Here is a 72089-nt window from a genome sequence, read left to right on the forward strand (position 1 = left end):
TGCAGTCTGTACTAGCGATGCAGAGGAGTGAAAAATGGGGGCAGGGCCTGAGGACACAACATCCTGTGAGGCCACCCCCCTTTCCATAGGCCACACACCATTTTCGGCCGCACGAGTGTCTCGATTAGCAAAACACGGATGTTGGGAGGTATGTGGTACTGTGCTTGCTGTCAGTACCCCATCATTTATTAACAAAATTATAACAATGTGAAAAATATTACACCCCCACTGTGTATACAGTACTGTGACTGCTGTCTGTACCCACTGTGTATAGGGTACTGTGACTGCTGTCTGTACCCTGCCATTAATGCAAGTTATTATTAATAATAATAATAATAATAATAAAAGTTTTTAAAAAATTACAATTGTCTTTTTTTTACTGAATCCCACTATGTACACGTTACAATGACTGCACGCCGTATTCCACTGTATGTGCGGTACTGTGACTGCCTTCTGTACACCCATAGTGTATACAGCATTGTGACTGATGGCTGCACTCCCACTGTGTATGTGGTGTTTAACTGTCGGATGGTCTGTGCTGTGATAGATATGAAGGACAAACAACTGAGAGGCGAGATAGAAGCCGATACCAGTGTTGCAGCTGCTGCCAGCAGGCATGATATTGATACAAGTTCACCAGCGTCATCTACTATGGCCGTTTCCCAAGGGCATAGAGGGCTGAAGTCACTGCATGTCAAATCGATGCAAAAGTACTTTTTCAGTGGGAAACATAAAATTGCCAATGTGCCATTCACCACTTGAAGTGGCAAGGAAAGGTTAAGCCCTTGGCCACAATTTATAACATGGTTCTGCCTCTCAAGTAAACCCTTTCTGTAGAGGTGTCAAAAAAATGAAACTCATGAAGGCATGGGAACCAACCAACCGTGTGTTACCATCCAGGGTGTGAACCGACCACTGTTTAGAATGGGCATGGTGAGACCCTACTCTACCTCTATTGCGTCTCCCTAGGGGCAACCAGATCCTGCGGTGCTAGGCTTCACATATAACAGCCATGTTTGATGGGGCGAATTAAGCCACCAGGTCTTACGTGGTACAAGGTTCTGGAATTCCCTGGGAGTAGGCAAGAAAACAGAATATACAGCGACCTCATCACAACTGATAATCGGCGACTAGTCGTAAACACGACATTGTGCTCCTCACAATCTCAGGGGATATAGACCCCACAGTACACAAGTAATAAACACCACACCAAGATACTATACGCCACACAATACAGGAATGTAACACCACATTTACCTGTGTAAAAAACCTTCGGCGCCGGCGTCCCTGCAGTGCTGGAGTGGGCAGGGGTGTCCTGCGGCGCTGTCATTGTATATAAAGCTGGCGGCGGCCGGCGGGGTCCCTGCAGTGAATAGAAAATAACTAGCGCTATGCACGCGGCGGTGCGGGAAGCGCTAGTTATTTTCTATTCACTGCAGGGACCCCGCCGGCCGTCGCCAGCTTTATATACAATGACAGCGCCGCAGGTACCCCCGCGGCACGGACACCCCTGCCCGCTCCAGCACTGCAGGGACGCCGGCGCCGAAGGTTTTTTACACAGTTCGCTAACCCTCCATCATCATGCTGGGGGTGAGGGGCGAACTGCCGCCCTCCAGGTGCCGGCGCCCTAGGCAAATGCCTAGAGCTGCCTAGTGGTGGCGCCGGCCCTGCCCTCATCATCAGTATCCTCAATCATGTTCAAATGTAGTCCTGCATCCAATTGAATAAGTACAGTATGACTGCCTCCTCACCTATTCGTACTTCCTCAGAAGCATCCTTGCATGTTATGCCTTATGCTACTGCTGCTGCTGCTGCTGTTGTTGTGAGTGGATTATTTTATCTCAGAAGGGGACCAGGCATAAATCTTGTACTAATTTAACAAAGCAATTGACTGTTAAACAATCCTTTGCCAGGGGAACGAAGTATGAGAGCAGTCACCCAGTTGCACAGCAGATTAATGACACTATAACAGCTACAGTATGCTGGTATTAGATGTGCATCTAGTATCCGATGTCCATGCACTGAATTTTAAACAGTTAGTGGAGGTGCTGTGTCCCTGTGTCCTACCAAATACCATCTACTGTAGCTTCCACTGCACTAGAAAAGCAATCCCTGCATTGTGCAAGGACATTAAGAAAATAACTAATTAGTGTCCTCCAGAATGGCATTGAACTGACTCTCCACTTAACTAAATATATGTTGACAAATGGTACAGGGCAAATGAAAGACTACATGACCGTGACAGCCCACTGGGTAGGTTGATGCCTTCAACAGCACCAACAGCAACAGAATCATCTCACAAATTCCATCTCATTCAAAGGTAGGCCACTCTGTGCAGGGCCGGCGCCACCACTAGGCAAATCTAGGCATTTGCCTAGGGCGCCAGCCACTGGAGGGCGGCACTTCGCCCCTCGCCTCTTGCATGGAGGCTGCAGGGGTGTCCGTGCCGGGTACCTGCGGCACTGTGTGATCTGGCGGCGGGGTCCCTGCAGTGATGCGCTCTATCCGGCAGCCAGGCGGCGGCCCGGGAGGCGCTGCTGGTGCTGGGTTTGAAAACATTCCGCATGCTGATTGGCTGAGATTCAGCCAATCAGCGTGCTGCGAGTTTTCAAACCCATCAGCGCTTCCCGCGCCGCCTGGCTGCCGGATAGCGCGCATCACTGCAGGGACCCCGCCGCCAGATCACACAGCGCCGCAGGTACCCCCCCCCCCAGGCACCAGGGCGCACCACCCCCCCCCACCTCGCCTGGGGCGCTCTGGTGCCTTGCACCGGCCCTGACTCTGTGTATTACCAGTTTCATTAAGGGGCATACCAATGACAACCTCTTAGAGAAAATCAGAGATATTATTGCAAAACAGTGTACTCGGGGGGGGGGGGGGCGGGTCTACACTGGTACACAATGTGATCTGGGGTATTACAATAGAATGCAATGGCATATTGTAAACTAGGAGCAGTACTCGAAGTGGAAATTTTAAAGTGACGGTATGGAAAAATGAAGGTTGTAGTTATGAGCACGTCAAAGGCGCGCACAATCCATAAAAGGGGGTGTGGTCACTCAAAAGGGGGCAAAGGGAGCACACTGTAGTGTACCACACCACATACCCCTTTTATACATTATACACTATTTAGTACTAGTGCCCCTTACACATTATGCCACAAGGTGTAAATCAAAATGCAAGGACAAAGGGATGGGTAATAGTGACAGCAGAGATATAGTGACAGTGAGAACACAGGGAGAGTGACAGCGGGAACACAAGGGACAGAGAGAAAGTAATATCGGGAACACAGGGAAGTAGACAGAGTGACAGCAAGGACACAGTAAAAAAGATTAAAAAGAGGAAATGTGTGCTCCCTAGGGTGCACAGACAGGCGCTACCAAGGGTGCTTCACTAAGAGCTGCCACTTAAAAAGGGGGTTGTCAGCCCCAATAGACCAAAACAAAGAAAAAGATAAAGTGGCGCTGGTTTGATGAAAAGGTATATAAACGTTTAATAACAATAAAAAGTCAAGGTACAATTACACAAAATTAAAATGAAAAATAAAAATATTAAATAAAAAATATTAATGTAAAACAAATGAATAATGAATTGATATATCTGGACCAGAGGCTGAATTGATGAAATAATTAATTGATACAGTCCCAATGAATGAGGGGGTGTGACATTGATGCTCTCCGCCGGCATCCAAATGGCACAGGTGATCTGGCGGTTACCGGCACTGTGTGAGAGGCATTCACTAAGCTTGCCAGGGACGCCGGGGACAGAGCTGCAGCTATCGGGAACAGTACGGTGACTACGTTGCCCGACGGGGACACTACGCTGACTACGCGGGGCTGCCACTGGGACACTACACTAACTATGCTAGGCTGCCATTTGGTGATGCTGACAGTGTAGCATAGCATGCCACCGTGAAACTACACAAGTACCTAAAAAAGAAGTAGAATCTGATTGGTTGCCCATAGCAATATCCCATTTTAGTAAATTTTCCCCAATGACTGACAAAAATACCCAAACATTTTCCATTATTCACACAAGGGGATTTAAAACAAGATACAGCATCTTCCAACTTGTATACCCGGTACCCGGTTGTTATGCCGGGAACCGGTTGTAGTTTCATAACAAGCAGGCCTTGATGGACTACCAAATTATTTTTTACATGTGGTTAGCGCTTAAAATAGGATGATTATAATTTCTGTCATGTTTTTTGTGATCGTTGTATTTACTTCTGTTCTGTGCACATCTGCCTGATTTGCCTATTATTTCTAAATGATAGTTAATTCCCTCTTCTGTAGGAAGACATTATATTAATTAATCTAAGACAATTTACTTTTCAGTTAAAAGTAGAGATGAGCGGGTCCGGATCCCCGAGATCCGACAGATCCGAATATCGGGATCCGGGTCAGGATCCGGGCCAGCTCGGGAGTTCCCGCCTGAATTCCGGACCAATAACGAGGCCGAACGTCATCATCGCGTTGTCGGATTCTCGCGGGATCTGGATTCTATATAAGACGCACGCGCGCCCCGCCATCTTTACTCCAGCATAGGAGAGGGAAGAGGGTGGTTGTGCTCTGGGGATGCAGTTAAAATCCCGGCGGTCGGGATCCCGGCGTTCAGAATCCCGACGCCGGAATTCCGACCGCTGAAATCCCGACACTTTCTCCCTCCTGGGGTGTCCACGACACCCCTGGAGGGAGAATAAATTAGTGTGCCCGCTGCGTGGCGAGCGCAGCGAGCCCGCAAGGGGGGGCGATCCACGTCCCCCCCTTGTCAGGATTTCGGCGGTCGGGATTCCGGCGTCGGGATTTTGAACGCCGGGATCCCGACCGCCGGGATTTCATACTGCTTCCGTGCTCTGTGCTGTGTGCTGTGCTATAATAATATATTATTTTGCTGCTGCTCACTCGATTAGGGTCTGCAGGGGCTGCTGTACACAAGTCCAGTGTACAGGGGCTGCAGTGGCCAGTGTACAAGGGGCTGTACAGGGGCTGTGTTCAATGTGACAGGGATTGTGTCCAGTGTGACAGGGCCTGTGTACAGTGTGACAGGGTCTGTGTCCAGTGTACAGGGTTTGTGTCCAGTGTACAGGGGTTGTGTCCAGTGTACAGGGGCTGTGTCCAGTGTACAGGGGCTGTGTACAGGGGCTGTGTCCAGTGTAAAGGGGTTGTGTCCAGTGTACAGGGGCTGTGTACAGGGGTTGTGTCCAGTGTACAGGGGCTGTGTCCAGGGGCAGTGAACAGGGGCTGTGTACAGGGGTTGTGTCCAGTGTGACAGGGCCTGTGTCCAGTGTGACAGGGGCTGTGTCCAGTGTACAGGGGCTGTGTACAGTGGTTGTGTCCAGTGTACAGGAGCTGTGTACAGGAGCTGTGTCTAGTGTCCAGGGGCAGTGTCCAGTGTACAGGGGCTGTGTACAGGGGTTGTGTCCAGTGTGACAGGGCCTGTGTCCAGTGTGACAGGGGCTGTGTCCAGTGTACAGGAGCTGTGTCCAGAGGCTGTGTCCATTGTCCAGGGTGCCGGGCTGTGTCCAGGGGCAGTGTCCAGGGGCTGTGTCCAGGGGCAGTGTCCAGGGGCAGTGTCCAGTGTCCAAGGGGCTGTGTCCAGTGTGACAGGCTGTGTCCAGTGTAAAGTAAGGAAAATAAATAAAAGTAATAAATAAAATAAAAACACATTTTTGGAGGATGATGGAGGAGGAAATAGTAGGAGATCAGCAACCTGATAGAAGTGCTGAAGCTGCTACCACCAGTCATGACAAGGCCGATACCTCTTTGTATTTTTTGCACTTTGGAGCATTTCTCTTTTTTTGGGATAATTTATTAAACTGCCACCCTGTCTGCCCCTGCAGTGCCGCTCTGCTTCCAAGATGTGCCAGGTTGGAAGTGTAAGGTCCACATGTATGTGATGCCCACTGCTGTCGCTTAGATTAGTCATCAAGCTACCTCGGTATAACCTTTTGGCCCAACTACAGTAAATGAAAACAATTTTGTAAGCTGTGAAGTGATCAAAATTGACTAGAAATTAGTGGAAACTAATGTTATTGAGGTTAATAATACTTTCGGGGCAAAAACAGGCCCAAATTCTGTTATTTTAGCAATTTTTAGCATTTTTTCATAAAAATCCAGATCCAAAACCAAAACCCACAAGGGTGGTTTTGCCAAAACCAATCCAGATCCAAAACACGAAGGGAGATCCAGATCCAAAACCCGAAAAAGTGGCCGCCGCACATCTCTAGTTACTGTAAAAGAAAAAAAAAGTAGTTTTTCTAACAGATGTGAAACACTAGCTCAGACAGGGACAGTGATACAGTAGCTCAGACAGACAGATGTGGTATTTCATATAACAAGTAGTTTCTTTTTCCACTGTCTTTGCCTAGTAAGTTGTACAATAAATACATAAATGAGTACCAGTCCTCTAAGGGGTACTCCAATAAATGTATAGACCTAGAGAGAATGGTTATAGTGTGTACACACGGTAAGATTCCCTTGCTATTTGACTTAAGATTCGAGTGCTATGCAATCTTTGCTAACTCTGTACTTTTTACATACAATACATACAATCAGCATGAGATTTGCACTATATAGTCATTGCTGCCCCTTCTATCTGGGTTTCGATTTGTGCTGTCACGGGAGCGCGCATCGGGATCCCAAGGTAAAAAAAAACCTGTGCGATCTACATGCGATTTTGACTAATGTCAAAATGTCAAAATCTAATGTCAAAGCTCACCATGTGTACACAGCATGAGTCAGCTTATTCCTCCTTTCTGGTAGGTTCCAGAAAAATACTCTCAACTGAAAGTGCACAATTATGTGTCACTTTTAGTGCCAATGGCAATGCAATAACAAAAGAAAACTAGTGTCCACTTTCCACACTATAATCTGGATAAGTATATCTCTTTCGTAGTTCGAATAACTTGGTGGCACTACTGTATCTCAAACACTCAACTATAACCTGTTGAGTTTTTCTAGGATCTTGGTCATAGAGCCTTTTAGGGCAGTATTCAATGAAAAAAATTCTCTGTGCATGGCGAGAGATTTTTTCTCTCGCCATGCACTCTCCCTGTTCCGGAGCCTCCTGCTCCCACTATTCAATGTATTTAAGACTCGCCGCCACTCGCGGCGAGTCTTAACCCCTGCAGCGGACGAGCGTCCGCGGCAGGGAGCTTTCAGGGAGCCGGGGGACGGAAGCAGCCAGAAAGATTAAAGTCTCCCTGGCTGCTCCAGAAGAATGTGGAGGGGAGGAGGGCTCCCCGGGACCCAGGCAGCAGCGGGGGACCCAGTATTCCCTGCACCCGATCGTGCATATTAACGATCGGGTGCAGTGAATACAGTATATGAATATCTAATGAGCGGCTCGAGCGCTCCGGCCCCCTGCTGGCTGCACTGTGTAAAAAAAAAAAAAAAAAATTTATTATTTTTTTTTTTTATTAAATATATATTCATGTGCTATAAGCACATGAATTAAAATAACATGCCCCTTCACAGAAAAAAAAAAATCCTGATTTTTTTACACCAAAATAAAAAAAAAAAAACCCTTTTAGTTTAAAAGTTCACATTTCAGCTCTCCATCAAAAGATGGAGAATTGCTACACGGATAGAGACGGCGAAAATCACTTAGAAAGACGGCGAATATTTCACATTGAATAGGGTGGTTCACTTTTGGAGAGCAAAATGCTCCGTCCAAGGCGAAAAAAGCAAAAATTATCCATAAAACACGGAGAATTTTTCTCATTGAATACTGCTTATACAGTACCTCACTGCTAGTTCCAGCCTGCAATAATTTGTACTGCATTTGTGGTCCCCATCCTAAAGGAAATAAAAGCACCTACCAGTTCTGTCCTAATATAAATAATATAATATTTGTGTCTGTCCTCATATAAATAAGTAATGGGAACTCCGTCTAAAAAAACAACTAACACTGCAATCAGTAGCAGTTTAAGTGAACAATGGTACCCCATAATATAATACATATACTGTATATTATTGTCCTCAATATATATATATATATATTTTTTTTTTAAATAATGTTTATTATTTTTTTTCAAAAATGACATACATAACAATACACACAAACAACCAGTGCGACGGTTACAATCTGTAAGTATTATTTCATACATGATTTAAAATTCACATTTAAAAACAGATTTACCCGCAGCACTTTACAAACCCATACATTCCTTGTACATTTTATTACCAGTGTTTTGCAATCATTAATTCATCACAGGTAATTATACACATCGTCATCCTTTACTATTTTACTATTTATCCTCGCAGATTTTCCTGCCAGCTGCACTCCTTTGCCCCCTATATGTATTTTATGTCTTCTATTATCTTGTGTCTTTTACATGTGATTAATGTCCCATCCCGGGTTTTTAGAAAATATAGTGCAGAGCAAAGCGCTTGTGTGGAGGGTCTCAGCTTAGAGACAGTGTATCACCCAGCTCCCCCCACCCCCACATTTTTTTTTTTAGTTTTAATTTGATTTCATATACATTTTAATTATTCATACTAGTTAAGCTTAGTGTTTTATTTTTTAAGCTATATTTAAACAATTTTTGTGCTAGTTTTTCCAACTATCTTGTGTCTTATCCGTAACTTATGTTTTCCAAACAATTTTGTGCGTTAAATAGAGTAAATTTAAGTTATTTACCTAAATCGGTGTTCATTCGTGTCTCTGTAATAGGGGGAGGTCAACCAGGGATTCCATATCTGTGTAAATTTATTCATGTTGTTTTCGACTAATATGTAGACATTTTTCCTGAGATGCGGTGTAGTTAACCAATGCCACCCAACTATTAAAGTCCGGGGCCTTGCTGCCATCCATTGCCTGGCCACCATTACCTTGGCTAGCGAGCACATAATGTTGACGTACATTCTATAATGTCGAAAGATACACGTTGTCCTCAATATATTTAAAACATATATTAAATCTCCCTGTAGTTTGGAAATAAATGTTAGTGCCCACAGGAAAATTCGAAATTAAATGGGAGTCACCCCCTCCTAATCATTTTTTTAAAAGAAATGTCTCAGCTTTCCTCCTAGTGTAACATAATTTACTGCACATTGGATGCCAAGAGATTGTGGGATAGATGTATGAAGCAGTAATAAGAAAGAAGTTATAAAGTGCCTGGTACTTTATCACCAGCCAATCAGCTCCTGACTGTTAAGTTGCAGGCTGGGTTTAAAAAGGGACAGTTAGGATCTGATTGGCCGGTGATAAAGTATCAGGCACTTTATCACTTCTTCTCCCTTATCACTGCTTTGGACATCTACCCCAGAGTTTTCCACTAAAGAAACCATCTTTCATTAGAATTTTTGAGTGCCAGATGCCTGCTGAGACTGAGGACTGGAAAGCCCAAACATGTAAGTATTGTAATGCCACTGATCATAACAGCAATACGATTAGCGATTGGTCTTCAGCAATAAAATATGTTTCTATTGTGTTTTCTGAAATAGGAATAGATGTATGTGTTGATTTGAGTAACCTAAAATTTGTGCATGAATTGTCAATGCATCGCTATCTGATACAACCAGAAAACGGCTCGTTTCTGCCATCAAGCACCAGCTTCCTGTCAGTCAAACTGCGGCTACATTGCTATTACAATCCGTTCACATTTTCAGTCAATATTTCCCCTTGCGCACGCACAATGTGAACAGTACACACAGGGCCGGTGCCAGTCACCAGAGGGCCCCAGGCGGGGGGGTCTGCGGTGCCCCGGCACTCACACGCTCCGGGGGGGTTGGGTTGATGTGGCCGCCACCGCTGCTGCAGCACTCCAGGGGGGCTGCGCTTAACGGGAGTGACGAGATTTGGTAGCCGGAGATGCGGCGGGGGGGGGGGGGGGCGGACGGTGACTACCGCACCCCCTCCTCCCTCCTCTGGAGCGGCGGGCAACGGATTCTTCCCCCTTCCCCCGGCTTCCTCGTCCTGCACTGTGCGCCTGAAAATGCGGGGGGGCCAGGACATTACCTCCACGGCACAGTCTGACAGGAGCCACTACCAGCTGCTGCTCTCCGGCAACTTTGTAGATTTGCGCTACCGCCACTGCCGTGACTGACCTAAAGCAGCAGGCAGGACAGTCGGCCAGGTAATGACCCATACCGTGGCTCCTTCTGGGTGCCCCTGTCTGTACGCTGTAGGCTGGTGCTTCGTGTGCGGGCAGGCGAGGTGTCACCTAGGGTTGCAAGGTGGGGGTGGCTCTATAGTGACAGGAGGTGAGGTGGCTCTACAGTGGTAGGGTGCTGGGTGAGGTGGCTTATGGCAGGTGGGGACGGGGGATGCGGTGGGGGGGATGGTGATCCCAGCTCAGTTCTACCTGCTCTCCTCGGCGGGACTCGGATGCTATCTTCTGTGCTGCTCATTACCGCCCTCCAGTGGCCAAATGCCTAATGCTGGCTAGTGGTGGCGCCGACCCTGAGTACACATGCAGTGGCAAACGCAGGATTTTCAGAAGGGGGTTTCCAGAGGGGCGGAGCAAAGCACAGAGATGGACACTTAGGTGACCCAGTATATGCCGGGTCAGTTAAAGTATTATAGATAGACCAAATGTATATAAATAATAATAATAGTAATAAATATATATATATATATATATATATACACACACACACACACATACATATATATATATATATATATATATATATACATACATACAGGGGCGTCAACAGCAGTGTAGACCCCTAGGCATAGCAATGTATTGGGGCCACTACTAATCCTCCAGCGGTAGGGGTGGGGGAAGCTTTGATGTCCCCCGGGTGGTAGGGGGTATTATATCAACTGCTCAGCATGTAGCGCCTGGATCGGTAATTTCCATTAATTACCCCTTTACTGCACAGATGGTGGTAGATGGGGTGGGAGAAGGGGGCATTGGGCTGAATGAAGGGGCCCTGATACATAACTTCCTGGGTGGTAGAGGATGTTTAATACGCAGAGATGGGGTGTATAGTGGAGTGGGCTTATTATTCATAATTTTCTGGTGGGAGGACAACTTGCTTGACTGCAGATATCTCCAGTTCCCAGAAATACATTTATTAGATTTTAATGGATTTAAAAACTAGAGAATCCCACATACTAATGGTACTGGGGACTAGGGGATAAGAGTTCAGGAGGCAGAGCAATCTGCCAACGAGAATATAAAACTACATACAGATGGGGCCGGTTTTATCTATTCTGGCGAACCGCCAGCAGCATGCTGCTGGCGGTTTTCTGTGTACCCAGAAACCCCCCCTGCGTGCGCTACTGACATGTGCAGTCATTCGTTAATAGCTTGAATTGCAAATAACCCATGCTGAATAATCCCATGTGTACTGTATTGTTAGCATGCACTAATACCACAGTGAAGCCACATTTAGAGTGCACCAGGCATATATATATATATATATATATAATATATGATGCCCGTGCTGTACGCATCTTATGAAATGGTTATCTTAGCAAGATCAGTGAAATGATCCCTTTGTTTGTTGTTGCATTATTAGTGTAGACACAAATTCCGTCCAGACCAGCATGAGCCCCAGGGGGTGGTGTGATATTTATAACAAAAGATGGAATTTGAAAACAATTTCACCAACAATAATTCTCATCACCTGATTTCTGGAACATATTTCCATCATTGCTCAACATACTCCATGCCAAAGTACAGCTACACTAGAGTTGTTACACAAGTCACCATTCTTGTCATTTCAGAAATGCTGCAAAAAAGAAAACACTTCAATTATTTTTTTAAAAACCAGATAAGAAGGTCTACAGGTGATCTTGCAACAAGTTAATGCTGCATACGGTACTTCACACATTTAGGGGGCGATTCTGTAACACAGAAATGCGGTAAAAACCCCGTTATCTGGGTTTTTACCGCATTTCTGTATGCTGTATTAGCCCACCGCAGTGTTAGCGCTGCGGAGGGAATCGCCAGCAAAAGCTGGCTATTCCCTGCAGAAGTCTATGGGCTTCTTACCGCAGCGCTGTTTGAGGGATCCGTCACGGATCCCTCCCAGCGTGCCCTGCGGTCGGCGCCGGGGTCTGCGCATGCGCAAATGTACTCCCGGTTCACAGACCCAGAAGTCCAGTGCCGGCACCGCATCGCAAGGGACATCTCTTATCGCAAGAGCTGAACCTTGCGTTAATAACAGCATACGTTACAGCATATGCCGTTATTAATAATGCGGTAGCCGGCGAAGGGGGCCGCAGATGTTACAACATCCCGCCCTTATACTGGAAAGATTTCATGTGCATGGGGGCTTTGAACTGAAATGGTGCAAGAAGCTTTCAAACTAATGTACCACAGTGTATTGCAATTTAACTAAAGCTGGCCATACATTTACAAATTTATTGTTAGATCTGGCTGGTTGGTAAAAAAAAAAAAATCTGGTAACATCTGAGTGACAGTTTGACAGTTTTTCGGCATTTCGAAGCAAACGGTCAACTGTCATCTGCTCTCATCCATTACCAGGTTTTTGTTCCAACCAGGTTTTTGTCGGACAATAAATCTGTAGATGTATGGCCATCTTTACTTCTTAAGCCATATAGACCTGCATAATGATTTTAATATTGACACCCATTTACATGATTTTAACTTTATTTTTATTTATTTATTTTGTTTCTTTTTTTTCTTTATTGTATTTTATATTGCATACATACTATAAACATTTTGTATATTCATCATGCTTACATACCACATTACTTTACATTACATTTCATTAGACATACAACATAGTACAAACCTTACTTTATCAACACAATAACAATCATACATACATCTGACATGGGTGCTCTATCCTGTGTTATCCTCCTATTAAAGTGCTATGTGCCGTATTCACTATTTTTTTTTTTCTTCTTCCTTTCTTTCCCTTCCCCTCCCCCTTTCATCTTTTCTTTTTCTTTCCTGTCTAGCTGATTTAACTGACCTTTCTGCCCTTATCTTGTGCCTTTCTGCCCTTATCTTGTGGTCTTCTGCAGTTTTTCCTCTATTGCTTCTCCCCTATTGGGTCCTCCATCTACTGTTTATAATATCAGGGGATAACTTATTTTCCATTGCGTACATCATTACCGGGTATCGGACAAAAAAAAAAAAAAAAAAAAAGTATATATATATTTCTTTCGTAAGTTTAAGAGCACCTTCGTAGTGACACAATTATACATACTTTTATATTTATAGTGTTTATTTACTCTACCTTAACGTGACTTTATTTTCAAGCTTTTATTATGTGTCTGCTTATTACTGCAAGGTAATTTTTTTATAAAATGGTGACTGTATCCAGTGATTCCAGATTAAGTGAAATTTATTTAGTGTATTTCGGGTATATGCTAATTTTTTTTCTTGTTGTATTATAATATTCACACGTGTTTTCCATACTTCTATTTCTGGTGCAACATTAGACATCCACCGACTTCCCACTACCACTTTAGCAACGGATATCAGGTTAATGGTGTACGCTTTTTCATTCCTATTCATGTTCCCCGGTACAATTCCCAATAAGCAACATTTTTGAGTCAGATTTTCAGTTGGTATCCCCGTCCTTGTTATGATGTATTTAACCTTATCCCAAAACTGGGAAATCATGTAACAATCCCATATTAAATGGATAAAGGTACCCGGGAAATTTCCACATTTAGGGCAGGCCGTTGATGTTCTCCCTGCAAATTTTGCTAATCTTGGTGCCGTCATATACGATCTATGCAGGATAAAAAGCTGTGTCTGCTGTATTCGCAGTGAGTTTGTTGCTTTAGCTACTGCTATCTTCGCCATGGACCATTCTGTTTCATTTAATTCTCCAATCTCCCTTTCCCATTTTCCTTTCAGTGCTATTAGGCCGTCCTTATTTTTATTTTCTATTAGGGTACTATAGACTCGTGATATTATTTTCTTATTGTTAGGGGCTTTAATAATCTTTTTAATTTCCGATTCACTGAACCATGGATTTGCATTAGTTTGCCAGGTTTCCACTACACTCTTTAATTGTATATGTCTAAAAAGATATTTATTCGGTAGGTTATATTCTTCTTTCAATTGAGGGTATGGTTTTAGTCCATTTGGGTCATACAGTTGGGATATATACTTTATTGAAAGTGGATGCCAGACTTCTGCTAATTGCAGTGCCTTGGCTTCCTTATGTGTTAATATATCAACTATTCTAAATTCTTTATCAATAAATTTATTATCCATTATTTGATTCGCTTCCTGCCATATTTTAACTGCCTGCACGACTAATGGTAAATCTCCCAGATGTTTTTTACCCTGAATTAATCTATATTTTGGGGCTATATTGGGGGTAGAATCCTTTACCAGTTCATTTATCAAATGGCTATTCGCCTCCTCTTCCTTAAACCACGGCCTCAAATGTGCCAATTGTGTTGCTATATAATATAGCCTGAAATCCGGCAGTCCTAACCCGCCTTTTGATTTTGGAATCATTAGGTCATTTATTTTTATCTTTGAACGGGTACCATTCCATATAAAGGAACTTACTATGCTGTTAAGTTTCCTAAATAGCGATTTAGGTAGATAAACCGGCGAATGGTGCAGTATGTACAGAAATTTCGGAAGAATAGTCATTTTTACCAAATTTATCCTTCCAGTGGCTATCAGGGGCAATCTACTCCATGTTTTTATTTTCTTTTTTAGCCACTCCATCAGGGGGCGTATATTTAACTCTATATATTCTTTTGGGTCTCGAGATATATATACTCCAAGATACTTGAAGACAGACACCCATTTCAATTGGTATGAAGATACTTGTGTGTAATTGCCCGGGTTACCCACTGGAAAGACACTTGACTTTGCCCAATTTATCCTGAAGCCCGTGTAGTCTCCATATTCCTCTATCATCTTCAAGATCAACGGGAGAGATGTCTTATACTCCTTTAAAAATATTAATAAGTCATCCGCATATAGCGTTATCCGTTCTCCTTGATCTTTAACCCTGAAGCCAATGTCCTCCGGATATTGCCTAATCAGACAGGCCAATGGCTCTATCGCCAGGGCAAACAGGGCCGGGGATAACGGACATCCCTGCCGTGTTCCCCTACCGAGACTGAAGGGCAATGATGTCCATCCATTTACGGATACTCGAGCCAGTGGCTCGGAATATAACAATTGAAGCCACCTCAAGAAATTTGGACCAAATCCATATGCCCGGAGAACCTGCCATAAATAGGCCCATTCCATCGCATCAAAGGCTTTTATGGCATCTAACGAGACCACTGCCCCTTTGCTCTCATCAACGCCCCTCAGCTGCAGATGCGAGTAGAGCCTTCGGATATTTATACTCGTCTCCTTTCCGGGAATAAAACCTGTCTGGTCGTTATGCACTAGTTTTAAAATATGTTTATTAAGTCTGTTGGCAAATATTTTAGCTGTCACTTTAGCCTCTACTGAGATAAGTGAGATAGGCCTATAGGCGTCCAGGTCTTGTGGGTTCTTATCCGGTTTCAATATCAATATAATTTTAGCTTCCGTCATAGATTTTGGAATGGTACCCGTATCAAATCCCTCCCTTAGGGTTTTATATAACAAAGGAGCCAATATATCAATATAATTTTTATATATCTCGGCAGGTAGCCCATCTAGGCCTGCCGCTTTCCCTGAGGGTAGTGTTTTTATTGCTTCTATGACTTCTTCTATTTTCAAGGGAGCCTCCAATTCCCCTATATCTGCCTCATCTAATTTGGGGAGCTTGATATTATCCAGATACTGTTTTATTTCCCCCTCGATATGCTGTAATTTACTAGTGTATAATTGCTTAAAATATTCTGCAAATGCTTCCCCTATCTGGGAGGAAGTATTTACTACTGTGTCTTCTTGATTTTTTACTGCTAGTATAATATTTGATGTTTTCTCACATTGTACTAGGTAGGCAAGATATTTCCCTGCTCGGTCTTCGCTCTGGTACCTCATATTTGCTTTATGCGTTATGATTATTTGATTAACCTTCTTAATCTCCTCTAGCCATTTTGCCTTGGCCTCCTGCCAATCCCTGTAGGCTACCTCTGTCTTGTATATACAGTATTCTTTTTCCGTTTCCATACATTTATTCTCCAGATCCAGAATACCCTCTCTGCTTTTTTTTTTGGATTCAGCGATGCACTTCCTCAGGGTGCCTCTGATATACGCCTTAAAGGCTGTGCCCTCATTGCTCTCCCAAAAGTTCTGCCACTGGGCCGCAAGATTGTTATTTTGATCAATGCTACGCAACCACATAGGGTTAAATCTCCAGAAGTTGCTTCCCCTTTTATTGGATACCTCAAATTCCATATACACCGGGGAGTGGTCCGATATACCATGCGCTTTATACTCAGTCTTGCGGACCTTTGGCGCAAACTCCTTGGATACTAGCATTAGATCAATCCTAGAAAATGCAGCATGTGATGAGGAGAAGCACGAGTACTGCACTGTCTGGGGGTTTCGGAGGCGCCAGGGGTCTACCCATCCGATATTATCTATATACTTTGCAAATCCCTGGTTCCCTCTTCCCCCTGCCCCAGTGCCGCTCCATCTATCTAGCTGGGGATTCAGTATATTATTAAAGTCCCCCATACACAGCAGAGGGGTATTCGGGGTCATGGCAATAAATTCTGTTGCTTTGTTCAGAATTCTGTATGAAAACGGAGGGGGAATATAGACTGATAAAACCAACAGATGCATTGAATTCACTGTACAGTCCAAGAAAACATAACAGCCATTTGGGTCTATCAAGACCCTATTACAAGAAAAGGAGACTGATTTACGAATTAAGATTGATACTCCCCTAGAGGACGAAGTGAAAGGTGCGTGATATGAGTGGCCAATCCATGATTTTTTTAGGGCCAGGAGTTTCTTCCCCACTAGGTGAGTTTCGGATATACATATAATGTCGGTACCATAATGTCTAAGCTGGTTCAATACAAGGGATCGTTTCATCTTGTCATTTATCCCGCGGATGTTCCACGCGAGTGCCTTAATTAATCCTGAGGGCATAGTGGCTGTTGTTTCCCATTATTATTCTCATGAGATGGACCTGATTTTGCCCATATCGTGCCCCTCCGATATACTATATTAATACAAGATTCACATTTTCCCTTGCACTGAACCAGATATATACACATTAGGCACCCATACACATCTACATTTACACACTTAATACTTACATACACAAAAATCCCCATCCCTTTCAAGCTCCCTCCCCCCTCCCTGTATACCACTCCCCCCCCCCAAGGTATACTTAAATTCCCTTCCCTTGCTGTTTCCCCTAGGGGCTTAACTTCACTTAGCCACCAACGAGCGGGGGGCCCCCTGGAACATCTATATTTAATTTAAAGTCTCGCTATCTGCTAGTTGATGCCATCCTGGAGCCCATTTATCAATCCAGGATGCTGCTTCTTTTGGGTTCACAAAAAATAGGGTTTCTCCACCTGCCACCACCCTCAGCTTGGCAGGGTACACCATAGAATGCTTGAGGCCTTTTTCTCGTAGTCTGCGTTTTGCCTCCATGAATTTCGCTCTTTCCTTCTGTATCTCAACTGCGTAATCAGGGAAGATTGAAATTTTAGCCCCATTATGTTCAATGATTTTAACTTTAAATGATACATTTAGCAACAGTGGGTCCACACACACTGAAAACTCATCCTTACAACTCTAACTTTGATAGAAATTTCCGCAGAAATTCTTATGCTATACAACACAGCCGGATCGCAGCCCCTTCTAAACATTGCGACAGTAACTGCTCTTTGCAGGCTCTCTCCACATCTACCCCGCCGGGACCTGAGCGGTGATTTCCACAGTGGCGGAACTCCCGGAGGCAATGGAGTCATCTGCCGCCGGGCGCCAGGTTTACAGGGGGGCACTGGCTCCATTGCCTCCGTTGTTCCGCTTAGTGCCGCTGCCGCCTGCCGCACTTCATAGCGGTGCAGCTGTAATGTACCAGCGCAGGTCAGTGGGCGGGCGCAGGCAGGCGCTCCGTATTGTTGTTAGTAGTGGTGCGTCGTGCGGGCGTACGGTCACCCCCCCATCTCTGTTTGGGTTGCTCCCCCCCCTCCCCCGTAGCCATGTGCACAGCCCGCCCATGTCGCTGCTCCTCTCTGCAGCTGTCACCTGAAAGCCGGGACCTGGGAGGGAGATGCGGCAGCGTTTGAGGGTAAGTCTCTCTCCCTCTCTTTTTTTTTTTTCTATTAAGGGGGAGGGGGGGCAACTTTTATCTTGCCTCCGGGCGAATTGAATGAACTTACGCCACTGGATTTCCACTTTGGGTTTGCGTGGATCCCCCCGCCGCATAGCCCTCCCTGGCACTAAAACCTGGACTCACAGCTGAGATTTGGGTGAGCTATTAAATTGATCATTTGGCCACCCGCTTTTTATCCGGGGTATTTGCAACATACTGAGGGTGTGATTTCACACTATAATTGTGTCTGCTACATTTCAGAGCCTCCATCAATTGTTCAAAAGTGTGTGTCTGACTTACATGCTAATGACTGGCTCCATCACTAACACCTGTTAATTTTACCCTGCATGCAATGGGAAGCTATTAACCACATGTTGACAGCTTGGTAATCCCTAAGAAATCCATTTATTCTGAGCTACACCATTTGGTATTACAAAAATCGGAGACCCAGCAAAAACACAGTGGGCGGTATTCAATGAGGCTGATTCGCCAGGTTTTTATGGCGATTTTGTGCTGTAAGGCGAATTTCTGACTAAAACGGTGAATCAACCTATTCAATGACCAGATGGCGAATACATTTCAAGGTTTTTTTCGCCATAATTCACAGAGTAGCAATCGCTATCTTTTTATGGTGAAGTGGAATGTGAACTTTTTAAAATAAAGTGTTTTGTTTTTTACATTTGGTGTAAAAAAATCAGGAATTTTATTCTGAGGAGGGGCATGCTATTTTTATTCATGTGCTGTAAGGACATGAATATACATTTAATTTAAATTATTATTATTTTTTTTACACAGACCAGCCAGCAGGGGGCCGGAGCCGAGCCGCCCATTAGATATTCATATATTCACTTACCCCATCATTACATATGCATGATCGGGTGTAGTGAATATACCCGGTCCCCTGCTGGCACCCCCGGGGGGGCAGCCTGTGCTGCCTGGCACCCGGGGAGCCCACCTCCCCCCCACAAACGTTCTGGGGCAGGCAGGGAGACATCCATCTCCCTGCCTGCCGCTGTCCTCGGGCTCCCTGCGGCATCGCCGCAGGAGTTAAAATTCGCCAGTCAGGGGCAGCGAGCCCCTGACTTGTTGAATACTGGAGCCGGCGAGGCTCCGGAACGCAGCGAGCAGTGGCGAATGTGCAGCGAATCCTAAACAGGATTCGCTGCACATCGCCAAAATGCTCATTGAATACTGCCCAGTATCTTGATTGATATAATTACTTCCTATATGTTGATACCTCATATGCTATATTTTATATATTTTTATCTTTTTTTTTTTTTTTTGTCTAGGAAAGGTTTATGATATGTATTATGGTTAATTGCTAACCTGTATATTTTAAAATTTATATAAAATAATTATATTTTGCTAAAGCAGTGTGTCCTCATTCATTTTGATCAAGCCATACAATCAGGGCACTGCGCCTCAACTTGTTGTCTTTTTTCTTCTGTGTTATACCTGTGTGAGTTCAGGCATACTCACAAGCTGGTTTCACATTGCAAAAACCTGCTTTCAACTAGTTTTTGTAAACGTTTTTTTTAAATGGGTCAAAAGCCAGTTAAATCCCTTTCATATTGCATGTTGTAAAGGTATATTGCAGTTTCAATACTATTTTTGTACCTTCAGATTCAACCCGTTTCACCCATAGAAAGCCATACAATGTCATTTAAAAAAAAAAATCCTGCTTGTGGGCGGGGATCAAGTGTGGTTATCATTTGTAGCAAATACCGTTTCTGAGCTGTTCAGACTGCAGGGAAAACAGCTCAGAAACGTGTAGGATCCTGCTTTTAACACGTTTCAAAATACCAATATTTTGTAATCGGTAAATTGATTGTGGAGCTTTCATATTGCAGCTGGTACCGTTTTAAAGCAGTTAAAAATCGGCAATATGCCGTGTTAAAACTGCAATGTGAAAGGGGCTACAGAGTCGCACGCAGCAGCGGACATAAAAATATTATTTAAACATTATAATTTTGAAATATAGGTAAGCGCCAGGTTGTGTAATCTAGAGGGGACTATCTGCAGCCCTTTTTAGCTTACCGATTCTTTTTCCTTTATACAACGACATGCATTGAACAAAAGCTCTGAGACAGAACTACAATAACCTTTGGCCTATTTTGATGCCTTAATAATGGAATGACCTTCCTAGAATCTAATATCAACAGTTCTCTGTACACTATGTGCAATGGGGTTATTCAGTAACATAGGGGTAGATTTATTAAGCTCGGTGAAGTGATAAAGTGTCTGGTTGTTTTTGTCACCGGCCAATCAGCTCCTACATGTCATTTTTCAAACTAAGCCTGTAACTTCACAGTTAGGAGCTGATTGGCCAGTGATAAAAAAACAGACACTTCATCACTTCATCACTTCATCGAGCCTCATAAATCTGCCCCATAGTAACATAGTAATTTAAGTTGAAAAAATGCCTCAATCCATTGAGTTTAACATATTTAAATAGACTATGTCATAACTATAGAATTTCCTTTATGGGCAAGAATTTATCCAGTTTTAGTTTTAACCCATTTACTGTAATCGCTGTTACAACATTTTGTCGCAAAGAGTTCAAGAACTTAACTGCTCTTATGGTGAAGAAAACCCTTCTTAATTCTGTATGAAATATGTCTTCCTTGAGCCTCGGTGCATGCCCGCGTGTCCTAAGTACAGTCTTCTTACTGAATAGGTCCTCTCCTAGATCCTTATGATTTCCAATCCTGTATTTGAACATAGTGATCATATCTCCTCTCAATCCCCCATTTCTCCAGTGTATACATATTCAGCCTGGTTAACCAATCCTTGTATTCTAGTGACTCAAACCCCTTATTAGTTTAAGTCAGTGGTCAGGGAACTCGGTCCTCATTACCCCACGCAGTGCATGTTTTGCAGGTCTCCTCACAGAATCACAAGTGAAATAATTAACTCCACCTGCGGACCTTATAATATGTGTCTGTGAGTAATTAGTGCACCTGTGCACCTGCTGGGTTACCAGCAAAACATGCACTGTGTGGGGTAATGAGGACCGAGTTCCCTGACCACTGATTTAAGTGCTGCGAGGCAGTAATGCTAACCATGATGCCATTTTCTGAACCCTTTCCAGTGCAATTGTGTCTTTTATAGGTGAGGTGTCAAGAATTCAACACAGTACTCCAATACCCCTTTCACATTGCAAAAACCTGCTTTCAACCCGTTTTTCTAAACGTGTCTTAAAACTGGTCAAAAGCCAGTTAAACCCCTTTCATATTGCATGATGTAAAGGTATATTGCAGTTTAAATACCGTTTTGTACCTTTCAGATTCAACCCGTTTCACCCATAGAAAGCCATACAATGTAATTTTAAATGTTTTTTTCCTGCTTGTGGGCGGGGATCGTGTGTGGTTATCATTTGTAGCAAATACCGTTTCTGAGCTGTTCAGACTGCAGGGAAAACGGCTCAGAAACGTGTAGGATCCTGCTTTTAACACGTGTCAAAATGCCGGTTTTCTGTAACCGGTAAATTGACAATGTAGCTTTCACATTGCAGCTGGAACCGTTTTAAAGCACTAAAAAAACGTCAATATACCGTGTTACAGCTGCAATGTGAAAGGGGTACAAGTGTGTCCTCACCAACAATTTATAAAGTGACACTATCACACGGGCATCTCTCGAGTCCTTTCCTCTTTTAATGCATGCCAGGGTCCTATTTGCTTGGGTGTGGATTGTTAGGCCTACAGCAACTAGGTCGACAAGCATTGGGTCGACACCACTAGGTCGACATAGGTCAAGGTCGATATAGGTCAAGGTCGACATGGGCAAGGTCAACAATCAAAAGGTGGGGTTTTTCACTGTTTTTTGACCCAAATGTCAACACTGTCAACATGGACACAGTTTGAAGTGCACTGCATCCCCTCGCATTGCTCGCGATGCTTTGGGCACAGTGCTTCGCAGCACTTAGGGGACTATTTTATTCTCCCTCCACGCCCTAGTGGATGGTAGGGCATGAAATACCACCTGTCGGCACATGGTGGCTCAATAAACAGTGAAAAAACCCATGTCGACTCTTTGTCAACCTTGCCCATGGCGACATAATGTTTGTGTCGACCTAATGACTTGTCAACCCAAACCCATGTCGACCTAGACCCATGTTGACCTAAACCCATGTCGACCTTGTTACCTGACGACCTAGTGGTGTCGACCCAATGCTTGTGAACCTAGTTGCTGTAGACCTAATCTGCTTTTGCTGCAGCACTTGGGCAGTGTGCAATATTACTCAACCTGTCATCTATGATGACCCCTAAACCTTTTTCCACTGCAGAGTTCCCCATATTTTTATTTAACTTATAACTAGCATGTTAATAACACATGATTTACCTCAGGAGGTGTCGCTACAATAATGCATCAACCCCAATGTCACCTCAGGTAGACTCTGCTTATGGACGCTGGATTGTGTCAGGATTGGTGCTGCCCAGTGAGAACTGGGTAATAAATAAATTAGTAGCAAGATGGAATAATGGATACTAATATGTCTCCTTAAGGGCCAGATGTATCAAGCTTTAAAAAATAAAAAAAATGGAGAGTGATAATCAACCAGCAAATCAGCTCCTACCTGCCATTTTTCAAATCCAGCCTATACCATGACAGTTAGGAGCTGATTGGCTGGTTTTTTATCGCTCTCCACTTTATCACTTTTTGACATTTGATACATCTGGTCCTAAAGCTCTAAAGGAATATTTGTTGAGATCAGCATACACTTTACCTTGTGTTTACAACCTCCCTGTAGAATGGAGGGTAAAGATGGCCATGGGTTGGGATAATTTGGTCTACAGCATGATGATCGACAGTCATTAGGTCAACATGGGAAACGGTCGACATGGGAAAAGGTCAACATGGGAAAAGGTCGACATGATTATAGGTCGAAAGGTCATTAGTTCGACAGGTCGTTAGTTCGACAGGTCATTAGTTCGACAATGTCTAGGTTGACAGTCAAAAGGTCGACATGGGTTTTTTCACTGTTTTCTAACCTGAATGTCAACACAGTCAACATGGACACAGTTTAAAGTGCACTGCAACATGGACACTGCACTTCATCCCCTCGCTGCTCTTGTGATGCGTCAGGCGCGGTGTCTCGCTACGCTCGGCACATTATTTTATTCTCCCACCATGCCCTAGTGGATGGTAGGCCATGAAATACCGCCTGTCGGCACATGTCGGCTCAAAAAACAGTGATAAAAACCCCATGTCGACCTTTTGACTGTTGACCTAGACACTGTCGTACTAATGACCTGTCGAACTAACGACCTGTCGAACTAATGACCTTTCTACCTAGAACCACGTCGACATTTTCCCATGTCGATCTAGACCCATGTCGACCTTTTCCCATGTTGACCTAATGGTGTCGACCTTATGACTATCGACCATCATGCTGTAGACCAAATGGCCGCATCCCGATGGCCACTACCTCAGCTAAGTAGGATATTGTCTTTGCAGTTTGGGCATTTGCAAACCAAACACATCCTCTTTCCTTCTCTGCACTCACAGGCCGAGTACAATAATGCATTTCCAGTTCACAGTTTAACACCAGCTCTTCCAACACCAGACACAAAGCACAAATCACACACCTCTGCTCACTCCAGTGCACATGCACCCAGCTTTCTTCCTTCCAGGCATGTGGTGGCATCCATCCAGCACCATATAAAATCAGCTTATGTGACACGCCTGATTGCAGGTAGCAAATTACTTTACGGGGTGATTCAGGAAATGTATCTTTTTTGTAAATGGGGTCAGGAAGGATTTTTTTTTCTCTATTCCGTACTGCAGGTTTTGTTCCTTCCTTCATTTGGATCAACACAAGTTTTGAACCTACAGTAGTTGAACCTGATGGACCTGCGTGCTTCTCTAATTTTACTATGTATATGTAATGGTAACTATTAAACTACAACAATTACTTTTCAATTAGCTTGTGAGTCACAGGGAGGGGGCAGCTTTAGGTTTCATTGTGTCTCTTCTTATAAAAACCATTGTATTAACCCTTTGAGGGGTACGTTATCCCTTTGAGTGCCAAGGGAAATGGTCAAAATAGGTGTAAAATTGGCAAGCAGACCTTGTACTAACCCTTTAAGGGTCTCCGCCGCTGGTGTGCTTGTGGGCCTGGCTGTTAGTACTTTGCCGCTGGTATATGACCTCCTTCACTGGATTTGGGGTGCTAAAGGTGCCCATACACGCACCGATTTCCCGGTACTTTTTGTGCTAAATCGCATCGCATTGCATGCGTTGTGCATGCGTTGTGCATGCATTGTGCGTGCGATGCGATCAAAAGACAGTACAAAAAGTATGTGCAGCACATACTTTGTGTACTGTACGATGAGATGCCCCGGGAGCGCACATCACACCCAGAAAATCGGTGCGTGTATGGGCACCTTAAGACTTAATCGTCCGATTAAGTTCTGCGACCCAGAATCCAATGACAGGTTGTATACCAGCGGCAAAGTACTAAAAGCCAGGCCCACAAGCACGCCAGCAGCGGGGACCCTCTGATTGGCTACTTAAGCCCAGAAATCAGAACGCAGAAGGACATTCATATACGTATTGCATTATCATTATATAAATGTGATACCGTCCATGCTATTATTATCTTTATCATTATTCTTTCATTTTTTGGTTTATTTATTTAATTGTGCATATGATTTATTGTGTATAATAAATTGTGTGAATATATTGTTTCCTACATATTATTGAGCGCCAAACGATTTGAGTGTGTTCCATCTCACTTTTGACTTTAACTGGTGATACTGTAAAATAGTCTAACCAATTACATTTCAGTATAATTAGAATAACACCTTTTGTGTACTGCACTAATTAATATTTTACAATCATTTGAAGTTATCTGTAAACGAACATCTTTTTATATTTAAATTGCACTCACTATCAGTGGAACTGGAAATGTCAATGTACTACAGTCTTTATCAAACAATACATTTGTAGGAAACAGGTCAAAGGCAGGAAATATTAATTGTACCAGAGGGCCCATGTTTAACTATAGTTTTGGGGCAAATAATACCCCTTTTACACCGCCGAAAAATCCGGGTCAGCGGCGGGTCAGACTCGGATCTGCGGCGGTGTAAATGTGGTGAAGCCGTGTCCATTTACACGAGTCCTGACCTGGGTAGAACACGGTCAGGACCCGTGTAGAGACCGGTGTAAATGGTCGCTGCGGGTTGAGGCACCCGCAGCGGGTCCTTCCACGGCGTGCAGCGCTGTCCCCTCTGCTGCAGGAGGAGGGGGGTGTCTACTGCTGCTGAGGGGGGGAGAAGCTGTCAGGCTGCTGAGGAGGGAGACGGAGGGGGTGCTGGCCGCGGCTGCTGTAACTCTTAACTCCCCCCTGCAGCCGCAAGGTCCCTGCGGCGAATGGGATGTCAGTGGCGGGGGTCCCTGAGGCGAATGGGAAGTAGTAGTTTACATCCGCCGCAGGGACTCTGCTGATGACAGCCCATTCGACTCAGGGACCCCGCGGCTGTAGGGGGGAGTTACAGCAGCAGCCGCGGCCAGCATCCCCTCCATATAAATACCTTAAGAAAAGGGCGCCAGTTCCTCCTTCATTGACCCTGTCAGCTGGTGCCTATGGCGGGGTCAGCGGTGACTGACAGCCGCACCGTGCGGGGTTGCCGTCATGTAAGGTGATGTCAGCGGGTGTATCTCCTGTATGTGCGTGGCTATCTAATGTTAAGTGAACGGAGTAGAAGCTCCGGTCTGTGCAGCACAGCATGGGCAGGTGTTGTGTATGCAAGTGGTTTGTATGCACTGTGCGACTATCGGAACTTGGAGAAAACGAATACCAGAATACTAGTGTCTGCTGATATTAAAGTGAAGCCATATGTCCAATAAGCAGAGACACTTGTTGATGATAATGTAACATATAGACATCAATTGGTCTGGATGAGCGGCAACCCCGGCAAGGCTGTAAGTCACCGCTGACCCCGCCGCAGGCACCAGCTGACAGGGTCAATGAAGCAAACATTTTTAATGACATCCACATGAAAAAGCAGGGCTGACCCAGGTCCAGTGTAAATGGTGCAGACCCAGGTCCGACCCTGGTCGAAGTGCTGTGTAAATGGGGTATAAAGCAGGGTCAGCTCCTGGAAACTCCAGTGTTCAAAGACCAGGGTCCGACCGCAAGTGAGAAGCCGTGGCAGATTCTAAATATAAAAAGCAGATTATAAATGTGTACCAGCCGAATACAATACTGTAACTCACAATCATGGGGAAGTATGATGGACACGGGACGTGTATTATGGCCTGAGACATTCTGTATAAGGGATGCAATCAAAATCCAGATGGTCAAAATCCTGACGGTCAAAATACCGACAACCATTGACCGATGGTCAAAATCCCGACAAGGTGAAAATACAGACATTTAAAATCCCGACATGGTCAAAATCCCGACAAGGTCAAAATACCGACATATATAATGTAGACAGGTGAAAAAGTCAACATGACTTTCTGTCGACAGGTCGAGAGTTACACATGGGTTTTTTCACAGTTTTTCGACCCGACATGTGCCGACAGGTGGTATTTCATGCCCTACCATCCACTAGGGCGTGGTGGGAGAATAAAATAGTGTTCCGAGTGCAGTGAGGCACCGAGCCGGAAGCATTGCGAGCGAAGCGAGCGATGCGAGGGGCTGCGGTTGAATTTCCAACTGTGTCCATGTCGACTGTGTCGACATGCGGGTCAAAAAACTGTGAAAAACCCATGTCCACCTCGCGACCTGTCGACCAAAAGTCATGTTGACTTTTTCACCTGTCTACATTGTATATTTTGGTATTTTGACCTTGTCGGTATTTTGACCTTGTCGGGATTTTAAATGTCGGTATTTTGACCTTGTCGGGATTTTAAATGTCGGTACTTTGACCGTCGGAATTTCATACCGAATCCCTGTACCATGTTACCATGTACCATGTTACCAAGGGAAAGGTTTTTAAAAATAAGATACATTTATAATGTACTAAGTATGAGGATTAGTTTAGCTGCACATTAAACAAATTGGATGCCATGTAATTTGGTTTCCCAATATGCTCACATTAATTTCTAATTAGGGTTTTATATATTACAATATTTTTACATCGTGTGTTTCAACAAGTCACAATAGTAGAACATTTGGCAATCACTGGCATACATATCAAGAACAATGCCTATTCTAGTCAACATTCATGTAAATAATAAGCATTTAATTGTTGTGACATAATTATGCAAATTAGGTTTAAAGCTTTGAGTTCCACACCCAGAAATATATGTTCAGCTCAAAGAAAATCTAACAAGCAAATGCTTGGTATATGAAGCACACACACACGCCAACGCAGCATAGCACACAGTGGGGCAGATGTATTAAGCCTTAACCAGAGATAAATGCAAGGGTGATAAGGAGAGATAAACGTCCAGCCAATCAGCTCCTTACTGACTTTTTTCAAACACAGCCTGTAACTTGGCAATTAGCAGGTGATTGGCTGGACGTATATACATACCAGTATATGAGAATTTATGTTATGGGGATATTTAATCCCAGGCCAAATTTTTGCCAGGCAAAAAATTGGCAGTTTTCGTCCATTTTTGGGGTGAATTCGACTCGCCCTAGTTAATCCCTGTGCCGATTCTTCACCTACAGTAAGTGAAAAATCTAGCATTCATGAAAACCGCATAAATCTTCGAAATTGCTGCGAATTTACGTGGTTTTAGTCAATTTGCAGCCTTTATCGCCCATGATGATTCGCCAACAAAATAAAGTTAAATGGCATGGGTGAAAATGTACTCAAAAACGGGTGAAAATGCCCATGATTGAATACTGATAGGCGTATCATGAAAGCATTGAGTTGCAATTTAAGGGGCAGATGTCTCACAGATTTTTGTGACAAAAAGGGAAAAAAGCATTTTTAACGTGATTTTTTTTGTCCATTTATATTGCATGATGTGAATTCAATGTTTACACCACAATGAAAATGTTTCAACCCTAAAAATATTGTCAAACTTCACAGTGCTTACCAAAAGGTGAAATCTTTTGGAATGTACAGTATAAATAATAAAAAAAAAAAGACTTCATATTTTGGTAAGATTGATCTGGTTTCTGCCATATTTTGATGACAAGTTAGGTTGAATTTAATGAAGATGTGTAACCTCCAGGAATAGCCTCAAGGCTGAGAGGAATTCCACAGCCTCAGGTTGAGACAATGTTGCTGGCTACATAGCCTGGTTTGAATTCAAAGGAACAACTGACCAGGGCCTGCTGATCTTAGAGGCCCCGACACAGGCTTCCCACCCACTTAGTCATCATGCCTGGCCAGGGTGGAGATGGAGGGGACCCGGCTGGGGCGGAGCTTCAGATGGTTTGCTGCTGCTTCTTCTGCTTTTTTCTGAGCATGAGGGAGAGGCTGCTGTTTTCCTGGCCTCCCAGCCAGCCTGCCCTGCAGATAGGTAAGACTGAGTGCTGTATGTGTGCATATATGTGGGGTGGTTAGGGTAAGGCTGCGGGGGTAAGGATTAGGCCATAGTGTACGAGGATTAATCACTAGCAGGGAGGTGTAGAACTAGCCTGCGGGGGTCTGGATGGAGGGTTAGGAAGCATGTCAGCCTTAGAGTGCAGAATGCAGGGTAAGGGTGTGCGTCAACGTGATAGTGCGCAGGGCGTGGTGTGAGATAGTGCGTCAGCGTGATAGAACACAGCTCCCAGGGTGAGGGAGCAAGTCAGTGTTGTAGAGCACAGGATGTTGGGTGAGGGAGTGCATCAGTGTTATAGAAAGTTGGCCCCAGGGTGAAGGAGTGTGATAGAATGCAGGCTGCAGGGTGAGGGAGAGCTACAGTGTGGTAGAGCCTAGGCGGCGGGGTGAGGGAGCGAAGGCCATGGGGAGGTGGAGTCCATTGGTGTGATAGAACGCAAGCCGTAGGGGAGGGAGTGCGTTTGTTTGATATATGTGCTTTTATTTCAAGATTATTTTTACAGGTGAACTACAACTCCAAGGGGGCCCATTAATGCCCTGCATGCTGGGACTTGTGGTTCGCCAAGTCCTAGCATGTGTGTGAGGCCTGCTGGGACTTGTAGTTTGACAGTAAAAAGCAATGTTTTTATATGTAATATTACATGTATCAGTCCAGCATCCACTGCCCTGGGACGCCGAGGACAGCCCCGGGCTTCAACCCTGGATGAGTGAAGCATGGGGGGACCAGGGCCGGAGCTACCACTAGGCAGCTTTAGGCAGCTGCCTAGGGCGCAGGCCACTTAAGGGCACTACTTAATTTGCCAACATTTTATTATAATGATTTTTGTGACATCCATGTTCACCCAGAAACAGATATCCAGCGGTGTAGGCAGAGAGAGAGAGAGGAGGAGGCAGCCGGCAGCTGGGCTAGGAGAGAGAGGAAAGGTATACTGTACTGCAGCAATCTGCAGTCCTTCAGCCACCCTCCCACCCCTTATCAGTAGCAGCTCCAGTCCTCCATCGTCAATATCGCCCATCCATCTCATAGCAGCAGCAGCGCAGCGTCCTTTATACCATCTGCGCGCCCCTTAGCAGAGGCAGCGCCGCCAGCATCAGTCCCGCCCACCCATTCTGCAGCAGCAGCGTCCTCCTTTAAACCGTCAGTGCACCCTAACAGCAGCAGCGGCGGCACTGCCATCATCAGTGCCGCCTTCCCGTCTTTCAGCAGCAGCAGCCTCAATCTGGCTGCCAGCGGTGCTATGGAGCTGATTGAAGAAACAGAGGCCCGGCAACAGGGTGGTCCATGTTCGGGCAGGCAGACTTGGCCAGTAAGTGTATAATTTGCTGGTTCCAAAATATGGATGGTTCCCAGTATTTTTGTTCCCTGTACTTTTGGAACCAGGACCAGTCCAAGAGTCTGGGGCTGGTTTCAGAAATATGGGGGACTCCTTCGCTTTTTGTCCCCCATATCTTTGGAATCAGGTCCGGCTCAATGTGCTTGAAGCTGGTTATGCTCAGGAGGGGGGAACCCATGCCATTTTTTTCATTACTAAATACTGCACACTTTCATGGCTAAAAAAATTGCACATTATTATTACTAAAAATCGCACTTTTTCCTTACTTAAATTCACACTAAATCGCATTCCAATTCCGACTTTGTCTAAAAAAATTGCACCCTACTACATTTGAGAGTTTTTTTAAAAAAGTTTGTTGATATTATGTTTGCAAGGAGCGCCTGTAATCTTTGCAGGGGCTGGGGGTGGATTCGCCATGCGCCAGCCCCCCGCCAGCCTTCGGAAGGGGATGCGCGTATGAGACGTCCCCTTACAACGTAGCTCCCCTGCCGCCCCGCCTCCGGTCCCCTTCCCCCCCTCCCCCAACCCTGCCCGTCTCCCTGAAGCGTAGACGTGCAGGGTTCCCGTCCCCCGCCGACAGGAAGCTGACACATGCGTCCCAGTCAGATGTAGCATCCGCTCGCCAGCGGGGGTGGTCTGGCGAGCCACGGCGCTGGACGAGCGCCACTACATCTGTAGATGGAAGTAACATTCCAAACACCCTGATCATTTGCATTAACACATACAATAATTCCAAGGCTGATGTGACTTCATGTACAAAAACACAGGATTTCCATTTTAAGTGTGAAAATGGTATGAAGCCCCATACACACTAAGCGATATTTTACATGATTGTGAGTGATTTTGTTTGTAATATAGTCTAGTGTGTACGCACAATATAGTAAGCAATTGTGTTCCCGCAGGTCGTTAATGATGCCCTCCATCCTCCTACCTGTCCTCCTACCCCCACCATTGTTTGTCATCATTTGTGTAAATTATGGGACCGATTCAGACTCAATTGCTGGGCTGTGAATTCGAAGCACCAGCGATGATTGAATGATGCTCATGCCCATGGTCCGCAGTGCGCATGCACGAGCCGCCCTTGTGATCCCAGCCAGAAAGTTGATTGACAGGTGCTTGTGTTTTCCAGGAGTGCCCTGTTAAATGATGGCATTGCCCAGCCAATGGGAGAGCCAATGACATCAGCAGCGGCCTCCTTCTTCCTGCGGCCATGGCAGCACTAAGTCTTGGCTTACTCGGAGCTGCAAGCAGGGGGAAAACGACTTAATGGCGAGCGACTGTAAATGATTTTTCCCCTATGTGCATGTTGTCACATGCGTGCAAATGAGCAGGTTTTTGCATGTGCAGGGCAGCATGGGGTGGTGTTTACCTGATCGCTGGGTCCCGAACATTTGCAGCCCAGCAATCATGTCTGAATTGGGCCTCATATTACAAATTTACAATTACCTAAATAACTAGAATCTAGATTTTTAGCAAACCACATTAACAATGGAATGTAACCCTGGGGTTATGTAGAATGAATCACAGCTTCTGTTTCAGAGTGATGTGTCAAGAAAAAAAGTATTGTAAATACTAGGTGATTCATCGCGCCCTCCGGACGCTCTTCACACCGTCGTAAGGGGCTACGCCCGCACCCCCCCCACCCCCGGAGCATCGGGTCTGGCCGCACCCCCCCCCCCCATTCCCTGGAGCAGCGGGTCTGGCCACACCCCCACCCCCCACCCCGGAGCAGCGGATATGCCCGCCCTCCCCCAGAGTGGTGGACGCACCCCCCCCTCGCTGAAGCAGCGGGTATGCCTGCAACTCCCTGCTGGATCGAGAGGGGGGGGGTGTGCGGGCAGGCCCGCTGTTCCTGGGGTTGGGGCGGTGCAGACCTGCTGATCCGGGGAGGGTTAGAGCAGACCCGCTGCTCTGGGGGTGAGGGGGGGCGCGGGCAGACCCGCTGATGCAGGGGGTGGGGGGGCATGCTCGCAGACCCACTGCCCTGGGGGGGGGTTTGCGGGCGGCCCCGCTGATCCGGGCAGGATGGTATGTGTGCAGACCGGCTGTTTGCACAGGGGGGGGTGGAGGCAGGCCTGCACACGCGGGGGGGGGGGGCAGGTGCACCCGCTCGGGGGTGGGGGGGTTTTGAGGCCAGACCCACTGATCCAAGGGGGTGGTATGCACGCAGACTCGCTGTTCGCATGGGTGTGCAGGCAGCGGGCAGACCCGCTGACCCGGGGGGGGTGGTACGTGTGCAGACCCGCTGCTCGGGGGATGGGGGTGCGGGCAGACTCGCTGCTAGCGGGGGTGCAGGCACACCTGCACACGCGGAGGTCGGGGTGCATATAGGCAGACCTGGAATTGGGGTGGGGGGGCAGACCCGCTTGGGTGGGGGGAGGGGTGCGGGCAGACCTGATGCTCACGGTGGGGCAGACCTGCACACGTGGGAGTGAGGTGACTCTCTGCTGGTGGGGTACATGCGGGCATACCTGCTCGCGTGGGGGTGTGCGGGCAGACCTGTTCGGGGGAGGGGGGGCAGGCACGCTTGCGGGGGTGGGGTGGGGAGTGGGGTGTGGGCAGACCTGCTCGCGCGCGGGGGGTGTGCGGGCAGACCCGCTCGTGGGGTGTGTGCGGGCAGACCTGCTCTCGGTGGTGGCTGGGTGCAGGCAGACCCGCTCGTGGGGGGGGGGGGTGCGGGCAGACCCACTCATGAGGGGGGGTTTGCGGGCAGCCCCGCTGATCCGGGGGTGGTATGTGCGCAGACCGGCTGCTTGCGTAAGGGGGGGTGGGTGCAGGCAGACCTGCACATGTGGGGGGGGGGGGGCAGTTGTAACCGCTCGGGGTTGGGGGGGTTTTGCGGCCAGACCCGCTGATCCAGGGGGGGGGGGTGGTATATGCGCAGACTCGCTGTTCGCATGGATGTGCAGGCAGACCTGCACACGCGGAGGTGGGGGTGCGTGTAGGCAGACCTGGAATTGGGGTGGGGGGGGCAGACCCGCTTGGGGGGGAGGGGTGCGGGCAGACCTGCACACGCGGGAGTGAGGTTGGGGGTGGTGACTTGCTGCGGGTGTGGTCCATGCGGGCATACCTGCTCGCGCAGGGGTGTGCGGGCAGACCCTCTCGGGGGGTGGGTGGGTGCGGGCAGACCGGCTCGATGGGGGGGGGGTGTGCAGGCAGAACCGCTAGTGAGGGGTGTGTGTGCGGGCAGACCCGCTCGGGGGGGGGGTGCGGGCAGACCCTCTTGGAGGGTGGGTGGGGTGTCAATCCCTCTTGTAACCCCGCCCAGCATTATACACACAGGGGATGAGTGACAGATCTGGCTAAATATATAAGAGATGCATACCTCAACAGTCCAGATTACCGTTGGAATGTCCCGATTTTCTGAGACATTCCCGCGTCCGTCCTGCGGCCGGCAGTGTCCTGCAGCGAGGGGGGGCTGTTGGGAGTACCCCCTGTCGGCTGCTGATCAGCAGTGAATAAACGCTGTGAGCATGCACAGCGTCTATTCCCGCAGCCAGGGGGCTCACAGAGCCTCTGGGTCATGCCCCCATAGCATCAAAACGGGGGCGTGGCCTCATGGGCGAACCGTGAGTATAGACCACGCCCTCTTTAATTAGACCATGCCCCGCAATTTTCGACGTGCGTACGACGGGCATCTCTCTATCCCTCCTCCGTCTCCCTAGAAGTTGGGAGGTATATGAATATGGGAACAGGAAAAGTTTACTGTAATCTGTAGAATACAACACGTGTTTGTAACTGTTGTCTGATTTTCTGTCAGGTAGTAGATAATAAAGCAGATTATGTGGGTATTCAATCTCCCCGCCGCTATTTCCCCCGTCAGCTGCCTATTCAATGTTGTCTTTCCCGACAGCATTGAACAGGGGTATGGATTGTATATTAGACGGAAAGATGGTCGACACCACTATGTCGACATACTGCAAGGTGAACATGGGGCAAGGTCAACATGGGACAAGGTCGACAGTTCACTAGGTCGACACAAGCATTAGGTTGACATGGTCTAGGTCGACAGTCAAAAGGTCGACATGGGGTTTTTCACAGGTTTTTTAGCCGAATTTGGACACAGATTTAAGTGCACCGCGTGCGATCACCATGCTTCGGGCACGGTGCTTCACTGCGCTCCGCACACTATTTTATTCGGTACTTGTGTATTATCACGGCGCCCATCGCATCGTATACCATTACACTAAATAAGGTATATGATGGTATGCGATGGGACGCGATATTGTACAATAAAATATTGCATTAAATGGCATGCGATGCAATCGTATACGATTTTTAATTGTACAAGCACCCTTATGGGTGCTTACAATGTGAAATGGCCCCCCATTGTCAACGCCACCCCCAGTATCAACGCCAACCCGAAGCGTGGCGAGCGCAGCGAGCCCGCGAGGGGCGGCGGTACGTGTCCTCCGGCCTTTTCATACCCCTACTCTCCACGTTGGCGTGGAGTTGATGCTAGATATTGTGACGAGCGCAGTGAGCCACCGAGCCCGAAGCGTGGCGAGCGCAGCGAGCCCCGCAAGGGGACGTGGAATACATGTAAAGTAATACGTGTGCGTCCGCCACACTTCGGGCTCGGTGGCTCGCTGCACTCGCCACACTATCTAAGATCAACTCCACCCCATCAGGGTGCTTTTACAATTTAAAACCGCATCGCATGCATTGTATGCCGCTATATGGCATGCGATGCAATGCGATTAGATGCCCTACGATGCACATCGTGGGTGCCGTGATAATACACAAGTACCTTTTATTCTACTCCCACCATGCCCTAGTGCAGGCATGTCCAACGTTGGCCCTCCAGATGTTGTGAAACTATACATCCCAGCATGCTTTGCCACAGTTTTGCTATTAGAGAATGCTAAAACTATTGCAAAGCATGCTGGGATGTGTAGTTTCACAACATCTGGAGGGCTAACGTTAGACATGCCTGCCCTAGTGGATGGTAGGGCATGAAATACGGCCTGTGGGCACATGTCGGCTCAAAGAACAGTGAAAAAACTCCATGTTGACATTTTGACTGTCGACCTAGACCATGTCGACCTAATGGTTGTGTCGACCTAATGACCTGTCGACCTTGTCCCATGTCGACCTAGACCCCTGTCGAACTTGCAGTATGTCAACCTAGTGGTGCCGACCTAATGTTGACAAACATTAGGTCGACCAACCAACCGTATCCCTTGAACAGGCATCTCTGCAAAACAAGTACGACTTTAAAAGCAGTCGGGCTCGTTTTGCTGAGAACGGGTGTGGCTTGTCAAGTTCCTCAACGATCCACGGCCGTTTCTCGGAGCCACGCCCCCTTTTCGGCACTCGACAAGCGGGACATTGAATCCCACCTGTCGAGATGCAGAGATCCGGACCGAGAACGGGACCGGGGCACGACCGAAGGGCCGGCCCGACAGTCATGACCCAGGATTGAATACCCCCTTTATATTAGACTAGAAAAATTTATAAAAACAAATGACTCTTTGCCAATGAGCTTTTGACAAAAATACATCTTATTACAGCACATCACTGTTCTGCCAGGTGCATACATATAAGAGTCCTAGTTGTACAGGGAAGGGACCCCATTTGTACAATAGAAACCTGCAGCAGTTTCATTTACTCAATGTCACGATGTTTCCCACACATTATGAACCACACCTTAAACGATCAGTCACCCATCAGCTGCAGCTCTGATCTGGCATCATATCACAGTTCTTCATGTGTACCTGTACATGTTATCTCATGTAATACACTTTTGTCTCAGCTACAGTATAAGGAATAAACTAGTAAATACAAGATAATATGATACATGACCCATTTTAGATAATGACTTCCTCTCATTCTACGTTCTGAATAATAGTTAATGCATAACACAATGATTAACCAGAATAGCAAACCTTGGAAAGTTGAACGTACAGCGAGCGCCTGATGGCAATTGGCCCTGCCCTTGAAAAAAATCTGTATATAAGATCAGGTGTTGTGGAGTCTGTGCTTTCCCAGAGCTTGTGTGCTTAGTAAATAGAACAGAAGTAATCTCCCCATCACAATGGCACAGCGTGGACCAGCTGCCCTTCTCCTGTACCTTGCTCTTGCGGTTTCTACCTGTTATGGAGCCAATATACCTACATGTGAAATATTTAATTCAAGCTTTGTGAACAATAACAGCAACTCCAATTTTAACCTGGTTGTATCCCCTGATACACTTTCCGCCAATACAAAATATAGCGGTAAGTTTATCTTTTTTTTTATTATAATATGATGTTAGTTATTAATATCAGATAATGCATTTTACAAATGTGCATGTCAGTAAATACTGTGACTCGCTAAGGCAAATTTTGTGGCACAGGGTTCAATCTGATTCGGTGGCTTGTGGTTTTTGCGGTGCTGAACTGCAACAACAAGACTGGTAGTGCTGACTAGCATCCAAGAGTGCTAGGGCTTACTGTATATCAGTTCTGTAACGGCTGAACATCCACGGGGTAAGTGACTGGGATACGGTCATTGGGTCACCAGCAAGTTATTAGACAGTCATTAGGTCGACATGGGTAGGTCAACAGGGTCATTAGCTTGACAGGGTCATTAGGTCGAAATGGGTTAGGTCGACAGTGAAAATGTCAACATGGGGTTTTTCACTGTTTTTTGAGCCGACAGGCGGTATTTCATGCCCTACCATCCACTAGGGCGTGGCGGGAGAATAAAATAGTGTGTCGAGCGCAGCGAGGCACCGAGCCAAAAGCATGGCGAGCGCAGCGGTGCACTTTAACCTATGTCCATGTTGACTGTTTCGACATTCGGGTAAAAAAAAACAGTGAAACCCCATGTCAACCTTTTGACTGTCGACCTAACCCATGTCGACCTTATGACCTGTCGACCTAACCCATGTTGATCTAGACTCATGTTGACCTTCCTGCATGTCGACCTAGACACATGTCGACCTAAATGCATGACGACCTAAAGGTGCGACCTAATGACTGTCTAACAACTTGCTGGTGACCAACTGATCCACACCCAATTGACTTTACAAGACTTTGAGGAGGGAAATTTACTAAGAGGGAAGTTCTGTTTCACATGGGCAACCAATCAGAATCTACTTTTTATTTATTTATCGATTGGTTGCCCATAGCAACATCCTGAGTGTGATGGAATGGTAAATATAGATCATTTTAAGCATTTTGTAATTTTGTGATTTGATTTAAATGACATACTGTATAGGCAGCAGTGGCGTAGCTAAGTTTTGGGCGCCCCCAAGCCGTTAGGGGGGGGCGCCCCCCCCCGTCGCCGCCCCGCCAAGCACCCCTACCCCGCCGTCCCGCCAAGCACCCCTACCCCGCCGCCCATGCAAACCCCCCCTCAATCCCCCACAGCCTTACCTATCGCGCTGGTCCCGGCGGCTCCGTTCTTCTGCTGAGGACCACCAGAAAATGGCCACCCACATACAGCAGACAGTTTCAGATAACTGTCTGCTATATGGGGGCGGCCATTTTGTGGTGGTCCTCAGCAGAAGAACGGAGCCGCCGGGACCAGCGCGATAGGTAAGTCTGCGGGGGATTGAGGGGGGGTTTAACTATAGCACCGCAGCCCCCGGCGCCCCCACATGCACAGCGCCCGCGGTGGCGGGGGCTGCGGTGCTATAGTTACGCCCCTGATAGGCAGTACTGTGTTTCTGGGAAAATAGGTCCAGGAACTCCAGGTCTGGGGGTGGATCAATTAAATAAAAAATAATATATATAATAAAGAGAGGGAGGGAGAGATAGATGTATATATTGTATTTAGAAACAAATGCACTCACAGGTGACTTTAAAATAAAACTTATCTTAGGGAAAGTACATTTTTAGTTCCTGATGATGTCATATTTAATTAGAGGTTCAGGAACTGAGTTCCTGCTGGTTCCTGCTGAAAAATAGCACTTCATATAGGTATACATATGCTTAAAGTGGCAATATTGCAATGTAAACGTTTACTGTTTGTGTCTATCAAGCATAATTATTATTAGATTTTATTAATGAGATACCACAAGGGTTGCATAGTGCCATGCAAATTTTATTAATTACAATGTGCAGATGAATAAGATTGTCATTAGTAAATTCAATTGATAAAAGAATACAGTCAGTGACAATTTGTCAGCAGAAACCAGCAGGAACTCAGTTCCTGAACCTCTAATTAAATATGACATCATCAGGAACTGGGCTCCCGAACCTGTTCTGGGACAAAATGTACTTTCAATAAGATAAGTTTTATTTTGAAATCACCTGTGTGTGTCTCTCCTCTCTCCCTCTCTCCCTCTCTCCCTCTCTCTCTCTCCCTCTCTCCCTCCTCCTCTCCCTCTCTCTCCCCCAGACCTGGAGTTCCTGGACCTATTTTTCCCAAAAAAATACTACTGAATACAGTGTTGTTTTTTTTAATGGCACCCCAAGTCCAAAAATGTCCAAAAATGTGGAATTGAAAAATAAATATATGTAATATTTTTATGTTATCCTTAAGCTGTGTACACACTGTGCAATAGAGTCACTGATCAACCATATTGCCAGTGATTTGTTTGTGCTGCAGCGATAAATCGCCGGGTGCACGCTCCCGTGTTCAGCCCCCTAATGGTCACTGGTCGCAGGAGCTTGCAGCTATTTCCCTCTGCGGCTTCCCCGGCAGAGTCTCCTGTTCATCAGAGACCATCTGGTCGCTTATGAAAACTGCACACGGAGCAATGTATTGCACCGTGTGCACACAGCTTTAGGGACAGTAATCTGGTGGGGGGACATATTTTGCTTCTGTTTGTCTAAATAGTTTATGATTGCAGCTACTAGCACTAATTTTGCCTGTCACACTGACCATAAATATTTTCAGTTGGTCCTGGACTACCAATCCAAGGCACCCCTGTCTGAGTCTTAAGGCACCCCAGGTTTCCACGGCACACAGTTTGGCAACCACTGAAGTAATCATTTATTTTAATGCACCTGTATGTAAATTGTGTATTTTCCCTGCATGGCACCACCTATAATTTAAATTCTTAACATACAGTACATCTTAGATATTGGATTTCATGTCCATTTATATAGGGTGGACAAGAGAAAGATCAGAAGACTGTGTGGCTCCGTGGAGATAAATTCTCTCAACTGCATTGTTTTTTTTAATATAGAACATGTATACTGCATGGGTCTATTATAAAGTTTTACAGTATATTCCCAAGAACTAGAAATGTATGCTTTTAGAGGGAATTTTATTATATCTTAAGGCCCCATATAATAGTAAGATTTGGGCCAATTTAATACGATCCCAACAGATCAGGTCAAGAAATCTGATCAAATCGGTTGTGTGTGATATCCCCTCTGACCCGGTGCGCTATCCCGTGCGCATCGGGTCGGACCCTACAGATTGAACCTGCTGTATGTTCAATCTATCGTATCGGATCCATCAGCGGCACATCGCGGGTGCTTTTTGAATACCCGCAATGTTTTGGTCCGATCCCTAGGTGTGTGCCAGCGGTGAAGCACACACCATGTTCAGGGGCAGGCAGGGTTGGACAGCGGTGTATATGATGGGGCAGGCAGCGGAGGGGTCCCGGGAGCGGCAGGGAGCTGGCCAGTCTTTTGAAAGTATTTCTAAAAATTCTGCTGCCGCTTCCCACCCCACCATCCAACACCTGCCGCTGCCCAGACCTGCTTCTGCCCACCCATCAAATCGCCACTGCCCGGAGGAGCTCAAGGGCGATTTGGTCCGACTTTTCCTTAGGACAAGTCGGACTAGTGTATGGGGCCTTTAGTGTTGCCTTTGATACAAATTGTGGTCCTCGGTTACTTTTACCAAAAAGCTTCCTACAGTCAGTTCTGTGGATGTTAGTGTTGAAAAGCAAGACGTTTAATTAATAAATACAAAATCTTGATTCATAATTTAATAACAAGTTCTCAAACCTTATTATTGATGCAATTAGCCTTTGTTTAGAGTATAACATGTCAACATATCAAAATAGTCCACTTGTTCGTTATGACTGCTGATTTGAATCAAATACTTCATGAGGTTTGCTGATGACTTACAAGATACAGTACATTATCTACATGTATCCCATGAAATAGCCATATAAACTCATATTAATTCTGTCAGAGTTGATTCAGAGATTAATGCCACAAACCAATTGGAATGAAAAACTACTGACAGCTAAAGTACATGTCCTTCATCAGCCCTGCCTATTCTGTAGTTATGATATTTATGATGGAGTCTACAATAAAAGAAATGCTCTGTACTGTGACATTGATGAAAAGGAAAAAATAAATAAAAAATGAAGCCCATGTCCTTCAAACTGAACTGTGGGGGTGTTTGCATCATCTGTATGCAATACTGAACCACACATGGCATAGGAACATCAATTAAAGGTATCTTTAGTGCATATTTTCCATTTAAGATAATTTTGTGAAATGCTTCGACAACTACTGTACACTGTGGGTCCTCAAGACTAAGCTGTGCATATTAAGCTAACTGTAACAATACTTACTCCCAACAAACAGTTTCAGTAGTAATATCCTTTAAATTCTGATATTATGTTACTAGTTGAGAGTATTGTAAACACGTATGCTCCATACAGGTGTCCCTCAGCTGTGTGCTGTGCGATCTGGTTAAACAGAGATCGCTCTGTGCTGAGCGAACTGTAACAGCGCTGTGTGCTAAGTGATCTGCCCTTACCTGTGTTCTGAATATGGAGAACACAGGCGATGAGTAGATTTATACTGCATGCAGTATAAATCTAGTCAGGTTATGGCGACACGCGGGACCGCGCATCGCCATTGCTGGGGACCATACAAACGGAGTGATCCTTGCTTCATTTCTAAGAGATCTAGTCAACTTGCTTAGAAATTGTACTGTAATCGCCCCATAAGAACACTGGCAATTATAATAAATGCTGCAATTTAACATGTAGTAAAACTTTATTATAATTTTTGCCCAAAAGTATGTTCTCACCTGCCATGGCAAGGCGACCTCATCAGGTGTTAATATTCCTAATGTTCAAGTCCAGAGCACAGGACCTCCTGGGCCAGCACAACCCAACCACTCCAAGAAGGTGAAAAAAGAAAGTAGCAGCTTAAAGGGCGCCATTCAATCCCCGCTGATATTTTCGACAGGGGAAATAGCCGTGGGCACCTATTCAATGCTTTCATTTCCAACAGAACAGACCTGACTTTAAAACCATTTGTGTCTAGTTCATGGCTGGATCTTGACAATCCACGACCGTTGCCACCAATACGCCCTCTTTTCATCGCTAGACAGGCAGAACATTGAATTCCGCTTGCTGATGATCTGGCAAGAGGACCGAAAATGGGGCAGGGTTCTAACAGTTGGAACATTCCGACAGTCGGAACCCAGGATTGAAAACCCTCTAAGTGTTAAATGGTGTTATATTAATAAGTACCGCAGCAGCTCAGTACTAAAAGTGTAAAATAAGTATTAAAAAGTGTTATACTGTATTAGTGGGGTTCTGTGCTCTGATCTAGAACCTCTTGGAATGTTTGGGACCCACCTGATAAATTCCCTTGGCCATGGTAGGTGGACCCATTTTTAGGATAAAACTAATGCTAAGAACCTCAATTTACTCTGTGTTAAATTACAGAATTGGTTATAATTGTTCTGAATGTCGTACTTATTGTTGCGCACCTGCATTTTCTTTTTTTTCTTTGTGTCCCTACAAGTGTCAGCATGGTATGGTAGAACCTCTCCTAATGTTTAGTGTTCTATTAATAGAATGTGCAATATGTGCAATCCAGCCCCCCCCCCCCCCTCCCATATTTAAGATTTTGTTTGTTAACCTCACTTGAACATGTATGTAGCCTGATTCCAAGTTACATGAAAGTATGACGCAAACGTAGGAATTCCACCTACACACCTATGAGTTGCATGTGTGCCTTGCCCTGATGCCGCCCAGTTACTCCTACACAGCTACAAGCGAGATGCAACAGAGAAATGCCCATTTCTCAGATTTACTGGTAGTCTCTCAAAAATGCTTATGCTGGGCTTGGACCGTGCACGGTGCAAGAAATGACAAGATTTATATGTAGAATGGACTTGCATGCTACCTTGAATAAGCCCTTAGCAGTTTTCAATAAAGGAGTCAAACATGTCTTCTTCTACCTAGTATCACCATTATCAATAAAGTTTGAGGTCTAGAGGGCTGACATTTTTGGGGCACCAAAATTGCTGAAGGAGTGTACCTCATTTAGGGCTTTAGTTTTCCACAGCTCTATATTACACATTATTTTTCCACTGTTGACTAACAATGGAGAACAGATGGGGTTCTAAATTGTATAATTAACTTTCAGCATTTCCAACATTGGGCTGAGATGTTACCAGCTGTTGTTTTCCTGTGTCAGTGGTAGTGTGGAACAACCCCCACCCCAGATACATACACATTCACCCTTTTTCCAGACATTGAGGTTTAGGTGTGCAAAATTCAAGGGCTTGTGGAGAAATCTGAGGCTAATACCAGGCCAAGAACATTTCCTTTTGGCCCTATTGCCACCATCAAGAACATTCCACACCATTCCCTTTTACTATAACTCTGCAGTTCTCGTAATTATGTTTCGCTTTGCTGTCTGTACTAGATTTCAACACATTATGGCATCTTATCCTGTCTAATTTTATCCATATGAAGCTGTATTTTTTTTACACCTGCATTTCCTTGACATCCTGCAACTGCATTCTCAAAGCTCATGTGCATTGTACCATGACTAGATCATGCCTTGAGGGTGAGGGGAATTAAGACAGGGAGCTTATTATTTTGTCAGCACCTCCCCCATTTGGCATCATTCCCACCCCCAATGTGGGACTGCACAGTGCCAATACTGCAGTTTGCTAAGGGGGGTGGGGGTGTATCTTTGATTGCGTATATTAAATAAATCCAAAAGTGTACATAGCATTTAAACTTGGCTTTTAGTAAAACCTGGTACTGTATTTACCGCCATAGAAATAAGAGACAAATATTTAACAAAGTTTTCTTTCAATGGAACAAAGACAATTTATACAACCTTAAAATACACACTAGGACAGGACACACAAGGCCTTTCTGTATGTCTCTCTCCTGTCCTGAATGATCTTGTCAAATACTAGGTTTACGCAGTGCCCAGACCTAAATATAGCCTAGTGGTCATGGGTTAAGGGGAAACGCTGGAATACTTACAACCCCCCCCCCCCCCCCCCTCCTCCTCCTCCTCCTATCTCTCCTCTGGTCAGGAAGCTGTTGGGAGCTCATGAAACCTGATACTACTGAATCTTACTTACTTACAATCTATGTTCCCAAACTCCGCACAGTTAGGGCCATGGTGGGAATCGAACCCATAACTTCAGTGCTGTGAGGCAGTAATGCTAATCATTACACCATTTTTCCTGCCCCAACATGGCCCTCCTACCACCATGTCTGTCTGTCTGTCTTTACCCAGTTTGTTATATCACTATTTACAAATGTAAAGCACAACGGAATTTGGTGCGCAATATAAGGAACTTGAAATAAACAAATTAAATATATTGCTTTTTTTTAATAAAAGCAACATTTGTGAATTTTCCTTTTTATACAGAATAAGGAGAATACAAAATCATGTTCCATAGCAGTAAATAACAAACATCCATACATTTGAGATAATCATCATTAATAGAAGCAAATAAAAGTTTGCATATCTGCTAAGAGAGTTGTCTAGATAGCAAGTGGATCAAATTAATGCTGCTCATAAAATATAAATGAAATACATATTCAGTATATCCAATTTTTAAACTGGGAATTTTTTGACAAATTTTATTTTTATTTTTACAATTTTGCTTTCGCCAGCTATTTTTATTCCTCATACTTTTTTCTTATTTTTACAGTTTATTTGAATGGAAGTGGAAATTTCACAGTAACTTTACAAGCAGAATCAATGACTAATACAGTGGGCATTTGGTCTCAAGGAAATGTCACCTGCAATCAAAGTCTGCTGTTTGTCAATGCGTTTATGAATGGAAATCAAATCCAGACCAATTGGACATCACAAGGAAACCTGACAACTGTTAATATTAAGTGAGTCGATAACATTCAATATAAGAGGATAAACAAATGTGGTAAAATAGGCAATAGCTATCTGACAAAGGGGTGTATTCAATGTCCAATGCTATTTCTGCCGAGGGAAATAGCGGCCACTGCCTATTCAATGCTGCCGTTTCCGACAGCGTTAAAGGTAGCACCTGACAAAACAGGTCCAACTTTAAAACAAGTCAGATCTGTTTTGCCAGAAAAGGCTGTAGATTGACAAATTCATGACCGTTTCTCATCAATCTGCGTCCATTTTCGCCAACATGTCCACTTTTTGACACTCGACAGCCGAAACATTGCATCTGGCAGTTGAGTTTCAGCGGAGCTGGGTGAAAACGGCCCGTGATTCCGACTGTCGTGATTTTCCAACAGTCAAAATCCCATAATAAATAACCCCCAAAGGGTGTAATCCAGCTGTTCAGTTGAAGAAACATGTGGCGAAATTTAATAGAGTGAGAGATTCAGAAAGTGAGAGATTTGGTAAGAAATCTCCAGGTTTTTATTTAAAGCAGCGATCATTTACATTGCAAAACCAATTTGATTCTGAAGTGTAAATGATTGCCACTTTAAAAAACTGGATATTTCTTTCCAAAATCTCTCACTTTCTGAATCTCTCATTCTACTAAATTTCACCCATGGAAACCCATGTTTTAATATTGTCCACTTGTATGTGTGGTGTGTGTCTATATATATATTACAGTTCAGGGTGCCAGACGATGGCCCAGCAGTTGGGATCCCAAAGGTCAGTATACCGACAACAGAATCCCGACTGCTCAAATGCCAACTCACAGGGACTATTCTCCCTCCTTCTAGTTATTCATCCTCCCAGAATAACTAGATCTTAAGTGATCATGAATTATAGATATACAGTAGCGACAGTAAATAGGTAATAGACAATAAAATATTCACATAAAAATGCATATATAGAGAGTATTAATCATTTAAGTATAAACAAATAGTACCCAATGGCACCAATCTGTAGTCATACGCAACATTTGATCTTTAACAGAGCAAGACCAACATGTAGCCAATCACAGCACTACAGCATTTAAATAACTAGACCAATATATACACTAGTCAATCATAGCATTTAAGCACCATACACAGTATGCGATATTGTTAACAATATTTCTCAGAAAGGGGCTTCTGAGCGTTACTGTTCTCAATATCTTCTAGTGTGGACACTCAATTTCATTAACGATGTACGCTCATGATTGATGTCTTCCAAACAGGCAGGTCAATTTGGCAATACAGCCAAGCAACCTGCATGGTTACTGGGTCTTGGTGACATTCAGTGTGTTCGGACAATATTGGCTGCCCGCGGACGATATGGTCAACTATATCGACCGCGGTCGACCACATCAACTGATGTCTAGTCAAAACATTACAATGTTTTCAAAACAAATGCTAACAGCATCTGATGCAACAGAAATGCTGTAGCTGTAATATATTGTTTTAAGTGTTCTTACAGTGAATGTAAGTTAATTTTGCTTGTCTTTTCATTATTTTAGTGCTTACATATATAATGATACGGCTAAATTCCTAGTTTCACGGAATTTAAGTTCAGGTGAGTTTAAGGATGATAAATTATTTACATTTTACATATGTAACATGATTCATGGGGGGCTTTCTGCAAAGTACTGTAAGCAAGTATATGGCAGTTTACAGCTATGTTTTTATTTGTAAAGATACAGTAGCTCTTGTTAGTTAAAATTCCAAGGATTACGTATAGTTGGTCTAGCCAATTAAAACATGTAAAAAACAAATGTATATACAGCCTTAGAGAAATAGGATGGGAAGTGTGGCATTGTCTACTGTCGAGGTGACACCATAAGTGACGATTCTGTGGGTGCTCAAGGGCCCGAGCACCCACGGACACGAAACAGTATGCCGGGAAGAGTGTATTCTGTCAGCGGAGTACCTGCACTGTGGGGGCATTTATGTACCTGCACTGTGGGGGGCATTTATGTATGTGGAACTCTGTTGCCGTAATTTGAATATTGGAGACAACTTTGCTCCGTAATATAAATTAGTATTATTTTGTGGCCACACCCCTTCCCCATGAAGCCAATCCTCTATATTTTTGGCTTGAGCACCCACCAGCAAAAACATAAATGGGCACCTATGGGTGACACAATGCTATTATTTATCCAGAGCTACAACATTCTTTGTTACTTTTACAGCTACAGTATCTAATTCACAGTCATATATACGACAGTCTATTTCAACAAGATCCGAAGGAGCCTATCATGTTAAATACATTTTTACAGGGAATGAGTTTTTTCGAGCATCCATTGTCATGGGGAAAATCTAAAACGTAGAGCCAAGGCTTCATGGAGTGTTGAGTATGCATTTTTGGGGAACTGCCATGTAATTCTCCAACACTCAGTGACCATCTTCATACTCATCTCCATCATTGGCCTCAAGCCTCTAGTTGTATGTTGATTGGGTCCTCACTACTTACATTTATTATACATACATTTAAGCTGTAATGTGTATTGAACTGTGGTGCTCTTTATTTGTACTGTATTTTTGTTATTTATTCAATGTTATGCCAAGTTTTGTCTCCCTGTATTGTTCCTTTGTACGGCGCTGCGAAACACTTGTGGCGCCTTATAAATAAAATTATAATATAATAATAATAATAATTGTCCTATATAATATATACATACATACATACATACATACATACATACATACATACATACATATATACATACATGTTGGATGGAGTGCGGACCGGCACTCCATCCAACACGGCTTACAAATGCTCAGGTGCCTTCTGTGGTATAGGTATAGCTCTTGTGGTAGTCAGCGGCACTCCAAGACTGGTTTGAGCAAAAAATCTTTATTATGTGATGAACATGGGTGCAACAAAAACCGACGTTTCGGGGTGCTTAACCACTTTAAAAAAAAAGAAAGGGTTGATCACCCCGAAATGTCGGTTTTTGTTGTGATGATACCTGTGCCTGTGTGCCTGGACCTGTGCTCCTCAATATCCAAACTGCAGTATGGATATTGAGGAGCACAGTTCCAGGCAAACAGGCACAGGCAAGGAGTCACTTTCTCCACAACTACACCTTTGTCCTTAACCTAAAAAGTGGGACACTGTACCAATTATCCAAGGTACTAATTCCTGACAATAATTAAAGAAAAAATAATCTATAAGGATTTTAAAGTGAATAGCATTTATTCTATCTAGTCTATAAGAAATTCAACCTAAGATTGTAAAAATACTACTGGCATACCCCTGATGAAGTCTCTTGAGACGAAACGTGTTGGGTACTTGATATCACCTATTATCAAGAAATAACATTTCCATAGACAAGAATAACTGCAAAAAGTAGCCCTAATAAACGATTAGGGGATATAACTCCGCCCATACACTATATATGAGATATCTCCTTTTTGGATTGATTCATCACCCCTGATGAAGTCCTAAGGGACGAAACGCGTCGGGCCGCGGATCTGCATTGTATGTGGCACTAGTTTGAAAAATCCAAAACAGTGAAATGAAAACATATTGCTGATAAACATCCAATAAATGTTTATTTGCTTTTATCTATTGTATTGATTTATTATATGTAAGGCCACTTAGTGGTACATTCAGCGCACCCCTATTCTTTCTTTCTATATATATATCAAATGTTAAGTAAACAGTTTTCCTTGTTTTTTACAGCTATAATTCCAGCTGCCAATTCTACAAATCAAGGTTAGTTGACCACCATATCTTATGCTGTTTGCTTTTAGATAATGTATAAAGGCATTCTTACCTACTCTCCTGGAATGCCCATAAAACATCCAAATCTTAGCTTTCCTGAACGCCTGTGAAAGGAAGCCACTCATAAGTGAAAGGGTGATCCAGGCAGTTTGATGATGCAATTTTGGGATTAGTAAATCATGGGTCGGTTGCTGGCATGTTGAAAGAATTGGGAGCTATACAGATGTGAACGTACTGTATGTATGCAGAGATGATCCCACTTTCAATAGTATCTCCTGCACCAGATACTTTAGGGTTTGTAGAAATGTCAGCTGATGATGATGGTTGATTTCACCAGCGGATGGATGGGGAAGGTTTGGTTCCATGGATACAGTACAAGCAAAAATACGCCTTAATTTCTTATAAGGTGTATAATGGCCACAACTGAGGCTATTTTACACACAAGTCTGAATCATTCCCAATTGTATATAAGGTAAACCTGTAACTTAAGCAGAATGAAGGTAGAATGTTTGGTCTAAATACATAATCAAGAAATGAAACAAATCAATTCAAAAGGAGACAGTTAAACGATTACTGCTCACCATTAGTGCGTACGTTGGATCAATATTCTTAGACTGCAACCAATTTATTTAATAGAAACTAGGGACGCTCTTCATGGTCAGTAAGCAATATCCCAAAAATGCAGCCAGTTGTGTCCACACATGAGGGTTTTTCTTTGATTAAATTGAGTATATTTGAAATGGGCTAATTCTGGCATATTGTAATAAACTTGTAAAATGTGATTGCAGCAGCAAATAGGGTCAGAGGAAAGATAAGTGAATAGGAGGAAGGTCAGAAGAAGTGGACATTTCAAGCTCAGTCAGAGCAAAGCAGAACTTCTACAGATGGAGCCACTCTCTTCCATTGCCGGTGCTTGCCAGAATGTCCCCGCTGGCGGAGAGGGACTCCATTAGACTGGGAAGCGTAAGGGTCTCACACGCACGCGAGTCTTATTCAGTCGGCGGCTGGGCGGCGGGGGACCCTGCCCATCTCCACTTCAGATAGACGTGCATGGTTAGGGTGAGGGTTGCGGTGGGAACCGGCAGTGGGGACCAGCGATGTGGACCAGGGAAGCGGCGGACGGTGGTCGGGAGCTCCATCAGAACAGGGTGTGCGAGCATCTTGTGCGCTTGCACCCCCTTCCGATGGCTGGCGGTGCCTGGCGATAGAATTGCCAGCCCCTGCAAGCATGAGAGGGGCTCCATTTTTACATTTCCGAACAAGGAACAAACAATGGGGAAGATCTATCAATGGTTGTATAGAAAAAAGTGCCAACCATCAGCTTTTGTCATTTTTCAAATCAAATGTAAGATGCCATAAACTGATTGCTTGTGTGTGTGTGTGTGTGTGTGTGTGTGTGTGGTTTTATGCTTTTGTTATTCAGGTGCTTAATTTTTACAGAAAAGGGTTTCATTATAAATGTAAAGTAAAATTTGTAATATTCTCTTTTTATATTTCAGCTCCAACCAGTAGCAACAGTACAGTAAACGCTACAGCTGCTACAGTTACCAGCGGAACAGGTCTGTTTTCATAGGTTACTTTGACAAATTAAAGTAATGTGGTGTACATATAGTTTGATATAGTTTATTTTTCTATTCAATTTTGCTTTATAAGCAAAAATGAATCGAAATCAAATGGAAACACATTTGATTTTGATTCGATCCCAATGCGCGGCCCCGTGACATAAATCTCAAATAGAAAAATAGACTGTGCAGGCACGTCTATGGGGGTGTTCGTTCCCGGATTCTGACTGTCCGTTCATCGGAATATTCATTGCACCAACTGTCAGGTGTTGGAAAGTCCACAAATCATCGAAAACAGTCATGGATTGTCGAAAAAAGGCTGTTAATTTGACAATCCATGGCTGTATCCAACAAAACAGATCTGACTTGTTTTAAAGTCAAATTTGTTTTGACGGAATGTGCCTTCAATGCTGTTGGTAATGGCAGCATTGAATATGCGGCGGCTGCTATTTTCCCTGGGGGAAATAGCATCCGGGTTTGAATACTACCCTTTATAGTACAGATCTCTACTATATACAGTAGTCTAAATCGAATGTGTACACTGTATGGTGTGTGATTCAATCCCAATTTAGATAACGATTAGTTCGGGATTGATTGGAAAGTAATTCATATCATGTAGTGGACATTTCAAGCTCAGTCAGAGCAAAGCAGAACTTCTACAAATGGAGCCACTCTCTTCCATTGCCGGTGCTTGCCAGAATGTCCCCGCTGGCTAGCGCTGGCGGAGAGGGACTCCATTAGACTGGGAAGCGTAAGGGTCTCACACGCACGCGAGTCCCATTCAGTTGGCGGCTGGTCGGCGGGGGACCCTGCCCATCTCCACTTCAGATAGACGTGCATGGTTAGGGTGAGGGTAAGGGTTGCGGTGGGAACCGGCAGTGGGGACCAGCGATGGGGACCAGGGAAGCGGCGGACGGTGGCCGGGAGCTCCATCAGAACAGGGTGTGTGAGCATCTTGTGCGCTTGCACCCCCTTCCGATGGCTGGCGGGGCCTGGCGATAGAATTGCCAGCCCCTGCAAGCATGAGAGGGGCTCCATTTTTACATTTCAGAACAAGGAACAAACAATGGGGAAGATTTATCAATGGTTGTATAGAAAAAAGTGCCAACCAATCAGCTTCTGTCATTTTTCAAATCAACTGTAAGATGCCATAAACTGATTGCATAGTACTTTATCTCCCTCCAATCTTTAATAAATCTCAACTTACAGTATAGCAATAAAATGGGAAAAGACTGTGCAAAGCATGTAATGTACTTTATATGTTAGCATACAATTGCTCTGGTTTCAATGTGTGTGTGTGTGTGTGTGTGTGTGTGTGTGTGTGTGTGTGTGTGTGTGTGGTTTTATGCTTTTGTTATTCAGGTGTTAAATTTTTACAGAAAAGGGTTTCATTATAAATGTAAAGTAAAATTTGTAATCTTCTCTTTTTATATTTCAGCTCCAACCAGTAGCAACAGTACAGTAAACGCTACAGCTGCTACAGTTATCAATAGAACAGGTCTGTTTTCATAGGTTACTTTGACAAATTAAAGAAATGTGGTGTACATATAGTTTGATATAGTTTATTTTTCTATTCAATTTTGCTTTATAAGCAAAAATGAATCGAAATCAAACGGAAACACATTTGATTTTGATTCGTTCCCAATGCGCGGCCCCGTGGCATAAATCTCAAATAGAAAAATAGACTGTGCAGGCACGTCTATGGGGGTGTTCGTTCCCGGATTCTGACTGTCCATTCATCGGAATATTCATTGCACCGACTGTCAGGTGTTGGAAAGTCCACAAATCATTGAAAACAGTCATGGGTTGTCGAAAAAAGGCTGTTAATTTGACAATCCATGGCTGTATCCAACAAAACAGATCCAACTTGTTTTAAAGTCAAATTTGTTTTGTCGGAATGTGCCTTCAATGCTGTTGGTAATGGCAGCATTGAATATGCGGCGGCTGCTATTTTCCCTGGGGGAAATAGCATCCGGGTTTGAATACTACCCTTTATAGTACAGATCTCTACTATATACAGTAGTCTAAATCGAATGTGTACACTGTATGGTGTGTGATTCAATCCCAATTTAGATAACGATTAGTTCGGGATTGATTTGAAAGTAATTCATACCATGTGTACTCTACTTATGCTAGATCTGAAACTGTGAAACTTTTATGTAGTTGTACTTTTCACACCCAACCCATGCATTGTTTCACTACCTCAAGTACACTTGTGATTTTGATTTATTTTTTATGAGTTGTGACACATTTGTCGATATTATGGATGCCAACAGAATGTTGACAACTCTATTTTAGCTAAACCATAAGCCTAACTGAAGCCCAACTTTAACCCGAATTGGAGCCTAAATCTAACCTAATTCCATTTGTTGTCATTATGACTGTCGACATTCATAACAGGTCAACATTAAGTTCTGAACTTGTTAACATTCAGAAAGTACCAAGATTTTGGTATTGACTTTTAATAATCGTTTCATCCATATAATATATGTACATATCAGAAATGGCTAATCGAATCTACACAAACAAGCCCTTAACATGAGAATTACGAGGTTGGATTGAAAAGTAATGCCTCCATGGCTATAAGTTTTTAATGTGAGAACACATTGGAACACTTTTTTTTGTACATGATAACTCAGTTTATCCTCTATGTAATTCACTATTTTCTTTTCAACGTAGCATGGCAAACCCGTCGGAGAAGAAAGCTGGTGGTTGTTGTCGACACCAGGACCGAATGGCAGCTTTCACCTCCTCGTCAGAGTAGAAGTGTTGACCCTTAAGGTGCTCTTTGGAAGGAGGTGAAAGTCGCAGGCAAAAGGTTGGGGATGTACGACGGGAGTGGCAGAACTTCCTTGAACCTCCTTGAACTGCAGGCGCTGCAACCCTCTTCCCAAAGATGAAAGGGCACCTTAAGGGTCAACACTTCAACTCTGATGACGAGGTGAAAGCTGATGTTCGGTCCTGGTGTCAATGACAACTACTTGCTTTCTTCTCTGACAGATTTTCCTGACTCGTCTAGCGTTGGTGCGCATGCATGGAAAGGGATGAGGACTGGGTTGAAATGTGAATAGTGCATTACAGAGAGGATAAACTGTGTTATCATGTACAAAGTGTTCAAATGAGTTCACAAATAAAAAACTTATAGCCATGGAGGTATTACATTTCAATCCAGGCTTGTACATCTTATACAGATATTGGGGGAAATTTACTAAAGGAAATTTGTAAAAAAAAATAGGTGTATTTGTATCCAGAAATACACTTATTTTTGACATTTACTATCCCAAAAATATGGCAATTGGTATTCGTATTGATGTGCTATTAATACCAATACGAATTTTCGGGATAGTAAATGTCAAAAATTAGTGTATTTTTGGATACAAATACACCTATTTTTTACAAATTTCCTTTAGTAAATTTCCCCCATTTTACAACAAATAAATCTGCTCAATAAATAATTCACTTTAACATTTATTTTATATGTTATTATTGGCTGTACTTTTTTAGGAAAGTCTGTATAAATGATCAACTGCTTTTCTATTGTATTTCAGATATAACAACTCAACTGACAAAAACTACAAATGCAGGTTACGCACTGCAATCAAATCTTTTATCTACGTCTTTAATTCAGATATTTTGCCTGGTTATGGTCTCCAAAAAGTTACTGCCTTAAAGCATTTCTTTCAACATTCCTCAGAATGTTATGGACTTTTTCTGAACTGTTTATATTTTCAATCATGCCAGCACAAAAACTTCCGTAAAATTTTGTGGAAGTTCAATTAGCAGAACCAATGGAAATTGTATGTTCAAAAAAATGTAAACTATCATTACATAGGAAACAAAATGAATTAACTGATTATTGTTGAAGTAGAGATACAGTATGTTGGCTCATAAAGTAATACAACATTTATTGTCCACAAAAAAAAAAAAAAGAGCACTAAACTACTGTATGGACTGCAGTGCTAAAAATGAGACACTGAAAATAGGAATCACATCTCCATTGTTTTTCAAAGTTTTCTAATTAAGGCTTCTCGTAAACAATAATAGTTCAATTTCTACACCTCTCAATTAGATATGTGTCCTATTTTACATAGAGCCAGTGTATGTGTTAAGTATTTATACCTAGTTATATATTCTACAGAACAATATTCCTTATTTTAGTGGGAAGACTGGAAAGCCATAGATTCCAGGTATGATCACTAAGATAGTTAATATATTTAGATATTTAGTATGTGCATAGTACTATGATCGTCATCACTGCCAAAATATTTTCATAAGGTTGTAGTTTTATATAATTCAGTATATATGTGCATAACAATACATTTTAGTAGGATAGTCCCAAATGACAAAACATAAAAGGGGTGTGGCTTACTGGTGAGTAGTTAAGGACTTCAGAAGAACGTAGGTAAAACTGGCCAGAAAGTGTATATGTGATTGGAGAGATTAGTGTGTGTGTTTGCGGTGGGTTTGGGAGAGCGGGGGGGGGGGGGGGGGGGGGGGTAGGGGTATTGTGTGAATTTTTTGGAAGGTGTTTTGCCAGAATTGGAAAGATCAGTGGTTTATATTCTCTGGTTGTCATCTGGAAAAAAATGTTTGGAGGCATGAAACTGTACATTGGTTACTGATATCAGAAGTGCTATTTTTCAGCAAGAACCTCTCATTAAATATTACACAATCAGGAAGGGGAACATATCCTGGGCAAAAATCTACTTTCCATAAAATAAGTTTTATTTTAATGTGTGTTCAAAGAGGGCCTTCTTTTCTAAATATACAGTATATATATTTATACATACACACATGGTTTTTTTTTGTTTTTTTTTAAAGTTCCAGCCCTGAACCTACTGTATTTCTCCAGAAAAATAGTACGGGATATCAAAATGAGTTGCTATAGTAGTCTATTTAACATGACAGCACTTACCATACAGACTGATTCCCCTATTATTACTATTATTATTCACATAATTAGTAAATCTGTCTTTTAAAATAGTGTCTAGAATTATTTGGAAAACAGAGATATGAGATATATGAGAGTGCTCAACTGATCTGATACTAACTTTTCCCATCGAGTCTTCCAATTATTTGAATGACAACAGTTTTTAATATCTGTTTGGGTAAAGAAAGAGTTTTTAAGACCTAGATTGAGAAAATGTAAAGATGATTGTTTGGATAAATACTAAATAAATTACATTTGTAAATTAAGCAATAACATTATATTTTGTTAAGACTTGCATGTACAATATCTGTAAAATATCTGCTTATTCTTAATAAAGAGATTTAAAAATCTAGAATGAAAATAATTTGGTTCTATTTCCTTTGAATATGTATTGTAGTATTAAATTTGACATGAACTTTTCCCCTTTTCTTTTGTCTATGCCAACAGGCGTACCACGTCCACTCGCTATGCACACGATTTTATTCTAACTATAAAAAACTCATTTTGACATTTTTCATGTCAACCATGTCCATGTTGTCCATAAACTTGTGTCGACCTAATGGTATGTTGACTATTCTTAGATGTCAACCTAATTATTTTCAACCATTAGTGGTCGACCTAGTCACTATAGACCTAAACATTGTCGACCCAAAGCACCTAAAATTATATTAAGTTCCTGGCCTATCACCCAGCTGCTTTTCAGTATTAAGAGCAATGAGCTCCTGCCCTGGACACACATATAACATGAAGCCACAGGTGCTGCTAATAAGCCAAACCTTGATCACATCAGTTTAGGAACTCTGGAGTGGATCTAATTTTCCTGCTGCTGCTCTAAAACCCGGACTGGATCTTCCACATTACCCTCATGTGGAAATATGCTGTCCCTGCCACACAACCTTGTTGACCATGTATTTTTGTTCCATGCAATCTTTAATATGTAATGCAGATTACTCCTTTCCTCCACTTAACAAAAGCATCACATACAGTACTTTGTTCATCGTAGGAGGAATCCAAAATCAGAATAAAAACAACTAAGGCAATTTGGCCATTGGGAAGTTGTTCACCTACAGTACCTAATTTTACTGCAACATTGCAGATCAACTCAAGTGCATCAACATTGTGCAAAAGGGTAAAGAGTTAGTACAGTTGATAGAGATACATTTAGAAGAATAAATATTAGCTTCCCTGTAAGTCAGCTGTATCTTGTAAACACCACCATAAAAACGCCTGACAGTGCCCTCTAAACCTGCGAGTGCCGAGCTTGGATTTTTGCTTGAAAAGCCAAGAAGTTGCCCCGAAACTGCTTCTTCATTTTACGTCTGTTGGGAAGCCATGGTTTCTAGAGCAGGAAAGCATGCCATCCAGAAATAGGCAAACCTACTGAATTTGCAGAGGTATCCTATAGACCAGTGGTTCCCAAACTGTGTGCCTAGGAACCCTGGGGTGCCTCAGGATGTTTACAAGCGTGCCTTGGGTTGGGGAACTACGACCAAAAAAAATTATTTATACTCAAAGTTATAGGAAAAAACAGTGTTGGTAGCTGCCAATCATAAAAGGTATGGACAATTAGAACCACAGCTATGTTCCCCACTACATAACTGAACCCGTGGGTGACCACTAAGCACAATTTACTCTGTTTTTTTTTTTTTTATCCATAAGAAACTTTTTGACTAGGGGTGCCTGAGCAAATGGTGATATTCTAGAGCGCCCTGGTTCAAGAAAGTTTGGGAACTACTGCTATAGACACATGATGTATGCAACAGAAAAATATACAGTAGGTTTCTTTATCAACATAGATGTGCATTTATGCAGGATACACATTAATCATGGTCTGTCATTTCCTACCATTTCCTTGTTGAACTACAAGATTTCACCAACACTAGACCACCTCAATAATATATTAAATAATAAAATCTGAGATTGTCCAGACATTGAAATTATTGGCATTAAGAATTAGAAAACACTTTTCCCTACCATAAAAGCTGTGGACATTTGACCCATACACCAATTCATGATACTTATGCTAACAAGCCGCTATCTCACACAATGATACATCTCCCAACAAAATACATACTTTTGGTTTATTTCTGGATAGCAATTGGCAGAAATGTGCTGAGGCTATAGACACATTTCACTGTTTTGATTATTCAACATATTCAAACCTTTTGTGACGAGGTGGAGTGGCATGGCAACATTATTGTGGGTATTACTTTCATCTGTACACCCCAATGGGCAAACTTTGGTTACCTTAGTGACAACCCTATATTTGCAGAGAAGATAAAGCTAACGTCAATCCTGGCAGCCGTGTGGTGTTAATAAGTATAAGCAAATAGTTAAACTATGGATGTAAGTGTATACAGCTTTAAATAGGAACATAAATGCAGGATTTCAGGTGAATGCATACTCCTGTACATCTGTATTTGGTGTTGGAATTGGGACAGTCAATGCATCAGCCCCTATATGTCAAGTTTAGGGGGTTTCTATATTTCAGTGCAGGGATAATAGTATTGCCCTGCTTTAAGGATAGAACAGCAATTAAACATGGATCCAGTCCACATTTTGTTTGAGGTCAAGAATCAACAGCAGCCAAGGTGATTGTTAGTACATGTAAGCTGCCTATAAGAATGGTTTCTGCGGAAAAATCAGGGACTCCTGATGCTGGACAAGCCAGCCAGGTGATAGGCTGGGGGGGCGGGGGGGGGGGGGGGGGTAGTAGAAGTCATTGAACTTTAAACCAGGATTGTTAGTCAGACCACGGAATCCAATGCCTGAACCCATTACCTGCTTTCAACTGCTGTTTATCCATGTGAACGACAACTGCTGGAGAAGAAATAAAGGTGCTGTTTGATATTTTAAAGATTTTAAAGGGTCAATGTGACTCTTGTCATAATACAGTACATACATCACAAATATTTTGACGAAATGTAATATCCTTTGCTAAGCGTTTCAGACTGCATGGAAATTTATGGCTGAGATAAGTATCATCTGTCTCCTGATACTGTACACATATGAACTGCTCGGTTAATCATAAAGTCCCCATAATTAAGTTGGCTTCTATTGCTCAGTCTATTTATACTGTATGTTCATTTAGGGTGTGTGACTACCCTGATACTGTCATAAACAGCTCTAGAAGGCCATACAGTATGTGCACATCACTTTATTATCAACGTAATATGCTAATTGTCCAGCTTCCCTGCTCACAGTTGTTTGAGTTGAATTCCTATTGAAGTCTACAGTTCACCCATCCTGCCAAATGAGCAGTTTGACTTCCATCGTGCCGCCATCCATCTGAAGTATACAGTAGCATGACAACTCAAGGTAGAGAAGTTATAAATGAAGTTTAAAGTGGATTGTACTGGACTTTGACCCAAATGCCGAAACATACTAAATGAGAAAAACATAAATTGTGAAACAACTGCACCACCTGCACTGCCTTAAAGCCACATTCATCCACATCTTACACATAACACGCCACATACAGTTCATGTTCTGTTTCATTCATATGCTTTCACTTATCTACTCTGTCCAACAACCTCTCTCTATTGTCCTCATGTTTATGGATGTCCCCATGAAAATGCTGGGCATTTCCCTGGGAACGCAGGCAAGCCTATGACTGCTCAGGGAGGGCGGCTGGCATCACATGGTGTCGGTGACTGCCACATTTTCGGCCATCTCAAGCTGAAATAAAAGTCAATTTCACTGACTTTTATATCCGGACAGTACAAAATATAATTTGATGGTCAGCAGGGATGCGAGTGGGGCTGACAGTGGACGGGTACAGCATTTGCCGGGAGGCGAATCAGGCTCATAGTACACTCAAGTCGCAATATTTTGTACTTGATTTACATAAATGTCAGACCTACAGTACTAAAACAACGAAGCAAGTAGTAATATATGGGCTGGTTGCCTTACATCAGGCATCAGCAGCACCACGTTTGACTGAGTCGCCACTAAACCCAGAACACAGCACTCCGCTTATCTTTCCTCTATAAGCCCAACCCCAGTCTCCTATCAAACAAGCCAATGGGAGTCTGGGGGTGGGATTAGGAAGGAGAAGTGAAGCCGAATGCTGTGTCTCAGGAGCAGTGGGGCGGTGCTGAAACTCACATCACTACCGATCCCCAGCACATATATTACATACAATATTCCACATACTGTCTGTGTTAACTGCCACTCCCATGCAATGTGTGGTCTGCTCGCCACTGGGAATAAGTATTGTTAAAATATTTGCTGCTGATATAGAAAATTAAGCAGAAAAAGGCCTGCGACTATTATTTTTAATTATTTGTTTGAAGATTTAAAAAAATATCCTAAGAGGGTATTTGTGTGGCTTATTTCAAATACTTTTTCTGAAATATTCCTTGTATGAATGGAGGGTGACAAAGTGTATAAAATAAATGTTTCAAGGTCATCTGATTCATTAAACTAGAAATAGCAGAGAAAAAGGTAACATAGCACAATATGCGTGCCAAAGAGTGTGTACTGAAGTAAGCAGGCAACTCATTAGGAATGAACCTACTTAAAAAGAATGTTGTGTTCCAGCCTTAAAGTTAATATTTAGCCATTTTTTCCCCAAGGTGTGAGAAAAAAAAGGTATGATAATGAGATAAATCCCTTACTTAATCAGTATACGCGGTGCTACTATATATATAGGTTCTGGGGCTATTTAATGCAAAGCTAAAAATTATAAAAATAAATAAATAACAGGAGTAACTTTACATCTCGGTAAAGTCGTGTTACTATGCAAATATGGCAGATATAAAGTGTGCAGAGAGATTTAGAAATAGGAGAATGGGTATGGGTCATTGGGTTGACACTATTAACCCCTTCAGTGGTGGGTTTTTCTGGGGAAGGAGTACCTAAATAGGACAGGTTTTTCCTGTCCCAGAAAAAAATGTCCACTGATGGGGTAGATGAGTCCCAGCGCTCCCCTTCCCTCCTGTAACACCCCACCCCCCAGCCCCTCCGCTCCAGCGGTCTTCAGCGGAGCTCCCCTGCCGATGCGGCCACTGTTGATCATAGCAGCACACTGACCAGCAGCAAGCGGCAGGCTCGGGGATGTTCGGGGCGGCTCGGGCCGAACATCCCCGAGCCTGCTGCCATCTCTCCCGAAGTAATGGCGGTGACAGGGGTGCTCCGGCGTATGATCGCCAGAGCGAAGGTGAGGGGGGGGGGCACAACAGTGGAGCGGCCTAGTGGGGGTCCCTTCTGAGGTGATGCGCCAGTGGTGCACACCTGTAGATTTGTGACATGGCCGGAAATTTTCCAGGACTGCCCGCTGCGGCACCGCAGCTCTGCCCGGAAAATTTTTAGGACTGACACTGAACGGGTTAAGGTGAACATACATTGGGTCAACCACCGAAGGTCAACTGTCCTCAGGTCGACGCATGAAAAGTTTGACATGCCTAAGGTCAACAGGGTCAAAACCTCGACACAAGCATTAGGTCAACATATGGAAGGTTGGTGGTCAAAAGGTCAACATAGGTTTTTCAAGGATTTTTTCCCCGATTATTGACACCAAAAAAGTGCACCGTGTCCACTCTCATGGCTCGCTGCACTCGCCATGCCTTGGGGACACTATTATATTCTCCCTCTATGTAGTGGATGGTAGGGCAGGAAATACGGCCTGTCGGCACATGTCGGTTTAAAAAAACTGCGATAAACCCAAGTCGACCTTATAACTGCTACATGCTGAATGTCCCCGCAGTGCTGCACATAGATGTTTTGCATAAAAATCCATTCACAGGTAAATTTGAAGAGTGTCTGGAATGTATCAGGACGTTGTATCCTACAGAGAAGTGATGTTTTGGAGCCTTCTGCAGAAAATGGAGTGTTAGATTTCAAAATCTGGCGAATAACCACAAAGAGAGACACATTCAAGGAGCTAATCAACTGGCCCACATGTGTATACATATTTGAAATGCAATAAAATGACAGGTTGAGTATCCCTTATCTTAAAAAGCAGAGGTTAAAATGCAAATGCCTTTTTTAAACTTGCCAGTGCATGATTAACAGATATAGATTTCATGTCATTTATCGTAAAAATAAATGAATAAAGCTTGGCCACCAGGTTTGGTGTAGACACATCTGAATTATATAAGCAAGAAGGTCATCTGCAAATAGTGCCAATTTATGGTCACATTTACCCACCCTCATGCCAGAGATGTTTTTATGCGGTGTTTCTTTCGACCCGCTCACAATGACGCGGGGGACACAACCCGCTCACGATGTGCACCGTGAGCGGGACCTATCCGATGGTGACCCGTACCCGGGAGTATGGTCGTTCTTCAGATCCTTCCTGCTGCAAGTAGAATATGATTAACGACCGACCGACCCGCGGGGCCACGCATCGGATCGGTATCGGTCCACACCAGGACAGAAAAGGGCCCAATCACCACACAATCTACATCCAATCGGTCAGAATTGGATCTAGATTGATGGGATCGGACCCTTGTCGTCCTGGTGTGTACCCAGCATTAGAATTAATTCTAACAGACCAGAAAAAAGCCTACAAACAGCACAAATAATATTATTTTTCACTCTCTTTTTTAATGGACACCACACATTACATAAAAGCCCCACATATGTTAAATATAAAGCATATAATTGATACCCCAGCCAACCTGATATTTAAAAAAACAGCTACAGTACATTAACACATAACAATAATACCCCAAACATTACATTAGCAAGCCTACCAGCTCCAAGACACAACAGTCTTTAATACAGTATCTCCCTAAATTACATTAATACCCACAAAGCAGCCCCAAAAAGCATTGATACCTCCAACTACATAATATTATTATAAGCCTACATTACATCAATTCTTACCTTTCCTTTTGAAAGCATTAAAGGCAGACAGAGCAAAGGGGGTGCACAGGATACAATGGGGGAAATAATAGGATGGTGTATAGAAGAGAAGACAGGAGATAAAGTAGAAGGGACAGGAATAGGTAAAGGGCAGTGGTGGCTCCTACCTCCATGTAGGGAAGTGGGGTTGCCTCTGGCTGCGATGTCCCCCTCCCCTCCCCGGCTGCCACATCTGCCGGTCCCAACCACTGCCGATCCCTGCTACCACAGCCGCTGGTCCCACCATGGTCATGGAAAAGGAGCATGTGCAGTTTCGGCCTCAGTACTGCGCATGCACAGACACCAGAAAATATGGGCCGCAAACAATGCGGCCCATAGAGGCATCCTGTGAGGGGTAATACCTCCTAAGGGGACTGCCTTGGGTGACAGGCAGGTCAGACTTCCAATAGGAAGTCACTGCCAGTCACAGTGAAGCCAGTGCAGTCTCACAGACTTTTTCTGGCTTCACTTAGAGCACAATGGTGGATTTCAACTGGGGGGGGGGGGGTAATTAGCAGGTTACTGCTCCAGGTCCTACATGTTGAGTGGAAGATAGAGCACCCCCTGCCACCCGTGGGACATCAAAGCTGCCACTGATACAGTAGGAGCAAGTTTCATCTTTGCTCCTTTGGTCATGGCTAGCCATGGCTATTCTATTGTTCTCAGCTGCAATACAATACGTATTGCAGCTGAGAACAATAGAATAGCCATGGCTAGCCATGGCTAGCCATGGCCAAAGGAGCAAAGATAAAACTTGCTCCTACTGTAGCACCCCCCACCCCTAGGAGGGGAGAATGGGTAAGGGCCCCAGTGCATTGCTTTGCCCAGGGGCCCACACTGCTGTTAAGACGGCCCTGCCTGCCGACCTAACCCATGTGGACCTAGCGCATTTGTTGACCTTGCCCCATGTCGACCTTGCCCCATGTCGACCTAGACACCTGTCGACCTACAGTATACAGTAGCTGGTCCATCAAGCAACTCATAGGAACCTGAAAGCCAGCTACAAAGAAACACAGTAATGGTAGAGCCTAACGCAGGGGTAGCAAACTCCAGTCCTCGAGAGCTACCAACAATTCATGTTTTCCAGCTCACCTACCAGCTGCAAAGGTGTAGTATTTACTCACTGACACGATATAAAAGATCCACAGGTGGAGCTAAATACTAAACTTGTGATTCTGTGAGGAGACCTTGAAAACATTAACTGTTGGTAGCTCTCGAGGACTGGAGTTGGCTACCCCTGGCCTAACGGATGACCACCCTTCTTTTGCAATAGGTCATCCAAGCAAGGATTCACAATTTCCACAGTACCCCTACTTCCTGCTATAGTATACACCCAATACTGAGCATCATGTAGTCTTTGGAGATCACACTGCAACATTAAACAAAAATGTCAGTATAGAGGGCAAACCATTTAGTCCTCCAGTCACAAGACCGACTAAACAGTTATCTGGCACTGTTGCCATGTCCTTTATCTACAAACTATAAAATGGAAATTAATTTAGCTAAAACTTGCTCCTATGCCAAAATGTCATGAATCTATCTGCGTAATGTGTTATCCTGAAACCATTGCTGCTCCCATTTGCCTTTGAATCTCTGCCAATTCATACATATGCCAATCTCAAGTTGGCTGCACTGACATTCCTCAATAAGAGTGACAAAGATTTAAAAAGACTTTAAAAAGTACCTAGATTAGAAATGACGCTGAATAAAATAAATCACATCTCCTCCCAACCGCAGCCTCCTCTAGAATCTAAAAAAACAGTCTGCTATAAGGGGGCAGACATTTTGTGTGGGAGATTTTTTATAATAGCAGGACTCAGTAGCCAAGGGAGGAGGAGCGCAGGGACTGCAGAGTAGATATGCGCGTGCAGGTTACATAGGCAGCGTCGGCAAGCGGCAGCGTGTAAGGTGGGGGGGGGGGGTCAACTTTTCTTGGGGGGGGGGGCAGCAGCAGCGGAAAGGGCAGGCAGCAGTGGAACGATAGCCCTGCAAATCTTTTATTTTGTCATAGGCAGATTCGATAATGCCCTTCCCAGATCTAGGCATCCTAGGTAGCTGCCTTAAGACCCTGCCTTTCTTTAATGAGCATCGGTCCATTTTTGTTTAATTTTTATTGTGCTTTTTGATATTACAATATTATTATTATAATAATATAAAAAATCAAATGTTCTGATTTATATATGATATGTATTTCTTATAAAGGGGAAACATTTACAAGACATGGGCCCTTATTCTGGTTGGTGCGGATATGTCCGCGTGCGTTCGTTCCGCCGATGTTTTGTGTTTACGCATGTGCAGAGGCATATCTGCGCATGTGCGAAAGGGACATACGTCCAAATTCCGCATGAATTGTTTACACTACGAACAGGGGGAGGAGAGGGGCGTGAAGGGCTGTTTGGCCTCATTAACATATGCATACTCCCCGCGTTTCATGGGTGTTCCCATGAAAACGCTGGGCGTACGTATGGTAATGCGGCCATGACGCACGTGTAGGGGGCGGACATATGACATTGCCGGATGTCAGCTGCCCGCCCAGATCCCTGCTTTTGCACGGAGAAATGCCCGAGTGGTCTGAGCTTGCGGGAGCTGCCTGACCACTCAGTCCTGCATTCGATGTTCTGCGACCATCGAATGATGGGGGAGGTTCCCAGAGATGGAGGAGGTGTATACATGAGAAATCCACTCGTGCTCCGTGCGGTCAGCGGATTACCACATTCGGACGGAGTGAGCGATCCGTACGGAAGTCAGGGTTTAAGACGCACGGTCCTGGCCGCATATTCGGCTCCGGCCGCACAGACCAGAATAAGGCCCATGGTTTTGCCATGTAGGATGCGTAGAATTCAACACAATGATAATTCAAATGTTTTTAATGACTGAAAATTTAACACAGGGGCAGATTGTCAAACTTAATTGAAAAATCCCTGGTTCGCCGGTGCTCTCTGCATGTGGCTGTGAGAGACTAGGGGTGTGGGTGTATTAGGGGGTGCCATGTTGGTGCGTTTTAAGGGATTTAAGGTGGCAGGCTGGTGGTATGGGCATGTAAGGGGGCCACTTTATAGAAATGTTTCCAGATCCACTTTAAATTCACAATCCACCAGGGAAGGGCATTGTAGTGGAATCAGCATAAAGTTGCAGACACAACTGCAGGAAAAGACACAAGGACAACTGAAACTGAGTCCAATTAGGAAACTGGCCCTATGAGGAGGGATACTGCCCCTTCAACAGACTCCACCCCCTCAACAGACCCCATCTGTCCATGAGTGCTGCTTCCAGAATGTTCCGAGGCTTGTTTTACATCCCAACCCGCCCTTGTTTTAACATATCACCCCTGTAACAGCGAGGTTTGCTTACACATATTGCAAAGAACATTATTTTTAGTAATACCAGTTTATACTGGAGAGTACCAATTGTCTCCACAGCTAAAAAAGGTATGTAAACCAATTCATCTACATCAGCCTGGAGAGAAAGAGAGTGAAAAGGTATGGATTGCGCTTCAAGCAGCTCGTTATTAAAGTTACAGTGAGAAGGGTAACACAACACCCTTTGAATAGAAATGTGAGAAAGGTAACTGTGACTTAGATGGTGAGCGCTATAATTTAAATGGTAGTACTCCCCTGTTTTTGATGATCCTTTATGGTGCTCCTCCGTGGTATTGAAGGAGCCGTATATGTGAAAAGAAAATTTATAGGCCCACTTCGTGTAATACTGATATGTTAATTCCAATATCATACATTCGGTCGGGAGTAGCCCCTTATTCTAACACATATAAGTTTGAATAGAAATGAATACGGGGAGTTATCCCCTTTCTAAATAACTCACAGGTGTCGGAGTTAATCAGGCGTGTCTCAAGGTTCTTGCTATATCCAGGTTTTTAAATGTAAATGATTCTTCAGTCACAACTAGGATAAAATAGTTTGACTTTATTACATAGTGTTAAAATACCAAGTGTAAAACAAGTGGGGTACTCATCTTTCAGTAGTTTGTACTTGTTTAATCCCCCAAATTAAACAAGGATTAAACAAGTACAAACTACTGAAAGAGATACAAATCTGGCCAAACGTCTTGCACAAAAAGAAATGCAGTGTATATATAACTACAAAACCATAGAACCTATTTGCCTTAATAGGGACTTCGAACTAAAATGGTTCCTCTGAATTCCTTATGGTCCTTACCTTCATCATTTGTATAAAAAAAAGACCTTTTACCTCTCTTTTCTATTATCTCTTGGAACGATTATTTATAAGCACTAGATCACTTTTAAAAATATTGATGCCTTTTATCAAATAATGAAAGATCTCACTGTGACACAAACAGGCCATTTCCAAATACACTATTTATTCTACCTAGGTAAACATCAAGATTCAACTTGATGCTTAAAAACTACGTTGGAATGAAGCAGCCAACCAAAAGATGTCCGCCGGGAAAGAAACCAGCATACAATCCTGCCAATCAAAAGATGGACACGGAGAAAATAACCGGAGGACAGAACTAAACACATAGACCAACCACAAGATGGCCGCGAGATCCATGACAACGAGGACGCTATACAAAGGACCAATGAGGAAACGAAAATAAGCAGATGACCTAAGAAATACATCACGTCCGCCGGAAACAAGATGGCCGCCGACCGGGATTATATTAATAATATACTACCCGGGAATGTGCATAAAGTAAAAATGGCACATAGAATTACATGGGAGAACTATAGTATACACACCCTGCCCGCACTGTACACAGGGGATAACGATTAGTAATCACATACAGGGTATTTAAACCCTGCAGCCCAGTCAGTCAGCAACACCTTGATAAAGATCCAACTACAGATCGAAACGCGTTGGTGCTGACTGACCTTTTCTGGGGGACCTCACCATTTTTGGACAAAGGACTGCTGACCACTCCAGGAAACGGGGACCCGTTGCTTCCTGGTGATACCATCATTCAGCTGACCCCTGCGAACCCTTAAGATGAGTACCCCACTTGTTTTACACTTGGTATTTTAACACTATGTAATAAAGTCAAACTATTTTATCCTAGTTGTGACGGAAGAATCATTTACATTTAAAAACCTGGATATAGCAAGAACCTTGAGACACGCCTGATTAACTCCGACACCTGTGAGTTATTTAGAAAGGGGATAACTCCCCGTATTCATTTCTATTCAAACTTATATGTGTTAGAATAAGGGGCTACTCCCGACCGAATGTATGATATTGGAATTAACATATCAGTATTACACGAAGTGTCCCTATAAATTTTCTTTTCACATATACGGCTCCTTCAATACCACCGAGGAGCACCATAAAGGATCATCAAAAACAGGGGAGAACTACCATTTAAATTATAGCGCTCACCATCTAAGTCACAGTTACCTTTCTCACACATCTACATCAGCCTTTCGGTTTAATCTGGCTCCTTGTTTATTTTTAATAGAAAAAAACTTACCTGAATCCTCACCAAACCAGATATGACAATTATCTGTTTTGTGACATGTTTGAATAAACTGTCATTGGCAAAATATTATTTTGTTTTGTCTCACTTTAATATATGAAATAGTTTTATGTAATTTAAGTTAATTCATTTAACTTACTTGGAAAAATTATTTGATGTGTGTGGTCTGAATTACTTACTTGACCAATCTTATACTGTGCTCCAAACTAGGAAGCTAGCTGACTTAGTAGTATGAGTTTAACAATGATTATAAGACTTATTTTCAAGGTAATATTAGTTATTTTAGTTAGTAACATATTAAGGGATCTTACTCAGGGATGGCACATGCCTAATTTTTTTGGTAAGCAAACATAGTTTTTAGTGCCCATCACTGATGATATTGTGGGTGTATCCACAATGTTGGTGGACTATCAATGATCTGTAAAAACAGGAACAGAGATGTGCAGCAAAAATTTAGAGCGTAGCCACATAATAGTACAAATTCACATTACACCACACAGTAGTGCCCCTTAGTGTTAGGAAGGACTGAGTGTGCGGACCTGGTTGCAGAAGATCAAAGGTCCTGCTTGCCTCTTGCAGGCTAAAGCTTTGCCTATAACAGCCAAACTTGTGGGGCCGAATTAGGTCCGGCCCCACAACGGTGCTGCCAGGTCTTAGGAGGCACAAGTCTGCTCACAGGAGTTTGAAATATTGCAAGATGGGGAGATAATGCGGGCACACTCAGTCTTCCACAATGTGAGAAAAGAACCCATGGGAGCAACAATGCACAATTGTTACCAGGTTACCAGTACAAAACCCAATGCTAGAAATGCAACAATGCACAGGTGGAATAAACAAAACCAGTAACCAGTACCCTGGGGAAAGGCTAACCTAACTGTGCTGGTAATTGCAACATTGCAGAGGATGGCAATAATAAGAGAAAAGATAGAAAAAACCTGCAGAGGGGTTCCCCCTGACTTATATGTAAGAAGGTATTGAGCAGACACAGGCAAGGAGGCTCTGCAGCAGACAGGCTGAAGTGCTGACACGGAAGCTCACAGGGACTGGGAACATGATGGACTGTAACCCAAGCACAGGCTGAGACAGGACAGCCTATAACCAGGCTATCGATGTTCCACCATCGTTCCCGACCTATTGATTTTCCACCATCATTCTTGTTGCTCCCAAGTTCCGATATTCTAACCATCACTCCCAAGTCCTGATGTTCTAATCATCACTCTCAAGATACCAATGTTCTAATCATCGCTCTCATGTTTCCTGTGTTCTAATCATTCTGGTGACATTTTCTGCAACACCAAGTAAAGTATCCATTGTACAGTATCTGTTGTGTTAATGGCTACTGCCATAACCAAGAACTGCATCAGTGTATTGCACTGCACGTTTAAACACCATCTCTGCATATACAGTCATTGGGGATACGTCATTAGGTCGACAAGCATTGGGTCGACACCATTACGTCGACACAAGCATTAGGTTGACATGGGCAAGGTTGACAGTCAAAAGGTTGACATGGGGTTTTTCACTGTTTTTTGCATCGACATGTGCCGACAGGCAGTATTTCATGCCCTACCATCCACCAGGGTGTGGTGGGAGAACAAAATAGTGTGCCAAGTGTAGCAAGGCATGGTGCCCGAAGCATGGCGAGGTGACAGTGTTATGTTTCAGTGTCCATGTCAACACAGTCAACATTCAGGTGAAAAAAAACAGTGAAAAACCGCATGTTGACCTTTTTCCTGTCAACCTTGCCCATGTTGACTTAATGCTTTTGTCAACCTAGACCCATGTTGACCTTTCAGCATGTCAACCTAATGGTGTCGACCCAATGCTTGTCGACTAACTTCTTGTAGACCAATTACTGCATGTATGACTATAGTACTTGTTTCAAGTTGCTGAGTACAATCTCCACTGCTGTTATCATCTTCTCAGTGTTTAATAAAGAGATTGTACTTTTCCCATTGTCTCCTCCATGGTGCTACTGCCTTTGGGCTAATTCCAGTGTCATACCCTGGGTCCATGTACAAAAGTCTAATCAAACCTCCCCGATTTATTCATCGGTCAGAGCCTACGCCACAGGCCTTCATTATCTCGACCCAGGCATGACAATATGCACTATTTTTATTTCAGTTTTAAGTTATGTCATGTCATTCCGCCCCAGGTGGTCAGACCGGAAGTCCCTGTCAGTGTTTCCAGATCTGTATGCACGGAGACCTTACTGGTGGAGGGACTCACACTCTTCTCTTATGCTATTCAAAGATTAGAGTCTTATTTTTTTGTGTCGCATTTCTGCAGCTTGAAAAAGGGGTAATATAGACCCCGAAATGTTGGCTATTATGCACTTTTTACTTGGATAAAATTGATTGAAACCTACGAGGTGCAGCTATTACTAAGGATGCACATTTAGGAGGAAATTTACTAAGATGTGTATTCTACTTCACATGTGATGTTGCTGTGGGCAACCAATCAGATCCTGTCTACTATCTTCTAGAGGGTGCTAAATAAATAAGAAGGAGATTATGATTGGTTGCCCATAGCAACATCACATGTGAAGTAGAATACACATTTTAGTAAATTCCCCCCTTAATCTCTTAGAGGGCACTGGAGCAGTGACGTTTGAATTAGAGTAAATGCCGATCCTCCCATCGCAAGTTACTATGATACATATATATATTCTACTGGGATGCAGTTTAAATCCCGGCTGTCGGGATCCCGGCGTTCAAAATCCCGACGCCGAAATCCCAACACTTTCTCCCCCCGTGGGTGTCCACGACACCCTCGGAGGGAGAATAAATTAGTGTGCCGAGTGTAGCGAGGCACCGGGCCCGCTGCTTGTCGGGATTTCGGCGTTCGGGATTCCGGCGTCTGGATTTTGAACGCCGGGATCCCAACCGCCGGCTTTTCATGCTGAATTCTTTCTACTTTCCTTCCTTGCAAGATAGAGGTCCCTGAGAGAGACTGTAACAGGCCGAGCTCTTTTCAGAAAAAAACTAATCTCTACCAGTGCAATTGGTGTAATAATTGTTCACCAACATCTCCTAATCATTTCAATAAGAAATTTAATATTCGGACTGTATACAATCCCCTGATGAAGTCTTAGGACGAAACGCGTTGGGCTTCTGTTGTACGGCCAGACGGTCAATCAAACTTTGAAGATTTTAATAAATTGTTATCTTGGAGAAATGACGTATGGACTATCAATTGAGTAAAGGGTGCTGAACCACATTTGGGAAGTGTATGTTGTATGTAAGTTACCCGGCCCTCGGGTAACATTGTGGTATAGCAACCTCAGTATATATTGTTAAAAGAAAAGTCTTCTCATTGATATTGTTAAGCGCGTCGTGGAGTATTATGTTATATATATATATATATATATATATATATATATATATATATATATATATATATATATATATATATATCGGAAATGGTGGTACTAGCTCTATGATAAATCCCCTCTACTTTGGGTTAACCAATATCAGTTCTGTCCTGTTAGTAGTAGTAGTAGTAGTAGTATGTTTATTTATAAGGTGCCGCAAAGTGTCCGCAGCGCCGTACATAGCAAACAAAAAACAAATGGCAAGGTAACGTACAGGGTGTGTTGAAAAATACAGTATAAATAGGGGTATAGCTAATAGAAATAAAATCTGCATCAGTTCAGAAGTAGTCAAAATTGTCGAGGAGACTGAAGAAGAAGTAGAGGAAGGGAAGAACAGGACAGGAGGACAGGTGAGGTAAAGAGGAAGGGTGAGTACATGAGGCAGGAGGACCCTACTCATAAGAGTTAACATACTAAAAATAGGTGGGTGGACGAACGAAAAACAACAGGATAAGTAGGAACGGAGGGGAACAGAGGCAGGATAGGAGGATCAAAAGAGGTTAAGAGGAGGGATAGGCTTGTCGAAAAAAAGTGGGTTTTGAGGGAGCGCTTGAAGGAGGTAAGGGAATCAGAAAGCCTGATGGATGGCGGGAGGTTGTTCCAGTGCAGGGGGGCAGCGCGAGAAAAGTCTTGGACACGGGAGTGGGAGGAGGTGATTAGGTGAGAGGTCAGTCGGCGGTCAGCGGTGGAACGAAGAGGACGGGAGGGAGTGTGGATAGAGATCAGTGAAGAGAGGTAAGGAGCGGTGGAGGAGGAGAGAGCCTTGTAGGTGGTGGTGAGGAGTTTAAAGAGAACTCGGAAAGGAATGGGGAGCCAGTGAAGAGATAGACAGAGGGGGGAGGCGGAGGTAGAGCGGCGGGAGAGGAAGATGAGCCTAGCGGCAGCGTTAAGAATGGTTTGGAGAGGTACGAGGCGGGTGAGGGGTAGCCCAGAGAGAAGGATGTTGCAGTAGTCAAGGCGGGAGATGACAAGAGAGTGAATGAGAATTTTGGTCGCGTCAGTGGAGAGGAATGGTCTGATGCGTGAGATGTTGCGTAGGTGAAAGCGGCAAGACTGTGAGAGAGCACGAATGTGGGGGGTGAAAGAGAGGGAGGAGTCAATGATGACACAGAGGCAGCGCGTTTGGTCGGTGGAGGTGATCTCGGTTTCACCAATGCTGATGGAGATAGTGGGAGAAGAGGGATGTTCGGGGGATGGAAGATTAGAAGTTCAGTTTTAGCCATGTTTAGTTTCAGGAAGCGTTGGGTCATCCAGGCTGAGATGGCCGTGAGGCATTCGGAGACCTTGGACAGGAGTGATGGGGATAGGTCGGGGGAGGAGAGATAGATTAGGGTATCATCAGCATAAAGGTGGTAATGAAAACCATAGGAGCTGATGAGGGTGCCCAGAGAGGTGGTGTAGAGGGAGAAGAGGAGAGGGCCAAGGACTGACCCTTGGGGAACACCGACTGGATGTGGGGTAGTAGGAGAGGAGGAGCTCGGAGTGGAGACGGAGAAGGAGCAATCGGAGAGGTATGAGGTGAACCAGGAGAAGACCGTGCCAGTGATGCCAAAGGAGCGGAGGGTGTTGAGCAGAAGAGGGTGGTCAACAGTGTCAAAGGCAGCCGACAGATCAAGCTGGATGAGGATAGAGAAGAGGCCTTTGGATTTAGCCGATAGTAAATCGTTAGTGACTTTGGTCAGGGCAGTTTCAGTGGAATGTAAAGGGCGGAAACCGGATTGGAGGGGGTCTAGAATGGAGTTAGCAGTAAGGTGGCTTAGGAGACGATTATAGGTCAGACGTTCTAGGAGCTTGGAGACAAAAGGGAGGAGGGAGATGGGCCTGTAGTTGGATGGAGAGTTGGGGTCCAGATTTGTTTTTTTGAGATTTGGGGAGACAAGAGCGTGTTTGAAGGAGGAAGGGAAGATCCCAGAGTATAGGGAAAGATTAAAGAGGTGAGCCAGGTGAGAGCAGACTGACGGACTGAGACGACGGATAATATTGGAGGGGATAGGATCGATCGGGCAGGTGGAGGGAGAAGCGGATTGAAGGATAGAGTGGACTTCAGCAGCAGTGGTGGGGTAAAATGAGGACAGGGGTTGGAAGGAGGGGAGTGGAGATGTAGGAGGGAGAGGGTGAGGTCATGGCAGCAGTGATGGCAGTCCTGAGAGAGGAGATTTTGGTTGAAAAGTAGGTAGCAAAATCAGCGGCTACGATGGAGGACGGAAGAGCTGGAGGAGGGGGGGAGAGCAAGGAGTTGAAGGTGGCGAAGAGCCTGCGGGGATTGG

At 44.0% G+C, this 72089-nt stretch overlaps 1 protein-coding gene across 1 annotated transcript; it reads left to right on the top strand.

Annotated features, from left to right (window-relative positions):
- The first annotated feature begins 28432 nt into the window (after positions 1-28432).
- On the top strand, positions 28433-53653 carry LOC146042123 (uncharacterized). The gene is made up of 7 exons (XM_083162042.1): positions 28433-28556; positions 43738-43927; positions 45451-45506; positions 47619-47651; positions 49160-49219; positions 50661-50720; positions 52771-53653. The coding sequence occupies exons 1-7, from the start codon at positions 28466-28468 to the stop codon at positions 52890-52892; spliced, it is 612 nt and encodes a 203-aa protein (XP_083018168.1). The 5' UTR covers positions 28433-28465; the 3' UTR covers positions 52893-53653.
- Positions 53654-72089: the final 18436 nt, after the last annotated feature.

Source organism: Crinia signifera, chromosome 19, assembly GCF_055691185.1.
Source record: "Crinia signifera chromosome 19, ASM5569118v1, whole genome shotgun sequence".
In the NCBI taxonomy this organism is placed as follows: Eukaryota; Metazoa; Chordata; class Amphibia; order Anura; family Myobatrachidae; genus Crinia; species Crinia signifera.

Coding starts and splice junctions, on each gene's coding strand:
- LOC146042123 (XM_083162042.1), top strand. CDS start 28,466: ATGGTTTGCTGCTGCTTCTTCTGCTTTTTTCTGAGCATGAGGGAGAGG. Junction 47,652..49,159: donor TGCCAATTCTACAAATCAAG/GTTAGTTGACCA, acceptor TTTATATTTCAG/CTCCAACCAGTAGCAACAGT. Junction 50,721..52,770: donor TACAGTTATCAATAGAACAG/GTCTGTTTTCAT, acceptor ATTGTATTTCAG/ATATAACAACTCAACTGACA.